Genomic DNA, 56,004 nt, shown 5'->3' with positions numbered 1-56,004 from the left:
TTGTTGTAACTACTGCTGGAATGTCATTACAGAAAGAAACAGGGAAAGGAATACAGACTACTAAAAAAAGGGAAAGGGTCTACGATTGCCAGGAACTCCCCACTCCTGGTATGGAAAAGTTCAGACTTACCGGGACACTTAGTTAGACGTAAATCATATCCTTCCAATGTCAAATTTTGATTTAATTGATGCTGATAAAAAGTTAAATATAAAAAGCTTCAGAGGTGTTTTTATACGTGATAAATAACCGAAACAACCAAACAATATTGAAACCGGTATCATTAATCTCGATAAAAGTTCTGGTTCATGTACTCACTGGGTTGCATACGATATTGATTCACGTGGAATTGTTTATTTTTATTCGTATGGGTTGGCGAAACCAAAAGAATTTGTAAAATATGTCGGTACAATACGAAATACTCCCGTCTAGTAATCAACATTACTAACACAGAGAATAACCGATCCGCCAATATGTGGCCGTGAAGTAATTGCTGTACTCAATGCTGTGTCATAATCAACAACACCAACTCATAAAGTCGTTCACGAGTGTACAAGTAGACGGTATAACTGTACACCGTCCTTTTAAACAGACCTTAAAGTATAATGGTAGATATTTACGAAAGATATTCTCGCCTGAGTAAACGTCAGCAAGGCGACTTATCTAAATATGCAGCCCTTGATGAGGTCAAGGATGAACTAACTAATCTTTTGAGTCTTGCAAATGTGAACCAAAACGTAGTCGTTGTTTTTCAGGATCAACAAGGACGATTAAAGACGAGTAATATCCCTTTGGCAGCTATTATTCTGCTGGTTCCAGATGCGACCGAAAATAACTTAGTGTTATTTACTAAAAATGGTAAAATTAAAAACTCGGAGGAATCAACCCTAACACCCATGGGAGAGATTATTGGACGTATACGAAGAATTGGAGATATCATGTATGGAGATCTAAATATGAGTAAAAAAACAATTAATAATGTGAGAGAACCAAAATCAGACGATGACGTGATAACAAAAAGATACGTAGACAGCAACAACAACACGATCAGAACTGAGATCAGTAAATATGTTGCTAAAACCGGTGATACAATGACTGACAATTTCAATATCGCTACTAATACCATTGCTCATTCGAGAAAACCATTAATAGACGATGAAACTGCAACGAAGAGATACGTATACAACAGCAACATTCCGATGATGAACTCGTTAATGACAATGAATGATGGAATGGCCACATTTAGATCTGAATATTCCAATCGTTTTTAAATTTTCGTAGAAACATAAATATAGCCATTAATGATTTTTTTTGAGAAGTCCATCAGTCATCGACATTAAGCTCTTTGACATTAAAAATATTACCTTCAGTGTAGTATATACGGTAGCGTCCAGATCAACTTTATGGTCACCACCCAATACATCAGTTGAACATTACGCTGAGGTTACCGGGCTATACAGGTTATCAGTACTCTGTACTACATTTACAATATCCACCACTACACCACGGCGTTATCCAATTAACGAGTTTACTGGATGTGTGTTAGTTATGTTGCATAAAATCAATGAGGGAAAACTCGTGGTGGAACCGGAAGAAAAAGGCAATCCCGTGTTGTATTATTGGTGTCTTGAATTAGACTCTAAACTACCACCTACTTAAAATATAATGAGCTCCCTAATCGACGTTCAACATTGCAGATATAATTAAGTCTGTGAGTGGCAAACCAAACTGCGAAATATCGTTGACTAATATACAGTAAAAGTGAAAGAATATCGAGGACGTGTACTTGTCGTTGACATAATTGTGTATTCGGCGGCCGCTGTTATCGCTGGAACCGACCTATTGTTATCAACAATAACAATGATATCACCAGTAACTTGAACAATTTATGTTTCAGCTGCAACACCGATTGATGGTATTCTTTATGTCATCGCAAAAAGTATGTACATGCACAAATAAAAAATTGCACGAGTATACAATAAAGTTGCATACAGCGACGCTAGCATACTCCAAATTATCTTCTTTGATATCATCAGGCCTAAGCGAATGAATAGTATCAGATAATGAGTTCACATAAATGATTAAAATTTACAACGAGGCAATGAATGTATCAGAATCTACATCAGATTTAGAAAATCGGGATTTAAAATCACGGGCTAACAATAATGCCAACGTCGAACGAATTACTTCATCAGATCGTCGCTAATACAACTCCATCTAAAACCATGATGATATCAGCAAGCTCTACCAATCCTGAATTTATCGTAAACTTTCCAACTCAAATCCAGCGAACAAAATAGCACTAACACAATTACGAGTATATCATTGTTGGCCAAATATTAGATCAAAGTCGTTTGGTTGATTACCAGCAATAATTCACTGGCATTTGCGAATAAAAATAAACCAGATGGAACTCCCAGTTGGCAAGTTGTTGGTATTCCCACGGACAGTTAAATAATTGAACAAATCAATGATAAATTTCATCTCAGAATTAAATTTATTACGGGAAAAGAATCCTAAATCGCTATCACGGTTCATGAACCTACATTATCAGCCGCGATAGAAAAAACTCGCTAGATTATGCTGTACATATATATCCATCGTCGAAAGGAACAGTATTAGGATGACCTGAGATAGCACCTGTTTATCAAGGACCACCAGAACCAAAACGAGATGAGTTCCTCACGGATAAGGAAATATTGATAAACCTTCCAGAATATAAAAAATGACCACGGATTCCTGCGAAATCTGCTTTTCATTGCGTCTGATGGTACAAAGCTTCCTGTAATAGGACTTCGTTTTTGATATAATAAGTTACTCAAAAAAGTATCTACAAAAAATATGTCAATGAATTTTCCGACGACATCAAGTCAGAATACAAACGTTAGTTCGATAAACTGAAAAATTTGTTTTCAAGCGTCACACAATATTACAGTGACGACGCAAAACAGCAGCTTATCGCAACGATACAACATTTAAATCAGGTTATATCCGATCATGAGTTGGTCAATAAACTTATCATTGAAATTTTAATTAACCGTACATTTGAAGTAGTTAATGTCTCAAAAATTAAACCATCATCTCTGGACGCATATATATTTACAGAAGAACAATTACTAATATTCACAATAACAGAATTTAACGCAGACAAGCTAAAAAAATCAGTCAACGATCTTATCAATGAAAACTTTCCAAAAATTATCGAGTCGTGGAAAAAAATAGCCCCGTCATCAAATATTTTCAAACATAACAATGATCCATACGACGGCGGCAGGTATATTTCACCAAGAATTGTAAATGTAACATCAACGACCGCAGTAAATCTTGTATGTAATGCAAATGGTGGCAGCTATCAAGTGGATCTTGAAAAATCCAGTCAGGCGTAGCAGGGATATATTTCATACACATTCACACCTCAAGTACCTCCTGGATATATGATCGTACAAGAACCAATTAATCCGGTCTATTTGCGATATAATAATCCGCTATTATCAAGGATACATTTCAAAAGTACTGACCAATCCGGTTGTCAACTCGATTAACAGAATGAAGATTTATTGTGAATCTTTATGTAAGATCATATATCTTCACGCTCGTGATTAACTTTCACTCCTAATGCATAATCAGTGGAAATGAAATATATTTAACAGAATTTACCTTTTTACTGATTCTCGTTCGGATTTTAGGTAAATCGTACTCAAAATAACGTAAATCAGCTAGATTTTATAATTTCATGCGGTATATGATCCTAATTTTTTATATACTGAAAACAGAAGAAGAAAAAACTTACATCATCATAATTTCATCCTAGACTTTGTCAAGGAATAAATAAATATATTATAACATAATTTATTTTTTAATAATCATCAGTTAGATTTTATAAACCGATGGGGGTATATGTTACTCAAAATTGTGAAAATCCATCAGATTTTATAATTTGATGGGTATATTACGAATACTTTTTCAGATTATCGAATAATTTCACAAAATTGATGGGTATATTACCCATAATTTATTAGACAATTTTATTAACAATTTTAAGTTCAATTATTTTATTATTGATTGTATCGTTATTAATATTATTTCAGATTAATGGCTAATTTCATGAAATCGATTTGTATATTACCCAAATAAAATCAGACTATCAAACAATATCATTAAATTGAGGGGGTAAGTAATACTCGAAATAAAATATCTCATCAAAAACAGATTTTTTTACATAATATAATTTCACTATTGACGTTGTCAAGGAAAAAATAAACATATTATAACAGGATTTATTTTTTTTACTGATTCTCGTCCAGGTTTCAAGTGAATGGTACTCAAACTAGACAAAGTCAAGACAGTCAGAATTTATAATTTGATGGGGTAAATGACGATCGAAATTGTGAAAATCATTCAGATTTCATAATTTGATGGGATGAATAGTACTAAAAAATTTTGAACATCCTACTGAAAACAGTAAATTACATAATAAATATTATGATCTGAATATGAATAAATATAACAATCTGAATAAATATTATTATCAGAAGAAAGATTACTATCAGAATAAATATTATAATCTTATTCTTCACTGATTCTCGAATTTCATGGAGGATATGGTACTGAAATTGTTAAAATCAATCAAATTTTATAATTAGATGGGGTAAATGGTACTTAAAGTAATAATTATAGGACACATTTTATAATTTGATGGTGTGAGTGGTATTCAAAAATGACAACGTCAAGGAAGTTAGATTTTATAATCAGAATTTTTAAAAAATATTGTCAGAATCAAAATAAAGAGCATTATCAGAATAAAAATTATTATCCGAATAGATATTATTATCAGAATAAAAATAAAAATCTTTTTTCCCCACTGATGATCGAATTTGATGGGGCAAATGATTCTAAAAATGATAATTATAGGATTGATTTCATAATTACTTATAGTAAATGATAATACAATATTAATTATAGGACTGATTTAATAATTACTTCGGGTAAATGAGGCTAAAAATAATAATTATAGAACGGATTTCATAATTTATTGGGGTAAATGAGGCTAAAAATGATAATTATAGGACTAATTTCATAATGTGTTGGGGTAAATGAATCTAAAAATAATAATTGCAAGACTGAATCAGAATAAATATTATTATAAGAAATAAATCTGAATCAGAATAAATATTATAATCGGCATTAAAAATTCTGAACCAGAATAAATATTATTATCAGAAATACAAAAACATCTGAACCAGAATTATAAAAAACTGAATCAGAATAAATATCATTTTCAGAAATAAAAATAAATTTGAATCAGAATAAATATTATAATCTGAATAAAAATCAGTTTTGATCAGAATAAATATTATTTTCAGAATAAATATTATAATCTGTTATTATTTGGTGTTAACACTTTCACAAACACTAATAACTTTGTCATTGTTTTCATCAGAATCCATTACCCCAGACAAAGCTGAAACGTTCGCTGTTGCCATAACTTTCGCTTTCATAATCCCCTTTAGTGACGTTTTCACTACTTTCATAAGCAATACTGTCACTGGTGAGAGCGCTTTTATTTTCAAGATCTCACGTAATCTTTCTCAATTGTCTTACTAGTGTATTAACACTATTCTTTGTTCGTATTTGTGAGAAAATTCTGATCTTTCTTTTTTTTTTTTTTTTTTTGAATTGCGCGTCAGGGAGATACATATTTCTCTACTTCTGTATCTTTGACTGTCGCCAAGAATTGAAACATATATTGTTGACTCAGCCTAATGAATCTGTATTCTGCTGATAGTGTATATCTTTCTTCAAATTTTCGTTGTTGCAGTGATTCAAAATCACAAATAATTTTCTCAGGATTCAGTTCATCACATGTTTTCACATCGTTAAGTTTGCATTGTTTAATTGCAGAAATAATATCATTAATATTTTCGTAGTTCATTATATAATAAATATATATTTAAATTATATTCCTCAACCAAGATGATATACAATTGTGTAGTATAGCGCAAACACAAATCCAAGATTACTGAAAGCTGTTTTACTTACATGTTCACTCCCACTAATAAACTTCCAGTCTGACTGGGAGAGAAATTCTGGTTGCCTTTTATAGTCATTTAACGCCTACGCAGAATGCTCTAGAATGTCGACAGAGTTTCCAGAAGAACTGAAGGAGTTTCCAGAATAACTGAGTTCCAGAATAACTGAGTTCCAGAATAACCGAATTCCAGAATAACGACTGCGTTTCCAGAATAACTGACACAGTTTCCAGAATAACTGACTGAGTTTCCAGAATAATTGAGTTCCAGAATAAATGACTCAGTTTCCAGAATAACTGATTGAGTTCCAGAATAACTGTGTTCCAGACTGACTCAATCACGTGATTTTCTGGAAAATTCTGCTTAGGCGTGATCATGACTATAAAAGGCAACCATAATTTTTCTCCCAGTCAGTCGGGAGGTGTATTCAGGGGAGTGAACAGTTAAGTAAAACATTTTCTTGAACTGTGTTATGCTAATTGCTACGCATACATTTAAATTATTTACTATATATATAAGTTATGATGAGGAAAAAAATAATCACATTAATTAGTCATATAAATATTATGCAGTAAAAAGTGGGGTAAATATTTAATTACTCTAGCGTAAATAGCTTAGCTTGACAGAGATATCACCCTTCATCTATAGGTATTTAACACAATCGGGAGATACTGAAATATTATTTTTTGTTTATACTTTCTTGAAGACACGGATTAACTAATATTATCTGCGACATGTTGTAATGAAGGCATGCAAATATCAAAATATTTGCCAGCTGCGTTCATTGAATCAATTATTATTTCTTCACCAGTTTCTGTATTTACAGATTTAACGACCATAGGAAATTTATCACATTTCCCATTACCACCAAATTTCCATTTCTGACTTTAATTTCTCGTAAATTACACAAAGAATTAGTTTTCGGATCTTGATCAATATAATCGATCACAAAACCTTTTTCAATTAGTCCAAGTAAACACTTGTAAATAAATTTATGACAGAAATAATGTTTTTCCCCCCTGCGTTGAATCTGAGATGACCAAATTTATTGATAGAACCTGCTGAATTTTTTAGTGGACAGTGCCTGCTTACACTATCGCGATATGCGTTATAATCCTTGATATTAGGATGTTTCATAAATTCATTTTGCTCCATTTATATAATAATATTATTTCTCTAAATAATTATTTTGAAAATCTGGCGAGATAGTCTTAAACGTTTTTTTTTTATGACCTTGTCATTGCCGGTGGATTTTTTGTATCATAATATCTATTCAGCTGTCTGTATATTTTACCATCACATTACACACACAACTGCGTTTCTCCTCTAACCCCAACACCATACCTCAAACACGGTTTTGGTCCAAGACTCCCACTTCGTACGCTTTGTAGGTGAAGTCCACAGAATTCGTTTACACAAGCTTTGTTACAGGTTGTTGTAGAACCTATCAGTAGCCATTTACAGTTGTTCTTTGTGTGAATATATATAGAATCGCTTCGTACAAAAATGAAAGATCTTGCGTTACAATATACCAGTGACTATGAACATTTACTCAGTAATTGTTGTACTATTCCATCAGTCGCGCTCATTTCGCCAGAGATAAAAATTCGTGGAAGCCAACTGGGTCTGATTTTTTCGATGGTGTGATATAAAGTTGTGTCGAATATGGACATGGTGGAGTATGGAATACCAAATACGATAACATAAATATGATATCATTCAATATAACAGCGTGTTATCCTGGAAGTTTTCTTGGAATGGGAGAATGTTCGGAATATTCTAAGAGATTCGGACATCCAACCCCATGAAATGATTTGAGTTTAAGTAAACGGACCTCTATCAGATTTTGACGTAACTGGTTTTGAACGAATTACATCATTTAAGTTCACAGAAAATCTTCATCCGATTTGTCATGTCTGGTTTGACAAACATTTTTCAGAAAACATGTGGGCACCAACAATATTGTTACATGTGGGCACCAACAATATTGTTATGATACATGCTTGGTTCAGTTATTTTAATATTTTTAATAGTGAGTTAAATATTAATGTCGTATCGTCCACAAAACAAGTTTAGTTACCAGAAGAAAGAAAAAAATTATTTGGATCCATTTGAGGATGAAGATAAGATTGACTGGGATCAGTTGCTCTTTTTTACCACCTTCAAGTTCACCAGGTTCATATAGATATCTTCCAGTCACATTACCAAGTACTGGTTGTTTTGAGAAGGATTAATGTCGTTGTATTGGTATGTGTTTTTATATGATTGCATTGGCGGGTATCATAGAAATTCATTATTTAACGCAGCTATTACACATGGTAATCTTGCAACCAATTCACGAGATCTCATGTCATTTTTAATTATTTCATTTGCATCTTGATATCCAAACAATCACTCAGCAAGTGTTCGATTAAATCGTTCAACAATTGCCTGATCTCGATGAATTGCGGTATGTACTCATCTGATTTTGACGTTATGGTTTCTCGTCAGAGATGATACTACACCTAAAACTTCCTTGCCAGGATCAACCTGTAGTAAATGTGTCCATCACAAGGGTCATCGTTGATAAATTCATTCAAACGCAGATGCAAAATCAGTTGATGTTTCAGTTAATAGTGTTTTTGTTTCTTTATATTTACTTGCAACGTCAACGACAGTCAACGCGTATTTGTATGTGCGTGATTGACGTCAACCAGTTTTAACGGTATCGTTTGGCAAAAACAAAATATCTGCTTGATGAACTTCATTGGGAGTGCTGACATCAAAATGTGCGTACTGAATTTGTTTACGTGGTGGTAGGTAAATTTGCCATATTGCCTGTCGTACTAACCATTTTGCAGCAACAGAACGTGAGACATTTGCTGCATCAGCAAGTTTACTAATTGCTGCTCTACCCCTCAAATATCCTCTTGGGCTATAATAAATCGATTATATTATAATAATGATAATTGGTTGATTAATTACCGGCCCTTGTACTAGTTTAGTTTTTTATGGACTTTAACTAGAAAATCAACATCACGCCTGCAATATGTCGTTGTAAATCCTTATTTTTATTCGCTACATCATGAACGTGACATGCTTGATCAATCGCATTTATTGTATACTCTCCAGGTCTTGGGTGATCTCGTTCGTGAAGTCGGATATCAAGTCGGGTTCCAGGACCACACCAGTTATATCCAGGAAGATGTCTTTTTCCTGGATCCTGAGCCCATGGAGCTCCTGGTAATTGTTCCAGTGAAGCAGCGATATCACCACCAGACACTTTGTGTCCAGAGATAAATTTGTATATTTATTTTGTACCGCATTTCACACTCTTGCCTGTAAGAGCACGCTTTTTATTATTTGTTATTATTGTTGTTAATCCCCTTAAGGGGTGGGTGCGCTGCACTGACCACAATATAAATTCATATTATTTATTATATTTGTACAACATGGATATCATTGATTTCTCAGCGACACGAAAGTATGAGCCAGTCAGACATCATCGAGCGCTACCAAGTTCTATCAGAGCAATTATCATAGGTCCATCTGGGTCTGGTAAGACGCAAATGTTGCTTAATCTGATAATGAGATGGCTCAAGTGGGATAAATTATATTTAGTGGCACCATCCGTAGATGATCAGAGATGCTAGGATGATTTGAAAGATTTTAATGAAAACGCAAACTTGTTGGACGAGGACGGCAATGATATTACTGATTTTATCACCGATATGGATGAAGCTCCATCTGTAGATGACCTCGATAATGCTGGACAAACAATCAAATCCAGCTCGGATATTTTCTCGAGGCAGACACAAAAAACACAGTCGTAATTTTTGGTTACTCAGCGATACACACAAATACTTAAAGTGATCAGAGATAATTGTAATATTTTAGTTGTGTTTAATGGAATCGATACACATACTTTGCGAAACATTCATCAGACTTGTTCAGGGGATATGGAAATTATCAAGTTCAAAAACTTCTTTTCAAAAGCTTAAGTTACTGCAAACGGATTTATCACGATAAATTTACATGATCTTCGGTAGCGATATCGTGTAGGTCTTGATAAAAAAATGTTTGGTTAAGAAAGAGCAACAGGGAGGGTGACGACCAATAATGAGTGTCCGGATGGGTAAACGAACACGCATACAAATTTGAAAACACAAGCGACAAAGATAAAGTAACAAAATGAGCTAACCCAATTAGAGAAAATCTAGGTCGGTTAGAGGCTTCTTTTTATCGTTATTGACCTTATATTTTTCTTTTTTTTGTATGAATTTTTATTTTCAAAGAAGACTTGCTCCAAAACTGGTCTGTTCACCCTCTCTGCTGCTTGGCATATACACCTTTTACATTAGTTTTATTGTCGATTATGATTTAATTGATATATGACTAAGGGAGAAGTGATCTGTACTATTATGGTTTATTTTGTAGACCATAACATTTTAACTGCCCAACTTCTACTAAAAAGTATTTCTCTAAAACATTGAGTTATATGGGCTTTCTTAAACATCAACAAGGGTCATGTGATCATGTTTATATCACATAAACAGAATATGGTCTTGATTAGACCAATGATTTTATTCCCAGAAATATTTTTTTTTAAAAAAAAATGTTTACTTCTTAACCCACGTAGTTTCATCATGACCTTGACAACAACCAATCATTTTAAAACAAAGATACGGCTGTTTACAACAGTTGCTACAAACCTAGAAACTAGGTCAGAATTTAGATCAACACCTGTTGTTTATAGCTCGTCTTCACTTATGATGATGAGTCAAGGTCAAACCATTTCCTGATAAAAGTATCATCTATAGTGAATAAATTTACATTATAATAGAATAAAAATGTTAAAACTGACAAATTAAATTAAATGTATATATTCAATCAGATATACGTACCACTGGAAATTCAGTTCTTCCACTGACCTCTATGCAGACGACACTACACTATCAGGGGCAAGTAAAACTTAACAAAGAAACGAAAGCAATATTAGGTTGCTACAATCAACACGTTTTGTTTGACAATATTAACCTTTGACCGCTTGTTACTTATATTTAATTTGCATTCTTTGTGTTTTTTGAAAATTATTTTTTTATTTTTTTATTTTCATCATATTGGAAATAGTAGTTTCGATTTGACCTTGTCCAAAATCAAAGTCACGTTCTCCCTGACCTGAATTTAGTTTGGTTTCGTAAACGAACATGTTTATCTCAATCTGAGTTTAGAACTTCTGACTTTACCTACGTATTGCCAGGTCTATATGTTGTTTACTACATTTAATATTATAATTTTAGTAATAGACTTCTAATTATAACTAATATTTTTTCTTGTAAACATTTGGAGTCATCAAGAGCAAAACTTTCCATTAGGTAATTAAAATTGAAAAAAAAATATATAATGATAATTGTGATCTGAGGTCAGATAGAGAAGTATAATCGTATTTTTCTTTCTAGAAATTAATTATTGTAGTTATTCATGCTCTATATCGATATAGGCAGAATCAGTTGTATTATTGTTGAGTCCAGTAATTCGTTTGGACTGGAACTTAGGTATTCATATTATTTAATTCAATTGATTCTTCACTGGAAATAAAAAGTGGTCCTAAAAAATAACATTCTTGGAAATAGAGACTTAGATTTTGTCAAATAAAGTCATATTCTTGGACTATATTGTTGTGATCAACAAAAGGCTCTTGGCACATAATCACTATACGGGCCACCATATGCAAATCAATGCCTACAGCACTGGATTTGATTTGGATTTCCACTAAGAGCTTTAATCATCAGGACTTGTGTCTGTAATTCTAGGATTATGTGAGATTTAATTCGCAATACAGCAAGTTCTTCTTTTCTCATTTTCACTTTGTATGGAAATAATTTTTATTTTTAAGATTTACATAGTTTGCTTCTTCTCACTCTTTTTTGTTACTTATTTTAAAACCATGGAGTCGTACCACCTCTTATGATAAAATTCTTCGTGTATTTGTAGATAACAACCTAACTTGGTCTATTCACATTTAAACGTGTTTTAAGACTGGTACAATCTTATCTTTGGCTACTGAAACTCAAAAACATTAATTCCTTTTCAGTATTTGGACACCATATATAAATGGTAAATTCAGCCACATCTGGACTATTCTAATGAAATTTGGGGTAATGTCTCAAACTCAAATATAGCAAAACTTTTAAGAATCCAGATGAGGGCATACCATACAAATCTTGAGCAATATGAAGACAACTTGTAGGAAGAATAAAATAAAAAAATTTTTTTTTACCGACATATAAAATAATATTATTAGAAAGGTTAAGTTTATAACAATATGTCCAGAGAAAAGCTTTCCTGTCCAATATAGTTCACCCAAAGGATGCTGATGGTACTTCAAATATCAGGTCTGTTTGAAGTAAAAGTATTAAATTATACAAAAGCCAATGAAGGAAAACCAATCGTAATGTGCTTGTCCACTGGTATGAAACAAAATTCCCAGTGACATGAGACTGGCTCTTGGCACTTCGTCCTTTTAATCACTGTCTTAAATGGACGAAATCTTCAGACAATCGAACAGCTTCAAATGATATAAATACCTCCTCCTTTTCTCTGCTTGTACATCTTTTACACAGATGAATTATCAATATCATATAATTTATATTTTGTATGTACACACTGCTGCCTGTGCATGAATTACTTTAATTGTTCAGAATAACAATAATTTTGTTTTAAACCAAATTTTGTCATATTGTGTTGTATACAATGTATATATTGTACATAATATAGATCCCAAGATAGTTTAGTTCTTGTAACTAAACGAGTTACTTTCTCTTTAAAATACAGGTAGATCAATGTGGTTCTTTAAGCTAATTTACTCAGATTAAACTAATATTCAATTATTGTTATAAAATGTAATATCAATGCAGTTTAACCATGTACATTTAATCCTGATTGTTGAATGCTCTGCACCTTTGATGTCATAAAAAATGACTTCCAGAATTTTTTAAAATATATATTTCTATGTACTTTTAGAAAGGATGCAAGGTAAAATCTGGGTCAATAAAAGAGGACGTCGGGTCTATCATAACAAATGAAAGGATATAATTTTTTTATCCAGTTTGTATTGAATCATACTTTAAGGTTGACCCCGTCCAAAAGTGCTCGCATACTATTAACATTGATTTTTTGCGGTAAGATTATTTATCAGGGCGTGCAAATAATGACCTTCCAAAGAAATATGGGTGTATGATGAACCAAATCAATGGAATGACATGTATGAATTGTTATATAAATCGACCATTCATTTATTATTATTATTATTATTATTATTATTATTATTAGTAGTAGTAGTAGTAGTAGTAGTAACAGTAGTAGTAGTAGTAGTACTAGCAGTAGTAGTAGTAGTAATAATAGTAATTGTTGTTGTTGTTGTTTAACATCATGACGGCCAGTATAAATGGTGGTTGGAAAACCCCGATAAAAACTACCGACCCAGGCAAATCCTCTGGCAAGCTTTTACACATTCTCACATTGATCGATCCCGAGACTAGTAACTACGCTGACGGAGACGAGATGACAGTGATCGCAAAAGGCGAGCACTTTAGACCATTAGACCACCAGGGGACCCCTATAGTAATAGTAATAGCAGTAGTATTCTACACTTTCATTCGCTGAAGTACCCCACCCCATGTAATTATTAAACGTTAAATCCTAAATATTTGATAGCCATTTATGTTGTACATTGACCTAGCAAAAGAAATATGTGTACCTACATATAATGCATCTAAGATACTTTAATACTTGAAAACCATGTGATAAAAGCCTCGTGTAGCTGAAATTGGCAAATAAATTAAATGTACACTTATTCATGTTAATTAGATTTTGCACGTGCAGCACGAGATCTACGAGTATGATTCACTTTTGCATATAAAACGGCTAATTTTATCCTGATTTACTGCTTGATAATTCGTCCTTATTCCATACCTATACACGCAGCAGCCACTAAGCATTTACTAGATGATACCGGAATCTAGTCCGGTTCACAGTAACGTATGCTCCCTGCATTTATAAACTTTTACTCAAGGCATCACAGCATTGTGATGGCTGCTGATTAATATATATATATATATATATATATATATATATATATATATATATATATATATATATATATATATATATATATATATATATATATATATATATATATATATATATATATATATATATATATATATATATATATATATATATATATATATATATATATATATACATACATACATACATACATACATACATACATACATACATACATACATATATATATATATATATATATATATATATATATATATATATATATATATATATATATATATATATATATATATATATATATATATATATATATATATATATATATATAGTAAAAAGCTTTTTTATTCCTTACCTAATGTAAACTCAAACTATATATATTAAAATTTAAAACACGCTGAAAATATTTACACATTTACACTGTGTTAAAGGACAATTTTGCCGTTCGAAATCGTGGTAGACCCCCCCCCCCCGAAAAAAGGGAAGAAAATGTCAGCATTATCATGTGTCTGGTGTCTTGCGAGTCATAAAATATTCTCTGCACCTTTGTAAATCTCTAAAGATGCTTTCTGATTAAGTTTCACTTTAAAAGAAGCGATATCCTCATCATGGCATTTCTCGAGAAAGAGCGCATCAATTTGGAATTACAAATTTGTTGCATGCTATTTCTCGAGAAGAGTCTATTTTCCATATATTTGCGCAACAATTTAGACCGGTTCCCTATATAACTTATTATTCCACCTACTAATAATTGGAAATGTGCTCCTAGAAATTCCGCCTACCTGTCACCAGCTGATAATTTATTGCAAGAGCTTTGGACCGAAAGAGTTTCAAGCCATATATATATTCACTGTATTCAGACACAAGAAATGCAGATGCCATATTGAATTCATTTACAATATGGAGAACAATTATTCGTAAGATATTATTTTGTTGGAAACTTAATATTAATTCCAGATCGAAGATATAGAATGTAATCTTATTAGCTTCCTAATTTCGTTGGGAACGCATTTTCGAAGGATGGGGCTCTGAGGCAAGAGGGGTTGATTTATTCAGAATTATAGAATACATGAAAACATAATGTCTTATTCTGCATAATTTCAAAATTCAAAATGAACTCATAATTATGATATATTTTGAAATAAATTTATAGAAAGCATTCAAACATAATATTGGTCCTCTGTCATTTAAAAAAAATTTTTTTTCCTGACGTCGCGTTATTTCAAGCTGAAATTGCGTGTTTCCTACATACGGTCATGTATAAATTGTTTGTAAACATTCAGCTTTCATAATAATTGCCTTTTTCTATATTCTAGGTACTTCTGAAACTTTCCTGTGTTTTTTTTTTTTTTTTAACAATCACCCAACCCAACATTTTTTCAATATGTACCATATTCTTGAGTCATAGTCAATTTGAAATTAAATACTACTTTTAAAATCTGCATAATTTTAGTGTGCAGAATAAAAATATGAACGAATTCTTATGATATCTTTTGACGGGCACCATCTACCATTTTTAATAGTGGTCATTGCTCACTTGTGAATTTTTAACTTCCTATTATTTGATGCTGAAATTTGCCTATTTTGTATATATGGTATATATAGATATAGTTTCTGAACATTCAGACTTAAGAATAAATCCACTTTTTATATGTTCCATGTACACTTAAAACTATTCTTGGGTTACCAGAAATGCCAAAATACACTAATAGAACAAAATACACATTGAAATATACATATTTTGTACTATAATACTCATGAAGATAAATGTATTATGATTTGTATGTGTATGAATTTTAGTTGTTTTTTTTTAAAGGAATAATTTACATTTTTCTATCTATAGCTCCATTTGTGAAATGAAGTCACTTGGTCATAACTTGATTGGATAGCGTTTACTTCATTTTGTATGTCTGTTATGTCTTTATTTACTTTATAACACGTAATCTCACTCTTATAGTTTATGTTCTGATGAATTCGCAATTTATCATACCTGTCCAACAGATGCTTCCTGATTAGGTCACTATCAGACAATATTTACCCCATTTGACCTAGACGATGGGCAACATGGCAGTTTCTCCTATATGCAACCACCAAAACTGACTAATTTGAACAAGGCACACTGAAGCAAAATCAAGTTATAAATTACAAATGTAGATACTAACAGAAAGACTGATTTGCATCCTGTTTATGCATGTGTTTTTTATAACAGTATCTTGAGAGTCAATGAATTTATTTTAGCTTCCAAACACCATCTAATTTCAACGGTAAATCTGCCAGCATACCAAATATGGGTGCTGATGACATCATTTGGGAGCTATCTTTAGAGTAAAATCAAGCGTGACTGAGTGATGTCATTACATGAATTGCACCAGAAATTGGTAAAAAATAAATAATTGAATAAATATCACTTAAATAAAAAACATTTTTTGCTTATTAATATCATTGAAACAATTACAAATCATAATACTGAGGTGCACACCAACATATACACAAGTAAATAATTGTGCATATAAATGCATTTAAGTTTTTGGCATGTTTCAGTATTTCTAGTAACCTGCCATTCTATACTTTTTTATGAAACATTATTGCATGGAATATCATATTTTTTGAGTCATGTACAATTTGAAATGATACGTTACTCTTAAAACCAATAGTGCATATTCATTACAGTGTTGTTGTACATATATACATTGATCCGAAATCACAATTTAGTAAAGAACACTTGCCATTTTAAAATATGGGTGTGATAAGATATTATTGGTAAATTTTAATATCTTTATACACCACTCCCTCGATAACTCGCGCACATCGGGGTCCAAAAACATCAACCGCTTTATAAGTGAGGCGCAAGTTATCAAGGGACCTATAAAATAAGCCCAAAACCAATAAAGTGATTGACGACATAACGGAGAAATAAGGTGGGGTAGGCAGATTATACTGTTGAATACTCACTTTATAATCGTTCTGAGATTAACTGTTAATAAATATCTTTTCATAACAGTGTACTTTATTATTTCCTCATAGGACAACATTAATTTCAGGATAAATTACAGTATATTGAGGCGATCATCGAAAACATTCCACGTGGTTTCCGTTCGCTTAACATGTGTACCACTTCACACATTGTGTACTACATCACTAATTTTTATGTTGAATTGGATACATTCTAGTTTTATTGTTTGATCCAAATTAGACGTTTTTTTAATATACAAAGGATCGACTCTTTTCGAGAAACAGTGTCAATCGAATGATAGATAGATAAATAGATTTGAATGTGATAGAAGTAAAATGGAAAAAAAAAAACAAAAACAAGGGTTAATCAGTACTAACATGTTTAATTGGTCTACAAATTTAAAACAACGTAAATTAGAACAAGTTAATACTTGCCATTTGTGCCACGCTTGACAAATATCAATTCACTTTTTGAAAAAATCAGTTATTTTGTGTGTATGTGTTACTCCTTGGTTTCTGTGCCGCCAAGCAAAATCCCTCAGATTTGTCAACTGCACGAGCTTTACGTAGTCAACATTTTGGGTCTCCAGCCACCTTATGGCAATATCAAAATATTTGATTGCTTCCTGTGCAGAGGGGTGGTGGGGTGCAACATCTGCGTCTGCATCACTTTCAACACTTGTGTTACTCCAGTTAGAATCGTCTTCTGCTGCAAATTTGTTCGCTATAGAAATAATTATAGTTTCATCTGACATGTATTCGGCTGTGGGGCAATCATTGTCAGCACAAATCCACTCCTCCATATCATCAAGAGAAACGCCCATCTCAGGACCATGAGTTTGTACGAATTTCTCCCAAACAGCCTCGGCATTAATGACATCAGTTTCACTGAAACATTCGAAGTCACTATCATCAACGTTGTCTCTGTTACTGTTTTGCTTTACGTCAAAGGCTCCAAGACCCTTTATCCAGCACCCGAGGTCTCTTGTAATCGATGTTTTTTTTTTAATGCAAGAAACACTTCCTCAAGTTGTTGATCAAAACAAAGCCAGCATGTACATGTAATTAGGTTCTCACAGAAGTACTCGCGGGTTTCGATGTGACGGTCGATTGACTCTTTTCATGTTTTCAATGAACAGAATATGTTGTGATTATAATGTTTACACTGAAATGGAATTAAAGGATTAGAACGTGACTTTCACACAGGAAGACATTTAAATGGTGTTTATTTCATTCTCTGTTGCCACCTGTTAGCATTTACCAGAAGTTTTCATTGATCGCTATTTCACCAGACTGTTTATTTACAGTATACTGACAACTATTTATCATAAAAACTTACATAATATATGATATCTTTAAACAGAGGTCTCGCTAGGATTTTAAAACTGGGTCTTTCTGCCTCTGAATTCAATCACTAAATATCAGTACATTTTGTCACTCAGCCGCTAGTCAAAGCCTTTGAACTAGCCGCCTAGCTGTTGCATCATGTTCTTTTTTTTTTTTTTTAATGTACTCTTATAAAATGGCAACAGTACATCAAAGAGTCTTTCAGTCACTGAATTCTATCATTGTAAATATCAGCACAGTTAACTGATCAAGACATTTTCCCACAAAGCAGGTCGCTGAAACAGGACCAGCAAATCTTTGAATTTTCCCACGCACCTATTACATGTGTACGGAGGACTCCCGCCTCAGTGACTTTCTACGTCCCATATCAAAAATTGGCATCCAAATATGCGTAATTAAGCGTTTTCGAGACCTCTGAAATTAATTCTTCTTTAGAACTTGCAAATTTCAAAATATGGATTATATTTTTACGGGCATTAACCACCATTTTCGATGATAAAAGGAGCAATGTATCAGGGTTTATTTTATCAATTCTTATTGTAATTTTTTCATGTTCAGCATATTTTAAAGATATTTTAAATACATTTTCTCTGGAAAAAAATCGGGAGCCAAGACGGACACCGCGTTATAAGCGGGATCATGAGTTATCCAGGCGCGAGTTATCGAGGGAGCGGTGTAATAGAATCAATGACCAAAAAAATAAACCCTGACCATTATTTTGAGCAATATTACACAGTTCATGAAATAGAAGAAAGTGTTGAAATGTCTAATCGGAGAGAAAAGGAACTGGCTCTGAGTTTGTTTGCAACAAATATTTATGACTGTGTTGTTTTTAAAGAGACACGTTATAGATCATTTTTCTTTTCTTCATTATATTATGAGAATATTTATATTGATATATATATAAATGACAACATTTGTTTTTTTTCTTGCAGATTATGCAAAATGTTTTACCTCTTTGCCTAAAGGAAATGGGAAAATAATAACTATGAACACCAGTGGCTCTTGATAATAATCTTACCTGGATTAGGTGACCTGACAGTGATAATATCTCATAGACACGTGCATTCATTCTAACCTTGAGCATACATTACACGACAAAAGTTTTACCAATTTTTAAAAATAAATTTAGTATAATGACTGACATTAGAATTGTGCAATCAGATTCCTTGGTATAAATGGCTGCTTTTTCATTAAATGGAGTTTTTGTGTGTGTCTGAAAGAAATATATGTTTTTTTTTGGTGTCATTTTTTGCATTTATATATAGCCATGTGCCAGGAAGAGTCACCATTCTTAAAGTAATAGATGACTTGGTTTTTATTCATTTTTACTAATTCTGTTGTTGTTTATTTCTGTCAAATATATTATGGGAAATTACCAATGTTGTAGATGCCTGATGTGAACAGTTACTTTTCAAACACTAATTCATGTAATAATGTTAAAAGTTTACACATGAAAGCTGAGAAAGTACCCGGTTTAATGAGGTTGCCATTTTAAGAAAATGTTTATCGTCATTGCCAGAATCTTCTATTGATAGAACCTGTTGCTACTTGTTGGTTCTAACTAGGGGGTACTGGTCACTTATAATTCAGTCCAGCCAGTGCAGACATAGATATGGGAAAAATGGGCACATGAAATAGTTGTTAAATATTACAGTTAGATGGTCAATTTCCAACGGGTGGTGGGGGTAGGGCTGGGGTCATTCAGCCCACTGATACTGAAACCAGCTGTTGCATAATTCATACAGGAATAATGCTTGTTTCCTTGTTGATGAATATGTAAATTAAGTCAGGTCATTTCCAGCACATAGGGTATTCTCAAGTCCGACTTATATTATTCCATCATTACTTGCTTCTCTGCTATTATCTAGAAGTGCAGATTCCTAAAGTAACATGTGAATTGCAGGATTACGGAAATGTGTAGTTTTGAGGATAGTTAAACCCATGTCTGAAATAATGTGTACACAATAATAAAGTCTTCATTTGTAAAAATATATGGAAAATTGGGGAGGAGATAAAACAGGCCAATTTTAATTCAATATTTCATTTGTGATTGGATTTTCCTCTCCACCCCACCCACTGGTAATATTGATCTGTTGGTTAATTCTGACCACCCAGGAACACTAATGAGCAAAACAGAACATTCATGACTAAAACTGAAAAGCAATTGACTAAGATGGAAAATAACACTTTATAAACCTAAATTCTTGCTTTGTTAAGAATTCAATGAAATTATTTTAAAACTTTATTTTCCTTTTCTCATCAATACCCTTTCTCTTTATCAGAGCTGGATAATTTGGACTGTGTTTTGAATGGTTCAATAAAAATTAATAAATTGCTGCTCAATTATCGACAGATTGGTTACTAAACTTCAAAGAAAATAATGATATGGAGAGGGCAGTTCATTAATATGTTTGTTTTATTGGTTAGAATTACCCATATGTGGATGGAATTACCCATGTGTGGATGGAATCACCCATGTGTGGATGGAATTACCCATGTGTGGCTGGAATCATCCAGTTGGTGGTCAGAATTAGTCCTTCGGTTTAATTGGATAAAAGTAACCCTTTATCTGATAATTATAATTCCATGTGAGACATTAATAGTCAAAATATTTATTGCTGATGTTCTCTCATCAACCTTTGACATACTTGTATAAAATTAATTATCAGATATGCATATGTATACATGTAGATGAATGTGTATTCCAGAGTAGTTGGAATTTGACCAATGTACCCTCAGATCGAAACCTTTACTAAACTATAGAACTGTCTAAGGAGTGTAATGCATTTGATACAAATGAAAATCCAAAGTTGACAAAGAAATTTAGATTATTTCTTATTTCTTTTTAAAGTACAATATGCAAAAATATGTAAGTCATTTAGTCCCAAGTTGTCATGGTATTTTTCTGGCCTTATTTTATTTTTTATGGATTTGATTAATATAAACAATGTGATAGCAACTTCTTCCAGATATTCCTAACATGTTGGAAATAATGGTGTGCGATCACAGTAAGAACACTTGTCAAACAGAGTACTATAATCAAACACACTTAGAATCAATATTTGTTACTGAGCCATGTGATGCATTTTGAAAGGCATGAAAAATGTAGGGCTCAACATTAACAGTTGTCCATTGTCAGAGACAAGTGAAACAGAGGTCAGGGCAAGTAAACAAATTACAAGTGTTACTCATGATAATAATAAGAGGAAATGTTTCTAAATTATGTGATAAAGTAAATTTATATTCATTGCCATTTTGGCCTTTGTATATTCAAAGTTCTTCATAATAGTTTGAAAGTCGAGTTGAGGACTCCATCCTTGGAAAGATTTGCTATCTCAGCCCTAAAAACCAGGAGTCCCAATAATGAGACCTTTTTTCCTTGCAATATTATCAGTGTATTGTTGTGTTACCAATATAAAATCATCATATTGATAATGCATGTTTATTGTAAAATATTATTATATTGAACATAAAAATCTAAAACATTTGCGAATAGTGATAGTTGTCATTGTGATTGTATAAATATAACAGATCTCGATGTCTTTACCATGTCAAGCATTTTGCATGCCACTAGAAGGAATCAGGGAAAAATAATAAATTTTAAATTTTATGAGAGGGCTGTTCAGTTCCCATAGCCTGATCTCCAGGACAATTAATTTTTTATTTTGGACAAATAAAGTTTTTAAAAGTCCGGAGAAGCACAATTTTTGTATTTTTATCACTTTATCTACCATTATCTGGCCATTCATGCCCTCAGGGCAATCTGAATTCATGAATTTAACGTCTTCAGATATTCATTCACATCATGTGATCCTACAAAAAGTAATCATTAATAACTCACACGAGTGTGAGTTCTATTGCTGCTTGACTGAGTATTGAGCTACGTGACCAATTATTGACCATATCAAAACATTTTAAACAAAACAAATCTGGGATGATTAATTAGCAGTGTTTTAAATGACCTTGTGCTTACTCAACCCAGATACTCACAATTGGATAACCTTTAGATTTCAATCCACAAAATCAATGCAATGAAATTATTGAAAGTGACATTATAAGTGTACATTTTCTTTATAAACAGATTAAATCATGGTAATGAGTCTTTCTTTTTTTTATTGATTATGCTGAGGATTAATTTGAATGTGCAATATTGTGTTTGAAATGAACTGATTACATTAATTAAGGAGTTTTCAGTGTTTGCAGTTAAACAACAAATTGTATATTTTGATCACTTTAGAAGTAGTTACCAAATAAGGTGATCTTTTTTCTATTTGGATCAAAAGAGTTTACTAAATTGTTCTGACACAACTATGTTACTATTATGTATATTTATACAGTGTGTTTGACTTTTGTCCATGATTATAGATTGTAATGGCCATTTTTTAAGCAACATATTATGTAGCTAAACATGTTTACTTGGATCTGAGTTTAGGATATTGGTTTTCTCCTTGGAAATTCCTGGGGCACCTGATATTTGTCATTTTTTTTAAATTAAAATTTGCGTAAAAGATATGATCTTGTTTACAACTTAGAATGTTCTAGAAATGAATTTTTGATCCCTAATCCTAGCCTTTTTAGTGACTTATGTTTTTATGCTAAGGATGTATATACTGGAATCAGAATTATTCATTCCTATCTTAGCATATGTAGTGGAATTAGTCTTTTAGTTCTGTTTAATTATAATTTTAGAGGAATTATTTTTTAAAATTATTTATTTGAATTACAAAGTGCTAATTGATACTTTGGAATTATTTTGAATGCATTGAGGGGCATTCTGGATTATATCAGTGTTATACGTCAAGATTGTTAGCACATGAAACTATTCCATGCTATTGGTACATTAGCACATTCAAGATTGGAATTAAATTGAAAAACACTACTTAATTCATTTGGAATAATCAATATGTTTGGAGTTGTGATATTACTTTTAGGACTGTTTGGGTTTAAATTAACAAATTTGTAAGTTCTTTTTAAATTTTCACCTTGTATTATAGAGAAGTAAATTATTTGTTAAATTTTACTTAAATTTTTGCTTTCTATCTTTTCTGTTTCTTTGTTTAAGACATTAGATTCATAACATTGTTCCGTCACTTGATAAAGTCTTGAGAGAAGAAGCAAGGGAAAGTGTGAGTTCCAGTAAGTTCATTTCCATTCATTTAGATGGAAGAACAGATGCTACCATTTTGGAGGAAGAAATAGTGTACATAAGATATAAGATATCCTGACAATAAAATGTTTAACCCTTTGAAGAAATTAATCTTTTTATGTATTTCTTTTCTTTTATTTTCGGATTAAAATGTAAGTGGGACATGAGGATATTCTGAAAACATTTGTCATGGGCAAGTGGGTGAAAATAAATTGATGAGACCTGTATGGAAGGCCTTGTGATAGTATATTTTGGGATATGTTCATTTAGAAAAATAGGGGCACTGATTTAATAAGATGATTTAATTTGGCATAAGGATAAGAACAGTACATCAGGATAGCATTTAATTAGTTCTTGTATCCTTATTTATTCTTTCAGGACAGTGGAAATGGGGGTTGGGGAAACCTGCATGGAATACACTGATGCTGCATTTGTGGATGCAGGACATGACCTTTGTGAGGAATTATCAGAACCAGGGGTGGTGACTTTGAGGACCCTCTCAGGAGTAAACCTTGACCCGTACCCTTTGAATTCTGTTGACTCTGGAGAAATAAATACAGTTTTGAAAGAAGAACAGATAATAGCACAAGAACAAATATCAGTTGGAGTAAACAAAAATGAACCTAATCTATCTGTAGTGGATGAAAACAATGTGATGAACAGAATGAGCTGTAAGACAGACCCTTTTGACCCAGGTAATGCTCCTGATAACAACAAAAACACTCCTCACATTTTAATCCTCCTCATGATGACAAGAAAAACACTCCTCACATTTTAATCCTTCTCAGGATGGCAACAAAAACACTCCTCACATTTTAATCCTCCTCATGATGACAAGAAAAACACTCCTCAGCATTCTAATCCTCCTCATGATGACAAGAAAAACACTCCTCACATTTTAATCCTCCTCATGATGTTAAGAAAAACACTCCTCACATTTTAATCCTTCTCATGATGACAACAAAAACACTCCTCACATTTTAATCCTCCTCATGATGACAAGAAAAACACTCCTCAGCATTCTAATCCTCCTCATGATGACAAGAAAAACACTCCTCACATTTTAATCCTCCTCATGATGTTAAGAAAAACACTCCTCAGCATTCTAATCCTCCTCATGATGACAACAAAAACACTCCTCACATTTTAATCCTCCTGAAGATAACAGAAACACTCCTCACATTTTAATCCTCCTCATGATGACAACAAAAACACTCCTCAGCATTCTAATCCTCCTGATGATGACAAGAAAAACACTCCCCAGCATTCTAATCCTTCTCATGACAACAAAAACACTCCTCACATTTTAATCCTCCTGATGATGACAACAAAAACACTCGTCATGTTTTAATCCTCCTCATGATAACAAAAACACTCCTCAGCATTCTAATCCTTCTCATGACAACAAAAACACTCCTCACATTTTAATCCTCCTGATGATGACAACAAAAACACTCCTCCCGTTTTAATCCTCCTGATGACAACAGAAGCACTCCTCACATTTTAATCCTCCTGATGATGACAACAAAAACACTCCTCCCGTTTTAATCCTCCTGATGACAACAGAAACACTCCTCACATTTTAATCCTCCTGATGACAAGAAAAACAATCCTCACATTTTAATCTCCTAGTTCAGCAATAGCAGCTTCTTTAAATGCTACTAACATTATAAGGTTTTAAGAAGTGACTTCAAATAAAGATGAAATCGTTATTTTATAACTTAGAGATATCATACCTTTCTAGCAAATTAACCTGTGATTTTTTGGTACACCAGCTGGTGGTAGAGATGAGCTTATGATATAACCTTTTTGTTGGATCAATCCCAGGTTTCACAAAATAAATTCTGTAAATTTCTTCAAGATTGAGAGTTTACATTATTTTGCTTTTGATACTAAATACAATAGCAATGTATGTGTCAGAAGCAGAGTTAATTGAAAGGATGCAAAATCACTTTTTAGTTTAAAAAAAGTTAACATGTACAAACCCTTTCATTTTTGCGAAAATAGTTGAGGAATTACTTCAATCTTTATGGCTTTGCTCCTTATAATCTGTTATATTGTAAACATTTTGTATTCCCATCAGGTCTTCAGCTGTAGATATGCTGTATTCATGGAACTTGGTCAGAGAGTTTCTTGCATTGTTCTAAATGACTCCAGATAAAAGTTGTTGATAGTAGCCTACTTATGTTATATGATCCCTATAAAATAGAACCTATTATCTTATGATGTTCATCTGCCCATGGCTCTTAATTTCAAATCGAGTTACCAAACTTTGTGCATGGCTTGCACTGGGGGGGGGGGGGTAATTTCAAATGCTATTAATATCAGTCAAGGTCATGGTCACTGTTTGAAAAAAGAAAAGTTGGTTTCTGCACAATAACTCTAAGCTCTCCACCATCTACAGTTATGTGATTTCATGGATGGCTTGATGTTTGGTTATAAGACAAGTCAGATGAGTTTGAATTTAAAAGGTCTGAGGTCAAGGTCAATGTGACTGAATATAAAAGATGGTTTCTGTACAATCACTTAAATTTTCCAAAATTGACATTCCCATATGATATGAAATATATGATGGGAGTGACGGGCTTTATAATGTACCATTGTATTTTGTTAGCTGCTTGATACAAGTGGCAAGGTAACTATACACTGTAGTATGAAACCTGCTAACCCTTGTGATTTTGTTATAGGTCTTATGTAAATGACCATTAAAATACAGAATTATTGTATAAAATACAGGTTACAGAAATAAAATCGTTTGCAGTAAAATATGGATACTGGCTTGTCCTTGCTTGATTTGGATGCAGGTTTCGTATTAGGTTCAGTGGAATTAGTCAGGGAACCAGGCTAACATGACCGAAGTACATAGATGCTTTAAACTACGCATATTTTGTTGTTGTTGTTTTAGGGTTTAACACCATTTTTGAGAACAAGCTAGGCTATACATGGCAGCCAGTATAAATGATGGAAGGAAGAATCCAAGATAACCCTGGAAAGAACCACTGACCCACGAGAAGCTACTGGCAAGCTTTCTCACATACCCACATTGGTCGAATCCAAGACTCAAACCCACACAGACAGAGGTGAGATGGCAGTGAACCATTATGGTGAGTGCTTCAGACCACTTGGCCACACGGGGGCCCCACACATTTTGTGATGCAGAATGTCTGTGTAATTAAGCAATTGCTTATTATTTTAAAAATGACATCCAACAGGCAATATTGTCATGATGAAAGGGACAATAAACCTCTGAAAATGTTTTAGTTGTACGGAAAAATAAAAAGGAATATTCAAAATCTTGTCAGGATGAGCAACAATTGTGTTTTACGAACATCATGTTTTGATTAGAGTACATGTATGTCACATGACAAGAAAGATGATTTTCATCATCATAGCCCACATTAATGTTTTTTAATGATTACATCAGGTTGAGAGATATCAAGAAGCCTTATAGGGTTTGGAATTGTAGTTTGTGAAACTGTACTGGAGGTCATTAAGGTTCGAGTAAATTTGTCAAACTTTTCAGTTGAAAATAGTTTGCTGTTGCTGCATCCGTCTTGAATCATACTTCTGAAGTAATAAATGCATGTTTTACAGCTTGATAATAGCAGTACATTATGTTTTGTGGCACCTTACTGAAAACGCATCCAACTTGGGGGGAAAAAATTTGGCTGCCTTATTGAGAAGGTCTTGTTGGGGTTGGCAGGTCTGCTATTGCTTGACAAAATGGCAAGTGAAATAATACACTGTTATGATATGGCTTGATACAAGTGGCAAGTTAAATAATACACTATTTTATGTTATGGCTTGATACAAGTGGCAAGTTAAATAATACACTGTTGCATTATGACTTGATACAATGGCAGGTTAAATAATACACTGGTATGCTATAGATTGATACAAGTGGCAGATTAAATAATACACTGGTATGCTGTAGATAGATACAAGTGGCATGTTAAATAATACACTGGTATGCTGTAGATAGATACAAGTGGCATGTTAAATAATACACTGGTATGCTGTAGATAGATACAAGTGGCATGTTAAATAATACACTGTGATATGCTATAGATTGATACAAGTGGCATGTTAAATAATACACTGTTATATGCTATAGATAGATACAAGTGGCATGTTAAATAATACACTGTGTTATGCTATATTAATACAAGTGGCATGTTAAATAATTCACTGGTATGCTGTAGATAGATACAGGTGGCATGTTAAATAATACACTGGTATGCTGTAGATAGATACAAGTGGCATGTTAAATAATACACTGTGACATGTTATAGATTGATACAAGTGGCATGTTAAATAATACACTGTTATATGTTATAGATAGATACAAGTGGCATGTTAAATAATACACTGTGTTATGCTATATTAATACAAGTGGCATGTTAAATAATACACTGGTATGCTGTAGATAGATAAAAGTGGCATGTTAAATAATACACTGTGATATGCTATAGATTGATACAAGTGGCATGTTAAATAATACACTGGTATGCTGTAGATAGATACAAGTGGCATGTTAAATAATACACTGGTATGCTGTAGATAGATGCAAGTGGCATGTTAAATAATACACTGTGATATGCTATAGATTGATACAAGTGGCATGTTAAATAATACATTGTGATATGCTATAGATTGATACAAGTGGCATGTTAAATAATACACTGTTATATGCTATAGATAGATACAAGTGGCATGTTAAATAATATACTGTGCTATGCTATATTAATACAAATGGCATGTTAAATAATTCACTGGTATGCTGTAGATAGATACAGGTGGCATGTTAAATAATACACTGGTATGCTGTAGATAGATACAAGTGGCATGTTAAATAATACACTGTGATATGCTATAGATTGATACAAGTGGCATGTTAAATAATACACTGGTATGCTGTAGATAGATACAAGTGGCATGTTAAATAATACACTGTGATATGCTATAGATTGATACAAGTGGCATGTTAAATAATACACTGTGATATGCTATAGATTGATACAAGTGGCATGTTAAATAATACACTGTTATATGCTATAGATAGATACAAGTGGCATGTTAAATAATATACTGTGCTATGCTATATTAATACAAATGGCATGTTAAATAATTCACTGGTATGCTGTAGATAGATACAGGTGGCATGTTAAATAATACACTGGTATGCTGTAGATAGATACAAGTGGCATGTTAAATAATACACTGTGATATGCTATAGATTGATACAAGTGGCATGTTAAATAATACACTGGTATGCTGTAGATAGATACAAGTGGCATGTTAAATAATACACTGTGATATGCTATAGATTGATACAAGTGGCATGTTAAATAATACACTGTTATATGCTATAGATAGATACAAGTGGCATGTTAAATAATACACTGTGTTATGCTATATTAATACAAATGGCATGTTAAATAATTCACTGGTATGCTGTAGATAGATACAGGTGGCATGTTAAATAATACACTGTTATATGCTATAGATAGATACAAGTGGCATGTTAAATAATACACTGTGATATGCTATAGATTGATACAAGTGGCATGTTAAATAATACACTGTTATATGCTATAGATAGATACAAGTGGCATGTTAAATAATACACTGTGTTATGCTATATTAATACAAATGGCATGTTAAATAATTCACTGGTATGCTGTAGATAGATACAGGTGGCATGTTAAATAATACACTGGTATGCTGTAGATAGATACAAGTGGCATGTTAAATAATACACTGTGATATGCTATAGATTGATACAAGTGGCATGTTAAATAATACACTGTTATATGCTATAGATAGATACAAGTGGCATGTTAAATAATACACTGTGTTATGCTATATTAATACAAGTGGCATGTTAAATAATTCACTGGTATGCTGTAGATAGATACAGGTGGCATGTTAAATAATACACTGTTATATGCTATAGATAGATACAAGTGGCATGTTAAATAATACACTGCTATATGCTATAGATAGATACAAGTGGCATGTTAAATAATACACTGTGTTATGCTATATTAATACAAGTGGCATGTTAAATAATTCACTGGTATGCTATAGATTGATACAAGTGGCATGTTAAATAATACACTGTTATATGCTATAGATAGATACAAGTGGCATGTTAAATAATACACTGTGTTATGCTATATTAATACAAATGGCATGTTAAATAATTCACTGGTATGCTGTAGATAGATACAGGTGGCATGTTAAATAATACACTGGTATGCTGTAGATAGATACAAGTGGCATGTTAAATAATACACTGTGATATGCTATAGATTGATACAAGTGGCATGTTAAATAATACACTGTTATATGCTATAGATAGATACAAGTGGCATGTTAAATAATACACTGTGTTATGCTATATTAATACAAGTGGCATGTTAAATAATTCACTGGTATGCTGTAGATAGATACAAGTGGCATGTTAAATAATACACTGGTATGCTGTAGATAGATACAAGTGGCATGTTAAATAATACACTGGTATGCTGTAGATAGATACAAGTGGCATGTTAAATAATACACTGTGATATGCTATAGATAGATACAAGTGGCATGTTAAATAATACACTGGTATGCTGTAGATAGATACAAGTGGCATGTTAAATAATACACTGTGATATGCTATAGATTGATACAAGTGGCATGTTAAATAATACACTGTTATATGCTATAGATAGATACAAGTGGCATGTTAAATAATACACTGTGTTATGCTATATTAATACAAATGGCATGTTAAATAATTCACTGGTATGCTGTAGATAGATACAGGTGGCATGTTAAATAATACACTGGTATGCTGTAGATAGATACAAGTGGCATGTTAAATAATACACTGTGATATGCTATAGATTGATACAAGTGGCATGTTAAATAATACACTGTTATATGCTATAGATAGATACAAGTGGCATGTTAAATAATACACTGTGTTATGCTATATTAATACAAGTGGCATGTTAAATAATTCACTGGTATGCTGTAGATAGATACAGGTGGCATGTTAAATAATACACTGTGATATGCTATAGATTGATACAAGTGGCATGTTAAATAATACACTGGTATGCTGTAGATAGATACAAGTGGCATGTTAAATAATACACTGGTATGCTGTAGATTGATACAAGTGGCATGTTAAATAATTCACTGGTATGCTGTAGATAGATACAAGTGGCATGTTAAATAATACACTGGTATGCTGTAGATAGATACAAGTGGCATGTTAAATAATACACTGTGATATGCTATAGATTGATACAAGTGGCATGTTAAATAATACACTGTTATATGCTATAGGTAGATACAAGTGGCATGTTAAATAATACACTGTGTTATGCTATATTAATACAAGTGGCATGTTAAATAATACACTGGTATGCTGTAGATAGATACAAGTGGCATGTTAAATAATACACTGTGATATGCTATAGATTGATACAAGTGGCATGTTAAATAATACACTGTTATATGCTATAGATAGATACAAGTGGCATGTTAAATAATACACTGTGTTATGCTATATTAATACAAGTGGCATGTTAAATAATTCACTGGTATGCTGTAGATAGATACAGGTGGCATGTTAAATAATACACTGGTATGCTGTAGATAGATACAAGTGGCATGTTAAATAATACACTGTGATATGTTATAGATTGATACAAGTGGCATGTTAAATAATACACTGTTATATGTTATAGATAGATACAAGTGGCATGTTAAATAATACACTGTGTTATGCTATATTAATACAAGTGGCATGTTAAATAATACACTGGTATGCTGTAGATAGATAAAAGTGGCATGTTAAATAATACACTGTGATATGCTATAGATTGATACAAGTGGCATGTTAAATAATACACTGGTATGCTGTAGATAGATACAAGTGGCATGTTAAATAATACACTGGTATGCTGTAGATAGATGCAAGTGGCATGTTAAATAATACACTATGATATGCTATAGATTGATACAAGTGGCATGTTAAATAATACACTGTTATATGCTATAGATAGATACAAGTGGCATGTTAAATAATACACTGTGTTATGCTATATTAATACAAGTGGCATGTTAAATAATTCACTGGTATGCTGTAGATAGATACAGGTGGCATGTTAAATAATACACTGGTATGCTGTAGATAGATACAAGTGGCATGTTAAATAATACACTGTGATATGTTATAGATTGATACAAGTGGCATGTTAAATAATACACTGTTATATGTTATAGATAGATACAAGTGGCATGTTAAATAATACACTGTGTTATGCTATATTAATACAAGTGGCATGTTAAATAATACACTGGTATGCTGTAGATAGATAAAAGTGGCATGTTAAATAATACACTGTGATATGCTATAGATAGATAAAAGTGGCATGTTAAATAATACACTGTTATATGCTATAGATAGATACAAGTGGCATGTTAAATAATACACTGTGGTATGCTATAGATTGATACAAGTGGCATGTTAAATAATACACTGGTATGCTGTAGATAGATGCAAGTGGCATGTTAAATAATACACTATGATATGCTATAGATTGATACAAGTGGCATGTTAAATAATACACTGTTATATGCTATAGATAGATACAAGTGGCATGTTAAATAATACACTATGATATGCTATAGATAGATACAAGTGGCATGTTAAATAATACACTGTGGTATGCTGTAGATAGATACAAGTAGCATGTTAAATAATACACTGGTATGCTGTAGATAGATGCAAGTGGCATGTTAAATAATACACTATGATATGCTATAGATTGATACAAGTGGCATGTTAAATAATACACTGTTATATGCTATAGATAGATACAAGTGGCATGTTAAATAATACACTGTGTTATGCTATATTAATACAAGTGGCATGTTAAATAATTCACTGGTATGCTGTAGATAGATACAGGTGGCATGTTAAATAATACACTGGTATGCTGTAGATAGATACAAGTGGCATGTTAAATAATACACTGTGATATGTTATAGATTGATACAAGTGGCATGTTAAATAATACACTGTTATATGCTATAGATAGATACAAGTGGCATGTTAAATAATACACTGTGTTATGCTATATTAATACAAGTGGCATGTTAAATAATACACTGGTATGCTGTAGATAGATAAAAGTGGCATGTTAAATAATACACTGTGATATGCTATAGATTGATACAAGTGGCATGTTAAATAATACACTGGTATGCTGTAGATAGATACAAGTGGCATGTTAAATAATACACTGGTATGCTGTAGATAGATACAAGTGGCATGTTAAATAATACACTGGTATGCTGTAGATAGATACAAGTAGCATGTTAAATAATACACTGTGATATGCTATAGATAGATAAAAGTGGCATGTTAAATAATACACTGTTATATGCTATAGATAGATACAAGTGGCATGTTAAATAATACACTGTGGTATGCTATAGATTGATACAAGTGGCATGTTAAATAATACACTGGTATGCTGCAGATAGATACAAGTGGCATCTTAATTAATACACTGGTATGCTATAGATAGATACAAGTGGCCTGTTAAATAATACACTGTGATATGCTATAGGTTGATACAAGTGGCATGTTAATTAATACACTGTGGTATGCTGTAGATAGATACAAGTGGCATGTTAAATAATACACTGTGGTATGCTATAGATTGATACAAGTGGCTTGTTAAATAATACACTGGTATGCTATAGATTAATACATGTGGCATGTTAAATAATACACTGTGGTATGCTATAGATTGATACAAGTGGCAAGTTAAATAATACACTGGTATGCTATAGGTTAATACAAGTGGCAAGTTAAATAATACACTGGTATGCTGTATATTGATACAAGTGGCATGTTAAATAATACACTGGTATGCTATAGATAGATACAAGTGGCATGTTAAATAATACACTGTGTTATGCTATATTAATACAAGTGGCAAGTTAAATAATACACTGGTATGCTATAGATTGACACAAGTGGCAAGTTAAATAATACACTGTGGTATGCTATAGATTGATACAAGTGGCATGTTAAATAATACACTGGTATGCTATAGATAGATACAAGTGGCAAGTTAAATATTACACTATGATATGCTGTACAATTTAATGTCCATTTAGTAGCAGTTATAGATTACCTGTTACTACTGAATTGCTTATCTTTTCAAGGATGCAAAAGTCCTCAGTCCAAGCAAAATATTTGCTCCTATTAATAATGGGAGGCTTGGAATTGAAAATAACATGATCCTAGTCTGATTCCTGAGTCATATCCAAAATGCAGAATACCTTCCTCATTTTCCTTGAACTTTATGAAAGTAACACAGGTGCCAGATGGGGTCTGTTTTTGCTGGAAGAGGAGGTCTTGGTCATTTGATAAGGCAAATTTTACCACTTCCTTTCACCAGATTTGTCTCCAAAGACTCTAGAGTAAGATCTTCAGCAGTTTGGAGTGTCATTCTGGGTTTTACTCTTCTTCCTATCTTGTGTTGCTCCTGTATTGCATTACTGCTGTTAAAATGTGTGGGGTGGTGTAACTAATTCGAATTATGTTGTTGTTGTTCTTGTTGTTCTAGGGTTTAATGCCATTTTTCAGCACAAGATAGGCTATACATGGTGGCCAGTATAACTGGTGGAGGAAGAACCCTGGAAAACAGGGAAGAACCACCGACCCACGAGAAGCTACTGGCAGGCTTTCCCACATACCCACGCTAACCGAGCCTTGGACTCGAACCCACGCAGACAGAGGTGAAATGGCAGTGATCCGGAACAATGAGTGCTTTAGATCACTTGGCCACTTGGGGCCCCTCGAATTATGTAAAACTTTTCTGCTACTATTGCAACATTCCTTCATCTGTCCCTACTCTCATGTTCTGTAGTCAGAAGAAGAAGGTATTCTGTACGTTTACTATGATTAAGGAATCAAACTGGGATCAAACTATATGATAACATGAGTTCAAGATTTACATTAAATTATTACAGTGACTTAGTTACACAGTGAGATTGCCTGAAAATGTTGCTTGGTTTTATGTTACAGTGTGACATAAAATATACTGTGACATGAAAAACGGTGGTATCATCAAATCTTAGAATAACTTGGTTACACAGTGATGTTGCTTGGTGATGTTGCTTGATTTTATGTTACATTGTGATGTACAGAATATAGTGACATGACCTAATTATGGTATTGTCATATTTTCTTACAAGTTTGTTTATAGTCGTTTTCTCATAGTAATGAATCCATCCTTGTTTATTTTTTTGTTGTTGTCAAACCAGCATCAAATGAGAAACCATTCCGGTGGCCTCATGGTTAGAGAGTCTGCCTCGGAAGTGGGTGGTCATGGGTTCAAATCCCGGCCGAGTCATACCAAAGACTTACAAAAATGGTACTAACACCTACCTTGCTTGGCACTCAGCATTAAGAGGTTAGTGTTAGGACTGGTCGGCCTGGTGTCAGAATAATGTGACTGGGTGGGACATCATGCTACATGTCTGCAGCATGATGCCCCAGTGCTAGACATCACTATAAACTGCCACACTGCAGACATCTTGATATGACTGAAACATTGTTAAAGCTACGTTAAAAATCCTAATTACACACATATCAAATGAGAAAATTGGTCAGAAATATATTTTTTTATGTGGTACTTTGTTAAGTATTGTCCAGACTTTAATATATTCAAAACTAATTTAATTTTCCATAAGCTAAAAGTTCCATATAACCCCCAGTGACATATCTGGTAAAAGTTAAATCCCTAAGAATTAGTGTCATTGTAAAGAAATAATATATAAATGTAAAATGAATGCTTGTGAGTGGGCAAATAACTGCATGAGTTAACAGCTGAATATTCTCTAATGAAATCAAATTTGCCATAGAACACATTGGTTTCCATCAGTTTTTGCCAGAACCAGAATATTACGTTATAATGAAAGTCGTCGTAATGAGAACTACTGTATTAAATTATACTGAGTTAAATAAATGATCTAATGTTAGATTTTCTTCATTCAGTTATGTGATTTGTTATAGATTGTGGTTTAGCTGAAGGTACAGATGAGACTGGGCGAGGAACAGGGGTGAAAGGAGATGAAACAGAGGACTCGTCAGGAGAATATCATCTGTACAATATCAGCCAAGAGGGTGTTGAGCTGGATAGAAAAGAGAATAATGAGAATAATGATGAGGTTTGTAAAGTAGTCACATCTCCTTTCATTGTGTTCTTTCCTTCCTATATGGACCAACTAATTAATTTTTGGGGTGGTTGGGTGGATGTCTTTCCAACCAGGATTCTATTTTATTTCTACCTCAAGATTTGTGTTATCTTCTGTAACAATGGATACAGTATTTTGTTTTCTTTAAATTTGAGCAAGAATATAATTTCCAATCTGTTTGTGAGGAAAAAATGCACAACCTCGGCTTCTAGAAAATGGCTTCTGGGTGTAGTAATGATGTACTTATATGCAAAATTTGTTCAAGTTTTTGCACATAAGGAAAACAGTCTGTAAAAATCATTTTGGAAAATATTATGTTAAATGCGAAAACATTTTTATGTATAGTTTTAGGAAATCTATTCCAGGCACTTACTACATAAGGATGTCTTCCTGCCTCTACATCAGCGGAAGATAACTTTTAAAAAGTGGGTACTGCTCAATATATTTTCAATGATAACCATGTGGGTATAGACTGCACCAACACTTGGATCAGTGATAGCTCTTTGGGTATAGATTGTACCAACATTTGGATCAATGATAGCTCTTTGGGTATAGATTGTACCAAAATTTGGATCAATGTTAGCCATGTGGGTGTAGACTGCACCAACACTTGGATCAATGATAGCTCTTTGGGTATAGATTGTACCAACATTTGGATCAATGATAGCTCTTTGGGTATAGATTGTACCAACATTTGGATCAGTGATAGCCATGTGGGTGAAGACTGCACCAACACTTGAATCAGTGATAGCCATGTGGGTGTAGATTGCACCAACACTTGGATCAATGATAGCCATGTGGGTGTAGACTGCACCAACACTTGGATCAATGATAGCCATGTGGGTGTAGATTGCACCAACACTTGGATCAACGATAGCTGTTTGGGTATAGATTGTACCAACATTTGGATCAATGATATCCCTGAAGTATAGATCGTATTTACACTTGATATATGAAAGCTCTGTGGATGTTGATTGTACCAACACTTTAATCATTGATAGCTCTTTGGGTATATATTGTACCAACACTTGGATCAGTGATAGCCCTGTGGGTGTAGATTGTACCAACACTTAGAACACTGATAGCTCTTTGGATGTATATTGTACCAACACTTGGATCAATGTTACCCCTATGGGTGTAGATTGTACCAACACTTGGATCAGTGATAGCTTTTTGGATGTAGATTGTACCAATATGTGGATCAGTGATAGCTCTTTGGGTATAGATTGTACCAACACTAGGATCATTGACAACCCTTTTTGTGTAGATTGTACTGATACTTGGTAGGGGCCCCGAGTGGCCGAGTGGTCTAAAGTGCTCTCCATCACGGATCACTGCCATCTCACCTCTGTCTGCATGGGTTCATGTTTCGGGCTCAGCCAATGTGGATATGTGAGAAAACTTACTGGTAGTTTCTCGTGGGTCAGTGGTTCTTTCCAGGGTTTTCCCCGGGTTCTTCCTCCACCATTAATACTGTCCACCATGTATAGCCTATCTTGTGCTGAAAAATGGCATTAAACCCTACAACAACAACTACCAGTGCTTAGATCAGTGATAGCCCTGTGGGTTTAGATTGTATCAACACTTGGATTATTGATAGCTCTTTGGGTGTAGATAGTACCAGCACTTGGATCAATGATAGTCCTGTGGGTTTAAATTGTACCAACACTTGGATCATTGATAGCTCTGTGAGTTTTGATTGTACCTGTACTTGGATCAGTGATAGCTTGGTGGGTGTAGATTGAACCAACCCTTTTAGAATCTTTTATGTCCTTACAGTGGGTCAGTGGGTAGGAGTGATTTGACTTGTATATCAAATAAGTCCGGAGTTGTATGTTCCATAAGGCTTTCCAAGGACATATGTAATCAGTGTCCAAAGTGTCAAAATATATTAGACACAGACCCTAAAGTGATGTCCCAGGGATGTTACATACCCCCAGGAACATAGCCCAGATCTTATAACTTTGAAACTGTTGGTATCCCCACTCTGTAACCATCTGTATTTGCTTTCTCAGAATGAAAAGACATATTCATACATGCTGACATTGAGGTCCATCCATGACTCCAGGATCATTTGAGATCTCCACCTTAAAATTAAAAATACATTTATACATGCAACTGACATTGGCCAGGGTCTATCCTTACCTCTCAGTGGATTTATTTCTAGGGTCATAACTTGAAAGCCATTGAGATTCCCAGCTTATAGATATACATCTATACTGGGAATTAAATTAATGTAAATATCTGTACTCATACATTTGCCAGATACCATATTTCAAAATTTGTACTAAATTTGCAATAGCACATAACATTTCCCAAAAATTAAGTACATTTTTTAAAGTCTGTGAAAAATAAATGATTTAAGTTGGTATGTAATCTAAGGAATGCACTTAAAGACATTTAATTAAATAGATGACTGTCAAACTTCAAAAAAACTTTATTTACCCGAATTATTTCAAGGGTTGACCGAGGGTGTAGTCTGTGCAGTGCAATAAAGATAAATGACATGCTCACAGTTTTATGATGACAGTTCCGTACAAGAGGGATCAGCATCTCCAACAAGAGTTTTACAAGTTATGTCATCTCAGTTTTATTCAGTGGCAGATTTCCACTTGATAATCTGATTTTTGATGTAGTTGGCTTAGTCTTCTGGTCTATAATTATAGAATTAAAATAACTTTATTCGGTCATTAAATTCCTAAACCAGTCTTATGTGATTTGACTTATATGCATACTTGGAGACATCCTCAAAATATTTGGAGTGGTAGTGTGGAATTGTTGTTTCAAGTGGTTTTGACAGGAAATAAACGTGTTTCACATTTTAAGAGGTGAGATAATTTGAACAAATGTATATAATTTGAGCAATACATTTTGTTTTCACAGACAATCTTTACACATTGCAGCAATCCCAATATTATTAATGACTCCCATCAGCTGTTCTTACAATCTGGCTCATGGTAATGGCTAGAGATCAATTTCTGGTGATATTGGGACTTGTTAGGATTTGATCAATTGATCTAGTCAGTACATTATACATGAAAAGGTATTATTTGGAAATAGGCAGTGCATTTTCATTTGTTACATGTCATTAAAAAGTAAGTTTCCTGAAACAGATTTGTTTGCCGCAATGTCAGTTTCTTTTTGATTTAGAATCACTTCCATCCACAAATTGTAGAAGAACAAACCATGAATTTCATGAACTTTCCTCCTGTCTGCAAAAGTAGTTGTTGTTGTTCGCACTCAACATAAGATCCTTTTATCTTTTATTCCATGTAGTTCAGTGTTTTAACATCGGAACCTGTCAAGTCACAATGAGGATAATAAGCAAGTATGTTGTTGTTGTTATAGGGTTTGATGCCATTTTTCAGCACACAATAGACTATACATGGTGGCCAGTATTTATGGTGGAGGAAGAATCTGGGAAAACCCCAGAAAGAACCACTGACCCACCCATTAGAAGCTACTGGCAAGCTTTAAGCAAGTAAGCATGGCAAACAGTCTTGATTATACACATGAAGTGCCTTACTGTGGGTATGCCTTGTTGCGTTTTTAATATATTAATACTTAGCAACTGTAATTAAAGAAACATAATGTGCTTGAGTATATTTGAGAATCAGTCAAGTAATTGACCCCATGTGATCAGTACAATTTATATTCTCAGTTAATTAAGTGACTAGAGTCATAAAAGGGAGATAAGAAATAAAAGATTCTTTTGCAGTGAATAATTAAAATTGTAAAGGAATATGGACTCGGGGGCAAATGGCAAACAGGCAAAGGGACGTTTGAAATAGAGCATAAGGGCACCAATGAAGGGAAGGTAAATAAATGGTAAAATTACAGGGGTGATATGATGAAGGTCACAAAGGCAGCAAGAACGCTGCATGCCCCAATGACATTTACTTCTTTGGCAGTACTTATCTTTAGTAGCATATCCAAGAGGCTCCAGCTTTGAGTTCAAAATGGGCATGTCCAGAGTGTTGTGTTTTACAAACACAAAATTCTTCTTTAAGCATGTGTTGACCTGTAAGTTAACTATGGGTGGGCAGTGTACAGTTAATTGCATGTCCTGATATTACTGGAAATCACTCCAGCTGTCTTACCTGTATTCTTGTCTGCCTGATGGATATGTTACATCCAATATTTTCCCTTCATCCTGGTGTACATTTTTTCAAAATATTTGTATTAATTCTTTATGAGGAGAGACACATAATGATGTCATGCCATTATCTTTGTTCTTGGGGATGAGAGTGAATGCAGCTTCAATATTCTAACAACTATTAATAGGTATATGCTTATCCCCATGCCTTTTGAAAAGATGTGAACTATACTATACTGCCTATCTGGATATGAATGCCTGAATGAGTAGGTATGTAATTAAATGCAACTCCCCCAATGGTATCTAAGATTGAGAGTCTAAACTTTGGATTTGATTTGGGGAGTGGTCTGAAGATTGCACAACAATTTTAGAAGTTGGATCCATCATGTAACTTCCCCCAATTCCATCTAAGATGGAGAGTTTAAACTTGGGATTTGATTCGGGGAGTGGTCTGAAGATTGCACAACAATTTTGGAATTTTGGATCCATCATGTAACTCCCCCAGTTCCATCTAAGATGGAGAGTCTAAACTTTGGATATGATTTGGGGAGTGCTCTGAAGACATGCACAACAATTTTGGAAAGATAAGGTCAATAATTTTGGAATTTGGATCCATCGTGGAACTCCCAAACTCCATCTAAGATGGAAAGTGATATTGGAACTTTACTCTTTTCGTACAAAAGTTTTACAGTGAAGAAAATAGATAATTGGGGTGGACACACATTGGCATTTGATAAGTTTACATTATGGTGGTAAGTTATATAATCACATACAAATGACAGAAGCCATCTTATTTTATTATTTTCAACAAGGTGTAAGTATTTTTCACATTCAGTAAGACTTTTATAAGTCTTTTAATTCATTAAAGGGCTGATCCATTTATTCCTTGTGCCGTTATTGCAAATTACAATCCAATAACCGTTGTCTAAATTGCATACAAAATAAATCAACATCTCCTTGTGCCATTATTGCAAATTACAATCCAATAACCATTGTCTAAATTGCATACAAAATAAATCAACATCTCCTTGTGCCATTATTGCAAATTACAATCCAATAACCGTTGTCTAAATTGCATACAAAATAAATCAACATCTCCTTGTGCCATTATTGCAAATTACAATCCAATAACCGTTGTCTAAATTGCATACAAAATAAATCAACATCTCCTTGTGCCATTATTGCAAATTACAATCCAATAACCATTGTCTAAATTGCATACAAAATAAATCAACATCTCCTTGTGCCATTATTGCAAATTACTATCCAATAACCATTGTCTAAATTGCATACAAAATAAATCAACATCTCCTTGTGCCATTATTGCAAATTACAATCCAATAACCGTTGTCTAAATTGCATACAAAATAAATCAACATCTCCTTGTGCCATTATTGCAAATTACTATCCAATAACCATTGTCTAAATTGCATACAAAATAAATCAACATCTCCTTGTGCCATTATTGCAAATTACTATCCAATAACCGTTGTCTAAATTGCATACAAAATAAATCAACATCTCCTTGTGCCATTATTGCAAATTACAATCCAATAACCATTGTCTAAATTGCATACAAAATAAATCAACATCTCCTTGTGCCATTATTGCAAATTACAATCCAATAACCATTGTCTAAATTGCATACAAAATAAATCAACATCTCCTTGTGCCATTATTGCAAATTACAATCCAATAACCATTGTCTAAATTGCATACAAAATAAATCAACATCTCCTTGTGCCATTATTGCAAATTACAATCCAATAACCATTGTCTAAATTGCATACAAAATAAATCAACATCTCCTTGTGCCATTATTGCAAATTACAATCCAATAACCATTGTCTAAATTGCATACAAAATAAATCAACATCTCCTTGTGCCATTATTGCAAATTACTATCCAATAACCATTGTCTAAATTGCATACAAAATAAATCAACATCTCCAGTATAATGTAATACCCACACAAGACTGAGCCCATATTTACAAACGTTTCTGTGTAATAGAGGTTGCCCAAGCTATTCTCTTACTTTCATCCAGTGCCTTTAACATCATGTAGCATTTTCTTTGCCATTCGAAAACAGGATCAGGAAAAATACACAAGTCAGTTGTTTAAAGTAACATTTTTATTTTGCAATTCATCATCAAAAAAGATCCACTTTTACCACTTTCATTCATTATTGGTAATAAAACTTTTTTAAAACAAGGAGAAAAAAGGAGAGGACTAACACACAACCTTGTCTCACTCCAGGATTCAAAATATTTACCTTGCTAATCTTGAGAAGTCTTTACAGCTGATCTAATACCTGATTGTATATTTTAAAATACCCTGCATTCTACCATGTGCACCATTTTATAATAATGCATACCACAGCTTACCTATCTCTATTCACTGTATCAAATGCCTTATTTAAATTGAGATATAAGCAACATATTTTTCTCTTTTTCAAAAGCCATTTTTATATCACAGATTACAGTATAAAAATATTATCTGCTGTGAATTAACCAGCATGGAATCCTGTTAGTTCTTCAAGTATCTTATCATAGTTGTTGGCCCAAGTACTAGGCATTTCACGTAAAATTGTTGTAAATAATCGTATCACAATAATCTAATGAAGTTATTTCACTGTAATTGTTTACATCACAAGTAAACAGCTCTGATGGCCTTGTGGTTAGAGCGTCCGCCTTGAATGCTGGAGGTCACAGGTTCAAACCTTGTAAAAAAAAATGGTACTAACAGCTGCCTCGCTAGGCGCTCAGCATTAAGAGGTTAGTGTTAGGACTGGTAGGCCTGGTGTCAGTATAATGTGACTGGGTGGGACATCATGCTACATGTTTGCGGCATGATGCCTCAGTGCTAGACATCACTATAAACTGCCACATTGCAGATATCATAGTGATATGACTATACAAAAATTAATGCTACATTAAAAATCAAAATCACACACACAGACACACACACACAAACATCACAAGTATCTAGTGAAGTTATTTCCTGTAATTGTTTATATTGCAAGTATCTAGTGAAGTTTTTTCGCTATAATTGTTTACATCCCAAGAGGGAATGGTTTTCTTAAAAGGTGGTACACTTAATTCCTTTCTCCATCTATCTGGAAAAGTATCATTGTAGAAAATGGTGTTAAAGAGAGATTTTATATAACATGCTTTATCTTTTTTGCATTGAAAAGTATTCCAGTGATTTGCTACTTTTAAGTAAATTTAATGCTTTCAGTTCTGTACTCTAAGATATTTCTGATATGAAAATCTTGTTTAATCATTGTGTTATCATAATTAGACAGTGATACCCCAAGCTTCAAGGTGAAGGTCACAAAAATATTAATCTGTGTCAAAGTTTTTTTTATATCTAGGGTGCAACTTTTAAACCACTACATATATTTGGATCAATCTAAAATCAACATAGACCCTGATCTGCTATCACATAATCTGCCAGCAGATCGGGCTCCGTGTTGTTTGTTCTACTGATTACTCCTATAAACTTATAAGACCCAAATTTGCCAGTGCCTTGTGCAACAGTAGATCTGGGTCTCTACAGTTTGCTTTGGAGCAACTTGTAAGCATGTTTAAATGGTAGATGTGAAAGTAATTTACCTCAGTTCTGTTTACAGCAAACATTATAAAATTCTAGACTGAGGTACATGATGGCCACCCAAGGAAGAACTGTGCATGCCAACTTATGGTACAGATTTTACTTAAGTAGTTACCTGTGGTATGATTTGGTTTTTGATGTATTGATGAACACACTATTTTGACCTAAATATAGTTACCTGTGGTATAATTTGGTTTTTGATGTATTGATGAACACACTATTTTGACCTAAATGTAGTTACCTGTGGTATCATTGATGAACACACTATTTTGACCTAAATATAGTTACCTGTGATGTCGTTTGGTTTTTGATGTAATGATGAACACACTGTTTTGATCCATCGATAAATAAAAAATTAAAAAAAGAATTAAAAATTTTGTTTCATATTTTGCAGGTGTTTTCTAACGTCATTGTTACACTTTCCCAACAAATTCTAACTGTGATATCTGACAACAAGGAAGCCATTTTGTCTGAAATTTTGCATAATCACACCGACCGACTTGTAGTACTGAGTGATATTGATAATGGAAATTTGTCTGTGTCCGGATCTTTTCGAGGAATTTTAAATTTACACAAGGAACTTACATCTCTTTTGCACAATAGACTTGAGTTAGACAAGGAAGATAAAGAACATTTGCATGTGAAAACTGATGGAGTTGAAGACAAAGGGGTGACTTGTGATATAATTGGCTTCACTGTAACATCTAGTGGACGAGAGATTAAAAAGCCCAGAAGATTACAGACTTCTTACATCAGTTTTGATGACCCTTTGGATCAAACATTTGAGGAAGAAATTGAACAGAAAAGACACAGGAACCGGCGTGGCCGAAGAAAGCTATTACGGCCAAAAAAATTAAATGCACAAAAAGATCTCAAATTCCACTCAGAGTTTTTAAATGTAAATGATCAGAAACAAGAAGATCATCTGATGGCAGACAGAGTTCAGGAAATTGACAAAACTGGGTATAAGATAGACAATGAACAATCAGCAGTGGACAGTGCAGAAAGGCCAGTGCAACATGTGGTTAAATTCACGCAAGGTGGAAGCCCAGAAGAAACAAGAGATAGGGAGGATGAAAATGCTGATAGTCAAGAAATTCTACCAGATCCTAAACATAATTCTTTAAACAGTTTGAAATACGAAATTAAGGATGGCCTGAAAGAATTTACAGCATCTCAGATTGAAAAGAGAAAATATGAAGAAGCTATGCCATACAAATATTTTTGCAAAATGTGCTCTTTCAAAACAAAACGTGAAAGCCACCTGCAAAAACATATAACCTTACATGAAGGAAATCCACAAATATTTAAATGTAGAGACTGTGATTTTAAAACTATGAGGTACAGCACGTTGACCAGACATTCCATCATGCATAGTTCTGTTCTTTACGCATGTTCAGAGTGCACCTATGAATCAAATTTAATTAAACAACTCTCAAGACACATGAAGTTAAAACATAATATTTCTGTATCAAATGAGACTCTGGAAAAAAGATCAGTCTCGCATGAAAAATCTCATATATCTATAAACATTCAGTGCACTCAGTGTGATTTTGTTGCCGACTGTATCGAAGGATTTCGAAAACATGTCAGCACTGAACACAAATCGAACTTTACGTGCCCTTATTGTGATTATTCCACAAGAAATCCAGGTATTTTTACAAGACATTTACAAACAAGACACACTGAAAATGGCTCAGATCATAAGCAAACATTCCAGTGTGAAAAATGTTCATACAAGACGATGAGGAAGGAACATTTTGTTCGGCACAAAAGCGATGTCCACTCAGAAATAAGGCCACACTTGTGTGACTTGTGTGGTATGGCATTCAAAAGAAGAGATGCTCTTACTGCCCATAAGATAACACATTTGGACAAATCCCAGAGGATGTATCCAGTTATTTGCCCACATTGCAAGAAAGGCTTTAAGTCAAAGGTGAGACATTATTAGAATTGATCTTCATTATAAATATCCTTTTGTATCCCACTGTCTGCCTGCACATCTCTTAAACTGCTAGAGGAAATTCACCAAATCTGATATATTGGTTGCCCCACATGTTGACCATCTATGGAAGGGTTATGGTTTTTGGGACTCTTCCCTGGGGTCACTTGGAGGGGTCAGTGTCTCAGTATACAAAAATTAAAATTGCAGTGACTTTTTTTAAAATTACATTTAAAATTATTTTTTGACTGAATGTAGTAAGTACAAGCTAATAATTAGGGGTACAACTCTTGCATCAGGTGGAGGTGGGAGGGGCTACAGGTAATAAAAAGCATGTGGTTTAACAAGCCATTGAGGTTGGCAGGTTTAGTTTCATTATTTTCTACTTACCAGTGACTTTCTTCACTTTATTTTTGTTCTTCTCTGAAAGTGACCGGTTGTAATTGGGTCACACATCATTACACAGGCCAGAAAGTTGCAAAATGCTGTTAAAAGCACTATGTTGTATAAACTTATATGTTGTTCCTTGAACTTGCTGTACTGATTGGAGTACATTACACCTGATCCATCCTCATCATAAACACTGTGCATTGGTATCATGAATAATTGTTACCCTTATTTATGTGTACCTCTACATCTGTGCAGTAACTTATCTATATATGTTGACTTACCTGTGTGTGTGTGTGTGTGTGTGTGTGTGTGAGTGTGTATATATATATATATATGTGTGTGTGTGTGTGTGTGTGTATAAGGTGTCTTACCTGTATATACGGTCACTTACTGATGTGTATGTGTGTGTATATAGTATTAGATGTATGTGTGTGTGTGTGTGTGTGTATATATATATATATATATATATATATATATATATATATATATATATATATATATATATATATATGGTCACTTACTGATGTGTGAGTGTGTATGTACACATGCATGGTTACTTGATCTGTATATTGTGACTTAACTAACAATGGCTGGACAGATGGATGACCGTTGCAGATGCTGACTTACCTGTATAGTTGGCAACCTTGATATACTATGACTTAACCTATATATATATGGTGACTTAACTTACATATATGGAAACTTACCAATATATTTGGTGACACAACTGTGTATTTGATGACTTGCCTGTTTATGTGGTGACTTTCCAGTATATATGGTTACTTACCTGTTAGTAGGGTGAGTGTTTGAACACCTTAAGAATTTGGGAGCACTGTACAGATTCGTCAGACCTATTGAAATGCTGGCCCCTCCATTATAAAGTTTGCTAATCCTTTTGAGTAACTAAATGTTAATTCAGACATAGAAACATCACTTGAAATTGACAAATGATGCTTTTGATTGGTCAGAATTATTTCAAGTAAAGTTTATTCCTGGGTAAAGATTTTTTTATGGTGGGACCAGCTGAAATTTAAATGCTTTTAAATAACGCAACTCAGTCACAGATTCAAACTACACTGAATTAACCTGGTGTTACAGGTGGAGTGAGGCCCAACCTACAGTGCTATTGGGTGTTATATTTTGATTTACAATGCTGACAGTTAGCACCAGCTGTGAGGTTTGTTTTGCAAATACTAATGACTATTCTGGATGCCTCAGGTGGCTGAGTTGTCTTGGGCGCTTGCCTTTACAGATCACTGACATCTCACTTATCTCCACTTGGGTTCAGATCTCAGCTTCACTAATTTGGATATGTGATTAAGCTTGTGAATGGCTTCCAGTGGGTTGGTGATTCTTTTTATGGTTCTTACTTCAGAAAACATACTGGCCACATACTCGCCTATTGTTACAACTTTATGGTCTTGAACTAAGTAACAGAAAAGAGCGAAAATGAACAAGTTTAGTGAAGTTCAACAAATAAATAATTTCCCTTGAATACAAAAGTTAAACTTTAGAAAGAACTTACAGTATTGTGAATTATAACTCAAATAGTCCTTAAAAGTTCTATCACAGGTCCAAAAGTATAGTATTCCGAATAAATTCTGGTGGAGTTCCAAATGAATTACAATCTTGAATGTGCTTATGTACCAGTTGCCTGAAATAGTGTTGATTTGCTAACATTCTTTATATATCACAATGATATAATTCGGAATGTCCTTGCATGAATTCTCAACAATTCCAAAATAGTAATTTTTTTATAAATTTGATGAGCACTTCATAATTCCAATGAATAATTTAAATAAAAGATTCTTTCAAATTAAATACATTGTATTATTAAAACTGAATTAATGATAAGAATGAATAATTTTGATGTAATAACCCGTAATATAAAAGCCCAAGACACAATAACAGGAACAGGATCAGGGTGAACAGTTCATTTATAAAACATTTAAAGTTGTAAACAAGATCAGGTATATTACTAAACATTTAGTAAAGAACATGCCAAACGTCAGGTAAACCAGGAATTTCTGAGGAGAAAGCCAGTGTCTCGAACTCAAATCCAAGTAAACTTGTTTATCTTCAGATAATAATAATAATCTTCAATTACAATCTACAATCACAGACAAAAATTTGCTTTGTAATATGTTGTTTACCAAATAAAAAAGACATTAGTCAGATAGGCCCAACTCTTACCCTTCATTATGGACAAAAGTCAATCACAATAAAAATTAAAATACATAACACTCTTTTCTTCTGTAATATTACATTAAACCCACAAAAACCAAACCAAACTATTGTCAGCTGCATCCAATCCCCAACACAAGGGTAATATGATCAATCCACTTTGTACTCAAGCCTTGCAAAATCCTATACATGATTACATTAATGTTAAAAAATTAACTTTGCTTCCCTATGAGTCCAGCCCCCCCCCCCCCCCCGAAAGATGAAAACTTTTGTCTTTCTCCATTAGTATAATGTACAGGTAATGCAAATAAGATCATTGGGAAGAAACTCTTCCAAATTCTATTATAATTATCTCCCTTGCAAGAACTAGGTGGCCACCCACATATGAAAAGTTGTTCAGTTTTTGCTTCAATACAATCAACATCACATTGCCTCTCAGTGTCTGTCAGAATTAATTCATGCAATGTGAATTTTTTAATTTTTGTTTACACATAGTTTCTTTACAAATTTTTTATCTTGTGAGCATTTACATGTTTGATAATCCATTACTGTGTTATCCCTTTGCCTATAAAAAATATACACATAAAAAATGCACTGATTTTTAAAAAATACTGTTTTGCAAAGTAAATATATATTGCCACTCATTATTTGGTGGTATTATTGCATTTAGCTTTCAAAATGTTCTTAAGTCAAGAGTGTCAAATGTGTTTTCAGTCATAATTTTGAAAGTTTTTTTTTAAATTTGAGGGCATTTTTTTAACATTTTGCAAGGGAGATAATTGCTAATGATCTTATTTGCATTACCTGTACATAAACAATAAGTGTCAGGATCATAGTGGGGTATAAACAACAAGTGTTAGGATTTATGCATGTTTACTCTTTAAATATTACACTTTATTGGTATGTTTACATTTGTATATGTCATTGTTACATATGTTTGCCTATTAAAGCTATCTATGTCATGGTGATGTATACTTACCCATTAAAATTATATATGCCATGTTTTTTTAAAATCATTTTTAGACATAATATAAAGTTATCTTTCATATTTCTTTATATATTTGTTGGGTGATAGGAATGACAGAGTGAATGATTTTTTTTTGATACAGGTAATTTTGTCTTGACTTTATTCCATGGGTCATTAATTGCATTTTTCTGAATGTGCATCGAAGCCATCACATGATGACATTAAACATAAGACAAAAGCCATGTGCCTTTGGCTGTCTGGATCAGATGATAGATCATAGTTTATCTAGCAGGAAGAGTTTATCTGATGGATATAGGGGTGCTCACTTATTCAACTCAGATTTTTCTATCATACGAATGTTACTCATTGATATTTCCATTGTTATATATTATTGTTGTTGTTGTTGTTGTTGTAGGGTTTAATGACATTTTTCAGCACACGATAGGCGGCTATACATGGTGGCCAGTATTAATGGTGGAGGAAGAACCCAGGCAAATCCCGGAAAGAACCACCCACCCACAAGAAGTTACTGGCAAGCTTTCTCACATACCCACATTGGCTGAATCCGAGACTCGAACCCATGCAGACAGAGGTGAGATGGCAGTGATCCGTAACGGAAAGCGCATTAGACCACTCGGCCACTCGGGGCCCCATTGTTAAGTAATAGAAAGGCTTATGCTTACAAGGCCAAGTGGATGTTGTATCAAGCCAAAGTGATGTCCAGTTATTCTCCACCCCTACAAATAATGATAATGTTAAGCTATGCCCTGTCACATAGTGCATGTACTTCCGTTTTCATTGTCGAGAAAAACTATCATGTGACAAACTTTGAAACATCAGACGTTGCAGTAACTTTGAATGTTCAGTAACAAAAGCTGAGATGAATGGAGAATGGATAACTTTTAAACAGCAACAGAAAATTTAAATCAGGCTGTTAGGCAAGATTTTCGTAGTAGGGTATAAACAACAAGTGTCAGGATCATATTTTTGTTTTACTTCTAGAATGGGAACAAAACAAAATCCCCAGCCAACGATGGCATACACAACTTAAATGAGTACAATTTTAATGTAAGTGGGCAAAGGTGAGAAAGAAAATATTATTGAAAACCTTTTTGATGGTCATTGGACATGCAACTAAATTAGAGCAATATTTGAAATTCTTTATTTTTGGAAATTGTTAATATTCAAAATCCACTTTTTTAAAGCTATTTTGCAACAATTATAAGCTAACTAAGTCATTATCTTTTGACACTCTTTATTAGATTCTCAAATGTTATGAGCATTATTTTGTATTTTTATTGTCTCATTTTCAAGCTTTGATCCCTATTTTTACTTCAAGTGAAGTTTGGATAATTTGTTGTCATTATCCTGGTAAGAGTGCTCCGGTGGCCTAGTTGTTAGAGCGTTCACCTCGGATGTGGGAGGTTGCAGGTTCGAACCTGGGCTGAGTCACACTAAAGACTTATAAAACTGGTACTAGCAACTGCCTTGCTAGGAACTCACCATTAAGAGGTCAGTGCTAGAAATGGTCAGCATTATGTCACGATAATGTGACTGGGTGTGACATCAAGCAACATGCCTGCGGCATGATGCCCCAGTGTTAGACATCACTATAAACTGCCACACTGGAGACATTGTAGCAGTATAACTGAAAAGTTATTAAAGCTACGTTAAAAATCCAAATCACACTCACACCCTTGTTTTACTGTACAGGTCAAGTACCTGCTTCCATTAAGTTTATTTATATCTATATTATGTGGTTCACTTTTTGCCCATTACTCTAGATTCTGTTTTGGATCGAGGTTGTTTACTTGGTTTGAGATTTTTATAATGACTGTAGAAGATTCTAAAAGAAAGGACATGTTTAGAGTTTGAGATAGTATTCTGATATGATAAATGAATATTGTGACATATGTCATGTGGGGATGTATTTTGAAATATGTCACATGGGGATGTATTTTGAAATATATCACATGGGATGAAAATGTCACATATTGTAGGGAGGTATTGCAAGGCATAACTTGGGTGAAAACATAGTTTACATGGCCCTAATCCATACTCTTCAGTCCTAGCTTCTTTTTTTAAAAGTTAGTAATTATTTGAAATAGAGCTCCAAAAAATCAGAGAAATAAATATTAAATAGTTTTTCATAATACAGATATCTCTAGAAGTGCTGTGTTAGAAATACAAATGAAACCTCAAAAACGAGAAACAGGTTATATTCATAATTTGCCTTTTTTGAATCAAAGACAACTTATTTGTTAGTAAGCATCATAGTAAATGATTGTGTCTAAAATTACTTTTGTATTTCTAAAGAATGTACAAGATATTTAAGATTCATAGTTTTAAATTAGCATCAATGTACAGTATGTTTATCTTAATTGGTACACAATTTTAAAATAAGATGCTCACATTCTTCAGGTATAAAGACAGATTTCTTTCTTAATATGTTAATGGAATGTGCATTAGACAGCTTATTTTTTTAGGTTGGCTTACTTTTAAGGACAAAACATAATAATTGGATGTGATTTTTGTGGTAAGTTTATACTTCATGTTTAAAAATTGAATTTTAGGTCATACTGGTATTTGTCACAGAAGATGTGGGAATTACATGGATAAATGTTATGATTAGTCACTCCTTCAAAGAAAAGAACATCACTGTTTGATTGGTCTTTACATTAATGATGTTTAATTAATCTTTAGGGTAACGATGTTTGATTGGTCTTTACAGTAAGGATGTTTGATTAATCTTTAGGGTAACGATGTTTGATTGGTCTTTACAGTAATAATGTTTGATTGGTCTTTACAGTAATGATGTTTGGTTGGTCTTTACAGTAATGATGTTTGGTTGGTCTTTACAGTAATGATATTTGGTTGGTCTTTACAGTAATGATGTTTAATTAATCTTTAGGGTAATGATGTTTGATTGGTCTTTACAGTAATAATGTTTGATTGGTCTTTACAGTAATGATGTTTGGTTGGTCTTTACAGTAATGATGTTTGGTTGGTCTTTACAGTAATGATATTTGGTTGGTCTTTACAGTAATGATGTTTAATTAATCTTTAGGGTAATGATGTTTGATTGGTCTTTACAGTAATAATGTTTGATTGGTCTTTACAGTAATGATGTTTGGTTGGTCTTTACAGTAATGATATTTGGTTGGTCTTTACAGTAATGATGTTTGGTTGGTCTTTACAGTAATGATGTTTGATTGGTCTTTACAGTAATGATGTTTGGTTGGTCTTTACAGTAATGATGTTTGGTTGGTCTTTACAGTAATGAAGTTTGGTTGGTCTTTACAGTAATAATGTTTGATTGTTCTTTACAGTAATGATGTTTGGTTGGTCTTTACATTAATGAAGTTTGGTTGGTCTTTACGGTAATGTTTGATTGGTCTTTACAGTAATGATGTTTAATTAATCTTTAGGGTAATGATGTTTAATTGGTCTTTACAGTAATAATGTTTGATTAGTCTTTACAGTAATGATGTTTGGTTGGTCTTTACAGTAATGATGTTTAATTAATCTTTAGGGTAATGATGTTTGATTGGTCTTTACAGTAATAATGTTTGATTGGTCTTTACAGTAATGATGTTTGGTTGGTCTTTACAGTAATGATGTTTGGTTGGTCTTTACAGTAATGATATTTGGTTGGTCTTTACAGTAATGATGTTTAATTAATCTTTAGGGTAATGATGTTTGATTGGTCTTTACAGTAATGATGTTTGATTGGTCTTTACAGTAATGATGTTTGGTTGGTCTTTACAGTAATGATATTTGATTGGTCTTTACAGTAATGATGTTTGGTTGGTCTTTACAGTAATGATGTTTGATTGGTCTTTACAGTAATGATGTTTAATTAATCTTTAGGGTAACAATGTTTGATTGGTCTTTACAGTAATAATGTTTGATTGGTCTTTACAGTAATGATGTTTGGTTGGTCTTTACAGTAATGATGTTTGGTTGGTCTTTACAGTAATGATGTTTGGTTGGTCTTTACAGTAATGATATTTGATTGGTCTTTACAGTAATGATGTTTGGTTGGTCTTTACAGTAATGATGTTTGATTGGTCTTTACAGTAATGATGTTTAATTAATCTTTAGGGTAACAATGTTTGATTGGTCTTTACAGTAATAATGTTTGATTGGTCTTTACAGTAATGATGTTTGGTTGGTCTTTACAGTAATGATGTTTGGTTGGTCTTTACAGTAATGATGTTTGATTAGTCTTTACAGTAATGATGTTTCATTAATCTTTACAGTAATGTTTCATTAATCTTTACAGTAATGTTTGATTGGTCTTTACAGTAATGATGTTTGGTTGGTCTTTACAGTAATGATGTTTGATTGGTCTTTACTGTAATGATGTTTCATTAATCTTTACGGTAATGTTTGATTGGTCTTTTCAGTAATGATGTTTGATTGGTCTTTACAGTAATGATGTTGATAAAATGAGAAATTGACTGTCTCTTCTGGGAATACTGTTTCCATCCATTATCTTTGTGTATTTCAGGCCCATCTAAATGAGCATTTAGCGGTGCACTCATCAAATAGATCCTTTCTATGCCACATATGTGGGGCTGCGTTCAAGACACGTGCTGTGCAGAAAAAGCACCTGCAAACCATTCATATGAACCCGAGGTCATATCCATGTCCTTCCTGTCAGAAACGGTTCAACACTAAATATGCTTTGAAGCGACATCAGCGTACTCATGAAATGGATCTTGATACAGCCGTCAAATTTACAGAGATATCAGAAGGCCTACAACAAAACCTTGAGCAGAACTTGCAAGAAGAGTTTCAGCAAAATATGCAGACCAGTATTCAGACCATCTCGCAGGAACAGTTGTCACAGCTGACCGTTCAGACGATACAAACAGTCGATGGACAGCAGGAAACTTTTGTCTCCATCAATGATGCCTATGATCAAGGTGAAGAAATTCGGCAGACATTTATCACTGGAAATGAGACCACTACGGCTCTTCTTTATTTAACTAATATGCAGTCAACAGATATTGTGAACATATAATCTTGGGGTTGTTCATTGTGAGCATTACTATTTATGATATTATTGATGCATAAAAGTTCAGAATGTTTTTATGAAGTTGGATTTTTAAATATGATATTGTGTGCATTGTGATGCGTGTTACAGATAAGCAAGTTTATATGTAATAAGATTGTTATGTGTCATACTATCACATAAACACATAAAGTGAGGTATATTGATAAGTAATTTAAGGGACATGTGCTTTGCAAAGTCCAGCTGCCCAGGGTCATAACAAAGTGCTGTGGACTACAAATATTTTATTTTTTCTTTATTTTTGTAGTAATAATTGAACAGGTTAATCTTTATTTGAAATAGTAATTAAGAGAAATGCAGTTAGGAAAAATAGCACTGTGTTCATGTTAAGCCAAATGTAAGTTTCGAAAAGCATTATTTATGACTCGAAGGCTGATACATGGTCTGCAGTGTGCTGTTTGCCGGAACATGAGAGTTTTAGCCAGAGTGTTGATCCCAGATATTGCACACATCAAAACTAATAGGTACGTACTTGTCTTCTATGATGTGAGTTGAATAACTTCCCTGAAAGAGACTCAGAAGTAATCATAGTGATATTTCACAAATTCATATATTTTTATGCTTGAATATCCAGCTCAGTGTAAAAAAAGTAGGCATTAAAAAGCCCAGGATTTTGTTTCAGTCATTAGTGAAATATTTTAATTTCTGTTGAGCCCACATTATAGAAGTCCATTTCACACTGATGGTCTTGGTGCTGTTGTCATCAGTATGTAATGTTTTAGTTTTTCATTGCTTATACACCCTAGTCCCTTTGATAGATTTTCATTATACATGTATATGGAATAAATTAAGAAGTAAACGCAATTCATTCTATGACCTGCTCACTCACCCCATGACTGGTGTCAAGGTCACCATCACAGACAATTTGTGTTAAAGTTTTCATTAAGCTTTTTGTCTGCTTATAGTTTCTAACCTCCTTGGATTTTCATTACACTTTAAATGAATGGCTATATCTAATGTATTGCATTTGATGACATGCTTGTTTTCATGTTGGACTTAGTCATCAAGGTCACGTAGAAAATTTGTTTTCTTTTTCATTTGCATATATTACCTAACCCCCATTGATGGGGTTTCTTATGGCTGGTTGCAAAGTTAATTCAGTTGATTGTTTGTCGTGCTCACTTGCTCTGAAGAACATAATGCCAAGGTCACAGTCATACTAAATTTACATTAAGGTTTTGATTCAAGTTTGTTCATTTATTTATATTAACCTGCATACTTGGGATGGAATATTATGTAAACATTTTGCCCCTTTGATTTTAAAATCAAGGTCATGGTTGTCGAAATTTGCATTATGGTCAAGTTTGTTTATTTAATAATATTTCCTAAATATGTAAATAAATTTCATGCCAAATACTGATGGAATGCGGTTTTCTATACATGATAAAAACATACTCACACAGTACATGTAATTTGTCGAAAACTCTATATCTGGTCAAAACTTTATAAAACTAAAAAACACAGTTGACTTGTGCAATCAGGATATCCAATTAGTTTTATTAAAAATGTATTTTTTTAAAAATGTATTTTTAATAACGAGGTGCTCTTGGATCTAATTAGCTATGCTTGTTACTATTGGAGACCATGTTTTTGATTGAGTTTTGATCAGACTTGAAACACGAATGTGTATTATCAAAATCTAGGATGAGGTCTCAAAATGAATTTGATATTGAGTGAAATCTAAGCATATTCATATGATGATCTTGTGTCTAATTCACTGCGTTTGTTACCACTCTAGAGTACCTATTTCCAATCTGATCCACTGCGTTTGTTACCACTCTACAGTACCTATTTCCAATCTGATCCACTGCATTTGTTACCACTCTACAGTACCTATTTCCAATCTGATCCACTGCATTTGTTACCACTCTACAGTACCTATTTCCAATCTGATCCACTGCATTTGTTACCA

General features: G+C 33.3%; 1 protein-coding gene across 1 annotated transcript; it reads left to right on the top strand.

Annotated features, from left to right (window-relative positions):
* The first annotated feature begins 14,880 nt into the window (after positions 1–14,880).
* Positions 14,881–55,452, top strand: LOC149776687 (uncharacterized). The gene is made up of 5 exons (XM_089941220.1): positions 14,881–15,011; positions 23,921–24,237; positions 35,640–35,794; positions 43,924–45,465; positions 53,526–55,452. The coding sequence occupies exons 1-5, from the start codon at positions 14,995–14,997 to the stop codon at positions 54,039–54,041; spliced, it is 2,547 nt and encodes an 848-aa protein (XP_089797346.1). The 5' UTR covers positions 14,881–14,994; the 3' UTR covers positions 54,042–55,452.
* Positions 55,453–56,004: the final 552 nt, after the last annotated feature.

The sequence above is a fragment of the Sinohyriopsis cumingii genome, chromosome 18, assembly GCF_028554795.1.
Source record: "Sinohyriopsis cumingii isolate HCF-2022 chromosome 18, ASM2855479v2, whole genome shotgun sequence".
Lineage (NCBI taxonomy): Eukaryota > Metazoa > Mollusca > Bivalvia > Unionida > Unionidae > Sinohyriopsis > Sinohyriopsis cumingii.
Note: the sequence above shows the minus strand (reverse complement) of the source record. Positions and strands in the feature narration are given on the sequence as shown.

What these genes read in the sequence shown, in the direction of transcription:
- LOC149776687 (XM_089941220.1), top strand. An exon ending in GACAGACCCTTTTGACCCAG is followed by an intron (nt 24,238 to 35,639) that starts GTAATGCTCCTG and finishes GATTTGTTATAG; the next exon opens with ATTGTGGTTTAGCTGAAGGT. An exon ending in ATAATGAGAATAATGATGAG is followed by an intron (nt 35,795 to 43,923) that starts GTTTGTAAAGTA and finishes CATATTTTGCAG; the next exon opens with GTGTTTTCTAACGTCATTGT.